General features: G+C 39.7%; 2 protein-coding genes across 6 annotated transcripts in view; both read left to right on the top strand.

Moving 5' to 3' along the window:
• Positions 1 to 259, top strand: part of TNIK (TRAF2 and NCK interacting kinase) — a 415,560-nt gene extending 415,301 nt beyond the window's left edge. For all 5 annotated transcript variants that reach the window (XM_027875754.1, XM_027875755.1, XM_027875758.1 and 2 more), the window contains one exon: positions 1 to 259. This exon is cut by the window's left edge and continues 2,366 nt beyond it. The gene's annotated coding sequence lies outside the window, so the exon portion shown is untranslated.
• A 17,545-nt stretch (positions 260 to 17,804) lies between these two features.
• On the top strand, positions 17,805 to 58,803 carry SLC2A2 (solute carrier family 2 member 2). Its single transcript, XM_027875678.1, has 11 exons — positions 17,805 to 17,960; positions 20,987 to 21,082; positions 25,428 to 25,669; positions 29,391 to 29,515; positions 37,002 to 37,117; positions 39,364 to 39,526; positions 41,632 to 41,819; positions 44,415 to 44,519; positions 56,035 to 56,136; positions 56,719 to 56,922; positions 57,028 to 58,803. The coding sequence occupies exons 1-11, from the start codon at positions 17,946 to 17,948 to the stop codon at positions 57,229 to 57,231; spliced, it is 1,560 nt and encodes a 519-aa protein (XP_027731479.1). The 5' UTR covers positions 17,805 to 17,945; the 3' UTR covers positions 57,232 to 58,803.
• The last annotated feature ends 13,286 nt before the right edge of the window (positions 58,804 to 72,089 follow it).

The following is a 72,089-nucleotide window of genomic DNA, read 5'->3' on the forward strand; positions in this document are numbered from 1 at the left end:
TTCCTAAGCGACAAGTTCGGAACTCACAGCTTTAAATGATTTTTTTATTGTGGGTCTTTGGGTACAGTTAAGAAATAAAAGGGAATCATTGTGTTTAAACATAAGGTAGTTTGTGAATGTATTTTTTCAAACCTAGATTCATTGAAACAGAACCATGAGAAAATTATTCATGCAGTTGTGTTTACAGTATGTACATTAACATAAAATAGGACCTGAGCATTTTTGGTGCCAACAATAAAACACACAAGTTCAACATCGAGCCATGCCTATTATATTTTTGTACTGAGCCTTTTCCATTCAGCAGCCTCAATGATGCACTTAGGATGCACAAGGCATTGTGTTATAAGTGCTGGACTTTCCACTGGGTGCTAACTATAGGCAAATCCCATGACTCTCAGATCCCCTGACTAGTATGTCCTTTCCCCCATCCTTAAGTCATTCAAAGAATTTTCATGGAGCCCATGCTCATTTAGACAATTAAAAATTCATCTTCTTCCATCAGATCTGGGCTCCTGACTCAGCGGCCCTGGGGCCTGGCTCATTGAAGAACATCTTTTTTTTTTTTCTTTCTTTTTTGTTTTTATGTTTTTGAGATTAGGTCTCTCTATCATACCCAGACAGGGTGAGAACACTCACAGGCCTGACCCCATTGCAGATCTGCATGGAATCTTTGGCTTGTTCTCTTTCCAACCTGGGTTGCATTGACCCTCCCTAGGCAGCATGGTGGTCACCTTGAAGAAAGCCTCAATATTTGCCCTTTGTGACTTTTTTCAAGACTGGTTCTTCCTGTCTTGCCCAGGCTAGAGAATTCAATGGCCAATGTGGGGGTTGATCTTGGTTGGTACCTCCAGGCAACCTGATGGCCCTCTGATCCCAGTGGCTTGTCAAATTGGTTCCAGACTCAGTGTGGACACTTTAGCCAGTTTTAGGCAACTCAAAACTCCTGAATTTAAACAACTCACCAGTTCCGTCCTTCCCAGCACCAGGGATTACAGGCATGCTCCACTATACCTTATACCCTAATGTTTCTTGATTTGTTGGTTTTTAAAGATACTTTTAAGTTAACTCCTCAAAAAATAGTATTTTTTAGTTCCCCCCCACTCTTGATGGTTAGTTTATAGAATTAATTTTCTTTTGATATAAAAAAGAAGAGTGTAATTCTTTTTTTTTTTTTGGAAAATACCAGTAGGATTCCAGAAGCTCGCTATATCTCTTACTACCTGGTTGTCCAGTAAAAAGCCATTGAGGTGTCCTGCATTCCTCCTGTCAGGATGAGGTAGAAGGCATTCTTGTACTGAGGGACAAGATGACCTCTAAGGTCCTGTCCAACCCATAGATTTTAGGCTCTGAGATTTAATGATAGCACTCCAAATGCCAATGTCATTCAGTTCATTGCAGATGCCTATACATAGCCCATTGGACATGAGGATATAATCAAAGGGTTGGATCATAATTGGTACTAAGGTGGCTGATGTGGCTACATTCCTTTTTTTTTCTTTTTTCTTTCTTTGGGGGGGACACTCAGGGTTAAGTGACTTGCCCAGGGTCACACAGCTAGTAAGTGTCAAGTGTCTGAGGCCAGACTAGAACTCAGGTCCTCCTGACTCCAAGGCCAGAGCTCTATCCACTTCGCCACCCAGCTGCCTCGTGGCTACATTTCTTATGCAAGAACTAGCTTTTTCTGAGGGCTGACAGCATATTTTTTTTTTAAAAAAAAGTATTTTATTGATGTCTTAGTTTTATACATCAAAGCCACATCCCTACATACCCCCCTTGTAACACTGAAAGAAAAAAGTAAAACAAAACCTGCTAGGAAAGTGGCTTCATCTGACCATGTAGACATGTCCTGTCACACTCACATTTGTAATCCAAGGACCTGAGTTTAAATTCTGGCTCTGACACTTGGTGATGAATTTGGGCAAGTCATTTAACTTCCCTAAGCCTCAGTTTCCTCATCTGTAAAATGAGGAGGTTGGGCTAGACGAGCTTTCAGGTCCCTTCCGACTCTAAATCTAATATCTCCTGAGCTTGTGAAGCTTTAAGTACATTTTTATGGCTCCATCTGGGGTAGATTGTCTCAGAGAATTATTTTCTTGGAGAATTTATTCTTTGTAGACTTAGGAAATTCTCAAAGAGGACTCAAATCTGCTTGTTACACAAGATTCTCATGAGGGATAACATTGCATACCTCAAGAGGCTTTTTTCTAGCCCTCGGGCCGCCCATAAGCTCATTTTCCAAGATCACTCCCTAACATATTTTGTATTAGAAGTTCATAATCAAAGAACAATCCAAATTCCAGGTGACCAAGATCACTAGTAGTTTTCCATCTGCTCCTGTGACTTGTCCATGCCTCACTCTTCCATCATTGATTTGGTGTCTCTCGGCTCTTCATGTGTACTAGATGGCAGTGAGGGACAGAAGGCTCCCATTAGGCAATCACCATTTTGTTTTTGTTTATTGCCCCCACGGGGTCACATGGCCGTGGTCTGACTTCCCATTCTGTGAAGTTCTTGAGAGACTCAGTATGGCTGCTTTTCCCGTCCTGTATACCAGTTACTGTCGTTCCATTTCCAGTGTGTGGGAGAGCTCCTTGTGCTAACAGTGTTCTGCCCTTGAGAGTCTGTTCTTTAAGGCATCCCTTGCATATGTGCTAATTGCTTTCAGATTGATGTGAGATGTGTCGTGTTGCTTTAAAAAATCGAGCAAGCTACAATTACCAATTGATCATGAGAATGTAATTGAGTTTTTGCTACATGAAGCATACGTGATAAATTCACAGCAAGCTTGTGATGTTTCAAAAGGAACTCTCCTGCTCTCTTCCAAAAGCCTTCAGTTCTATTATATAGTTTGCAAGTCTGGTCAATAACTCTGAGTTATTAGCTACTTTATAGCTTTTTCTTAAAAAGATTATGTTCTGACCAAACCAAAAAAGTAAGAAAAAAATCCTTCCCTGAGGCTGGATATGTGCTAGGAAATAATGTTTACTTCAAATTCTTGACATTCTCAATTGATTTCACTCACTTTGAACTTTGAGGTATCTCTTGGAAATGCTAATCCACTCTGGCCACTTAAGACTATAGGTCAACATCAAGGATCCAAAAAGGAGTCAGTCTTTTTCAGACCTTATGCATAAAATCGAACAGATTAAAACACACACACACACACACACACACACACACACACACACACACGAAAGAGTAAAACATGATGAAAGTTTAGATGCTCAAAAGTGACCATTTAAAGAAGTCAAATATAATTTTCTAATCTGTTATATTCTAATTTTATTTTTCAGAAGTGGGTCATATTATCAGATACCCGTGTTTGTGCAAGCTGTATTTAGTGTATAGGTCCAGACCTGTGATTTCATTGTTTTGAGGACATTCCCAGTGAGGAGATTCCCTCTACAAATGCATTATAGCAACAATTCAGCAGCTTCTAATCTTAGAATTGCCTGGAGATGCCAAGTGGTTATGTAATTTGCCCAGAGTAACCCAGCTAGTGTATGTCAAAGGAAGGACTTCTGAGGTCTTACTGATTCTGGGGTACAATGAATAAAGAATCAGCCTCAAAATCAGTAATACCTGGAAAATTTTTGCAGTTATTAATTGATCCAAACCTGCTACCATGACTCCTGGCAGTAATCAGTGGCACAATGGTAGCTACGGGCAGGTTCCCCACTCCTAGTTACAATAACTGACATTTAGGTAGCACTTTTTCAGTTTGCAAAGAGTTTTATATACATTTTCTAATTTAATCCTCAAAACTCTGAGGAAAATACTATACATGTTATCATTTTCATTTTACAAAGAAGGAAACTGACTTACCTAGAGTCATCCAACTAGTAAGAGTCAGAGGCAGGACTGTACCCCAGGTTCTCCTGATTCCATATCCAGCATCTATCCGCTATGCTCCTGGCTGGGTGCTCTAATTAATTAGGTAGAATGTGTTTTTACCAAAGAACTCAGTCAGCCCACACCCCAGGGTCAGAAAAACTAAATGTGGTCCATGAGCTATATCTTGGATACCTTGGTTTTAGTCACTGCTATATTTGAATACAATGATAAAATTCAGGAAAATTTGTCCATAGATTCAAGTAGAACTTTTAAGTGTTGTCATAGCATTAAACAAGATTAGACCATGATTTGGTATTAGAACTTTATTCTTCTAGGTCTGCCCAATACCAAAAAGAGTCAAGATGCACATAATAATCATTTTTTAAAAATGTTTAACCCCTGAATATAGTTTGAGCCCATTTAAATTCTGACCATATCTTAGGCTGTGTGTCTACAAGATGTGAAACATTTTTTACTTTACCTGAAAATTTTAACCAAGAATAGAAATTTCCAAAAAAAAATCCAGACGTTCAATATCCTATCAAAAGCCTAAGGTTAACAAAGTGCCTGGCACATAGTAGGTACTTAATACATGTTTATTATTGATTGATAAATTGATTAGTTGACTTATTGAATAAAAGAGTTGGGGGTATTTTTCAAGTTGGGGCTATGAATATAATAGTATTCTGAAGGTTAGATAACTATACATTGAAGGTGAGCTTGAATTCATGGTAATAAATCTGTCTTTGTATATAGCATTTCCACAAGCTGAATTAATTCTCTACCTTTCCCACCCCAAATCCTGGTGTTGGTGAGACTAATAATAATACTGTATTTTTGCCTCTTTTTTGTTTAGGAAGTCTCAGATGTAGGATCAAAATAGAATTTTAAGGCCGGGTATAAGCCTCAAGGAACAAGTGTAGCAGGGGAAAAAACTGAGATGGCAGGTTAGTTAAAGCAAATCCTAAAACAGAAAGAATTGGATTGTGATTATTGTACATTTGACTCGTCTCTTGTTTACAATGTTAACACAGATGTTGTTACCAAATGTAAAATATTATAAAGAGACTGCTGTGCCTATGATTCTCAAATGTATGTGGGTCATTTTATAGGTCTCAAATTTTCCTCCCGAATTTCAATCTGTCATCAATGGGTGATGGATTTGGAAATATTCTTAGGAGTATGTAGAGCTTTCTTTTCAGATGTAATCCTGTAATTTAGGCTGTCACTAAAAACTTTCTTCATGGAGGCTCTAACGCCATTTAAAGTCATAAGAAGCAGTATCTCAAAAAGTCTCAGTCTGTTGTGAGGTTGGGGCTTTCTGACATCTTAAGTCATCTATCATTTGTAATGACCACCTGGCCCAGGAGTGTATTGTTTTTCATTTATTTCAAAGACGGGACTAAAACACATCAAAAGATGCCTTTAGGGAGGAAAAAAAGAGGAAGGACCTTCTAAATATCCACGTGTCCTTTTTTTTCCCCAAACATCACCGAATATTTCCATCAGCAAGCACCTTCCTGGTGTATCCAAGGCATACTGTATCAGGATCTCTGAGATAGTATTATTTTAGATTGTTTTTCTCAATTACAAAAACCATGTAGATTTTTCAATGGGAAAGTGTCAATAATATTGTTTTGGAAACCACCCTGTTTCCTAGATCTTTGGCCAATGACTTAGAGGAAAATAAAGTCTTTGGAGAAGTAGTATTCTCAATTATCTCTTTAGGGCTTTTACAGAGAATGATTCATTTTGTTTAAGTTGTCAGATACCCTGTAACTGTAGCGTTAATGGGAAGAGGGGTATTTTTATTGAGTTTATTTATTCTCATTGTCTGATCTGTGCACTTGGATTAAAATACAAGCATTTCTGAAACAAGGAAGAAACAAAAGCAAAAATCTTCTCCTATGAAGGAAGCTCCAAATAAGCTACTACTAAGAAAGTCCACGATGTTTTGGGTCAATATATGTCTTTAATCCAGTTCTGGGGACTCCGTGGGCCACAGAAGCCTGTATATATTCAGTTACACCGAATGTGTGTTGCATGAAATGACAATGTAGGAAATTTACACATGAAGTCATTGTTCTCTCGATTCCTGTAAGGGAAACACTCTGTAGTTTAATTTTGTTTGGTCTTGTATTTTCCTTGTCAAGTCAATAAAAGAAATATCTTTAAAAAATAAATAAATAAACCAGAAGACAAACAAATGGAACATTAAGAGAACCTGGTAGAGAAAGGTCATCCTTTGCCCTGTTGATGTTCCTTGTCTCGTGATGAATGCACTGCGTTGCAGGATGATACATACCCACTGCCAGAGCTACACCTTGCAGGCAGCACTCATGGTTAGGACACTCTTAGGCCAAGTCATCTTTTTCCCATCCTAAGAGGAGCTGGAAAGTTTTACATAAGCACATGAAAGCTTGCAAAGCATTTCACACATATTATCACCTGTGAGCATTTTACACATAAAGGCAACTGAGGCTCACAGCAGTTATGTGATTATGTCAGAAGTGGAAAACCCAGATGTCTCTTTGACTGCAAGTGCAGGGCTTTTTTCAACTATGCCTGCTTTCCCCACTATCTTCCCTTTCTGAACTCAATTGTATTTCCATGATACTTCACTTCAAATTCTTCAGGGAAAAAAAAATTAAATGGTAAGTAGTACTCTCATTTACAGAGGAAAGAACTGAAACCAAAAGGTTGAAAGGGATTCTGAGGGGGCCATTTTACAGACCTGGGTGCATGACAACATGGATCCCTAGGGTTCCAGTCTTCACATGCGTAATAACTTGTTCTTAGACAACCTTTGAGCATCAGCTTTCTTTGAAGTTGGTCCCTTTCACCCTGTTTTCCAAATTGTGTTGGTTTGACTTAATTAGCTCTTCCTAAAGTTGACTTACAAAGAAATTACCATTATGAGACCTCATCAAAGTTTCTAAACATGATCCTTAATTTGTAGTTTTGTTTTTGACTCCAAAGGATCCTGGCATGCCTTCTTTACAAGTAACTAAGCCCAGGTTGGATTAAAACAGCACCAAAATATGAGACATTGTGCTCTGGGTACCTCAGTTGGAACACCAAGGCCATAGAACTGGAACTCAAATGTTCTGGTGTCATTTTGACACATGTGGTCAGGATGAGCAGCAATGAAAACCACAACCAGCCTTTTCAGGCTTGTGCCCAAGTCACAGTGGGCACACACAACCAGGGTGATCTTATACCCACCCTGTGGCCGAGGAAACAAGTAGAGATGCGTTCAGTAAGCTAATGTGGAAACTGATCAATTGAGCTTGGAATCCATGGCAACCCATTACTCTGCCCCCACCCTACAGCCACTTCTCCCAGGAATGGAAGGTTCTTATTTTTATCTGAAAGTGAACAATACACCAAATGAGCAAGGGCAGCACACACACACACTCCCAAGACTTCCTTGGGCGTCAGTCAAACAAAATGGTCCTCAAGCCTTTAGAATAGAGATTTATCGCCAATTTCTCAAAGTTAAACAGTGATAAAGTTATTGTGAAATTTAAAATAGACCTTATGTTTAGTAATGTCCTGGTAAATCAGTGACAATGCTAGAAGGCTGGTTGGAGTCCAATTTCATCCCACAGCAACAGAAGAAATAGGGAAGTCTTCCTTGCAAATCTGAACTTTATCATGGAAGGCTTGGTCAGTTACAAGGCTTTATTCCATCATTCAACTTTTTAATGCAGAACTTCTTTAGAGTTCAAAATGTCAAAGCTCCAAACATTTTCAAATTCACTACAAATCCTTTTCTGGGTCTCTGGGTGCATCCCCTTGCAAATATAGACTGTACCAAACCACAGCAACCCTGCAGTGCCTGGTATATAAAATCATAGGTTCTTACAACCTGGAAAAAATATTTAAGATTTAATCCACCTGCTACCCAAAACAATACTCCTGTAGCCATCTGCCTATGAACAAAATGGATCCACTTAAAATTGAAATTTTGGCAGATTTTGTAGAATGTGTAGACTGTTTATCATATATACCTAATAAATATGTGCTGAGTAAATGAGGATATCTCAGCCCCTTCAGGGAAAGGAAATATCTGGATATCTTGAACTTTGCAATGAACTTGGCCAGTTTCTCAAATCAAGTTTTGGGGCAGCTAGGTGGCGCAGTGCATAGAGCACCAGCCCTGCGGACCTGAGTTCATATCCGGCCTCAGACCAAACACTTGACATCTACTAGCTGTGTGACCCTGGGCAAGTCACTTAACCCCAATTGCCTTAAAAAAAAACACACAAACAAACAAAACAAGAAATCAAATCGAGTTTTAATTTTTGCTCAGTAGTTTCAGTCGTGACCCCATTTGGGATTTTCTTGGCAAAGACATTGGAGTGGTTTGCCATTTCCTTCTCCAGCTCATTTTGCAGATGAGGAAACTGAGGCAAAAAGGGTTAAGTGGCTTGCCCAGGGTCACACAGCTAGTAAGTGCCCAAGGCCAGATTTGAACTTAGGAAGATGAGTCTTGCTTGACTCATTCTATCCTGGCCTGACATTCTATTCACTGTACCACCTAGCTGCCCCAGAGCTTTAATTAGGGCTGGGCAACTGGAGCTTGGCTCCAAAGGCATTGATGTTTAAAGGGTGCCAACAGCACTTTCTAGGGGCTCCCCCTGGTGTTCTGCATCCAATCTCACCAAGGGGTGAGCTTTGCTCCAGGTTCAAATATTCCTCCTGAACAGCTCTGATCTCAAGCCACTGTGAAGGAAGGGAAACAAATGGGGTGAGCACTATGTCAATAGAATAGTGAGGCACATCTTTCTGGTCTTGAGTCCTAAATCTGATCCTGGTAACTGGAGCCCAAAATCCCAGGAGTTTGGTTTGGAAGTTGGATCTCATCAATGGGAATAGAGATCCTATCCACATAGTGGCAGTGGCAGACAACCTTGGCAGGAAATGTGGGTGCAGCATTCTATATTGGATTGGAACAACTGGAAAAATTGGATTGCTCCCATTAAGGGTTCTGAGTTTCAGGCTAGGATATTGGGAAATTAACACCAAAATAAGAAGTCACATCTGTCACAAATCTTAAGAGACATAAAGAGCAGGGGAGGGGCAGCTTGGTGGCACAGTGGATAGAGCACCGGCCCTGAAGTCAGGAGGACTTGAGTTCAAATCCGGCCTTAGACCAAGCACTTGACACTTACTAGCTGTGTGACCCTGGGCAAGTCACTTAACCCCAATTGCCTAAAGAACAAAACAAAAACAAAGAGTAGGGGAAGAAATAAATTCTGAGGTCAATCAAAAAGCGTGGAGCATTCATGTGCCCTCTTAAGTGGATAAAGAAGCATTTATTAAGTGCTTACTGTGTACCAAGCACTGTTTTCTTTCATCCCAAATTATTGACTTTGGTTTTGCCTATGTTCAATTTACTTGAATTAAACCTGTACATAAGCATATAATGTGTTCAAGGCATTGTAGGATATGCTGGGGGAACAAAGTCAAAAAAGGAAAGAAACAGTCCCTTCCCCAAAGGGCCTTGTTCCATTGGGAATACAACTTGTATACTGAAAGGTGACAGCTCAGTGGGTAGAGCACTGGGCCTGGAGTCAGGAAGAGCTGAGTTCAAATCTAGTCTCAGACACTAACTGTGGGACCCTGGGCAAGTCACTTAACCCTGTTTGCCTCAGTTCCTCATCTGTAACATGAGCTGAAGAAGGAAATGGCAAACCGCTCCAGTATCTTTGCCAAGAAAACCCCAAATGGGGTCTCAAAGAGTTGAACACAACTGTTTGCCTTGGAGAGGGAAACAGCAAACCACGTAATATCTTTGCCAAGAAAACTTCATGGACAGCATTGGCATGTTATGGTCCACAGGGTTATGAAGAGTCAGACACAACTCAAAAACAATACACCTCTAATCGGGGAGAGGGGCAGTACTAACAACTTGATAGAGGGAGGATATCAAAAATGAACTTTTCCAACCAATTCATTCAGACTGTTACTAGAAGTCATACATTTCTACACAATGATCCATCCTAATACAGAAAACACAAAATATTTCTATATATTTCATAAAGTATTAACCCTATGCAAATCAATAATTATGGAGAAGGGGATGGGGAGAAGGACCTTCCACTGAAAAGGGCAATCATTTCAATCACACACTGTAATAAATGTTCAAGAACTTTCCATATATGGGTAAAATATGGAACCTACAAGTTCTATTACTAACTTAAAAATGCTTTTCATCAACACAACCTATGCTTAACTAAATGCAATATAAAAGTGAAGCTGGAAAAACTGGATTGCGCCCATTAAGGGTTCCGAGTTTCAGGCTAGGATATTGGGAAATTAACACCAAAATAAGAAATCACATCTGTCACAAATCTTAAGAGACATACAGAGCGGGGGAGGGGCAGCTTGGTGGCGCAGTGGATAGAGCACCGGCCCTGAAGTCAGGAGGACTTGAGTTCAAATCCGGCCTTAGACCAAGCACTTGACACTTACTAGCTGTGTGACCCTGGGCAAGTCACTTAACCCCACTTGCCTAAAGAACAAAACAAAAACAAAGGGTATGGGAAGAAATAAATTCTGAGGTCAATCAGGAATCCTATTTCATTCCCAAAGCAAGAAAATGAGCCCAGAGAAAATGATAGAGGTCAAACTCAGAGACACTGAACCTGAAGTGAAAGCCGAAGACAATTTAATTGTTGGACCTCAAGACCACTGGCCTGAGAGTCAGGTGAGGTGGTTCTAACTTTGTGTCACTAAATCCCAGGAGCCCATAGATGACACGGGTATGCCTGGATGATTCTCTTCTCTAATCCTTTCTTACTCAAATATTTCAGGACTCTAAATAGGATGGTCATAAGACCAAATACTGGTTAGACTCTCTTAAGATCCATTTGCAAGTTGGTTCCTTGCTGGTGTGAAATGTGAAAAAACAACTTAAGATGTGTTACTATATTCTTTCCTAAAATAATACGGCCAAAAGGGTCCAGAGAAAGGTCAGAGGGCCAATGACGACAACCTCAAGGTTTGAGGGCACTTCGGTTGTCCAGCTTACACTTTCAAAGGACCCTATTTACAATGTACAAGTACTCAAAGGCCTGGGGGTGGGACCCACTAATCCTCCCACCCCCTCCATCCTTCACTCACAAAGGTGAGACATCATCTCAAAGAGTAACCTTCCAGGGCAAGGCAGCTTCCCAGAGTTACTCTGCCTACCAGGAAGCTGCCTATGGAGCACCAAGGTAGTTAACAGATTAAAACCGTTAAGTGAAATCTCCCTAGGAGAGAATCCAGGAGCAGTCAGGGCAGCAGATGAGTCAGGCGGGATGCTTTTAGCAAGTACAAAAGAATCAGCTCTAATATTAGTTTGAGTTTCTCTGATGGGGCAATAATTATGAGATAGAAGCTGAAACATCGTTCATCATCCAGGGTATTTAGGTGGGAAAAAACACAGAGTATCTCTTTGTCTCTGTTTCTCCTCCAGCTCTCCAGCTGAAGTGGGGAGCTGCTTTGAACCGGTTCAATCCTAGGATGACTCATTAGAGAAATAGTCTAGTGAGAAGAGACTTGCATTCTCTCACTAGTAATTGGTCTAAGCATCAAGTCCCCCTTTCTAGGCTTCCACATCTCCATTTGTGAAACAGCAGTTCCTACTCCCAGGGTTCCTAGAGACAGGTTATAACAGTAAAGGGACATTTGGATTCCCTCAGAGGAAATCTGATAGGCAAATATCAGGGGCTGATGTTCCTGGACACTCTAGGAGGAAAAGGAGGACTGATAGGATCATCAGTTTATCCATCTCTGCTTGTCAGGACATTCCTGGAACATGTTAGTGTTTAGTAAGCAGCTGACACTTGAACCTACATTTGACCCAAGTTCTTTTTATTGGTTACCTATTAGTTAAAAACACACTAAACTTAAAAACAAAAAAAAAAACTAATGATGGTAGCATGGGGCAGTGGGAGGAACATTGAGTTTGGAGTCAGACAACCCCAGCTGGAATGCCTATATGACCTGGAGTAAGAAACTTTGCTTCTGTGTACCTCAGTTTCCTCATCTGTAAAAAGAGGAAGCTGGACTAGAAGAGTTGGGAAATTCCTTCCAGTTCTAACCCTATGGATATTTGATCACATCTTTTACAATGAACATTTACCCTGGCAAGGACACAAGTTGGAAGAAAGATGTATCAAAGGGAGTGATAGGAAACGGTACACAGTTAGCAAATTATTAACTCGCAGATATCAAAGACAAACTGGCCAAAGAAAAAGACCCTGTGAAGTATTGTGATTATTTTGCATCCCTGATTGAATGGGTTCAAGAATTTGAATAGGCAATTTAACCTGAGATGATTCAAAAATCTCAAATAAAAATCTTCCAAATGTAGAAGAATGTTTCCATTTTTGTTGAACTGCACCATGATTAATTCATTTGAGATAGTCCCCCTGGAGAAATTGCCTTACATGTATATCTGTCAATACAATTTGCCATGAGTGATCAGCCCTCCATCCTATGAATGGTAAAGACTTAGTGGGAATCATTCCATGTTGTAGGAAAGATGGCTTCCAGTTCAATGGAGTGGGGAAGGGGGAACCCTCTCTTCTCAATGAGAATTGAGCCCATTGCCTTAGACTCAGTGGACTAGACTAGAGTATGGAGTAAGAGGAAAGATCATCTGGGCCAGCCACTGAAATTCAAAATGCCTTTATTAAGTGGTTACTCTATATAAGGCATGGTGATAAATGTTAAATTCCAATGGTGAAAAGAAGCATGGAATGTCAGAACTTACAGGACTTTGTTAATATTAAGAAAGGAGGAAACTGAGACCCATAGATGATGAGGCCTCTTGAAAGCCATCCAGATGGCCCCAGACCATCATCTCCACCCATCCAGCCATCTACCAGGAAACCAAGAATCAGAGGCAACCCAGCAAGGGAATCTTGCCATCACCTTGCCAGCCTTGCCTTCCCACCCCACTTGGTACCTCTTACTCTTGCCCTGGAAACCACTGTCAGATCAAATTTTATTGATCTTTGATTTTTCAAAGGGAGTAACAATGGATTGCACTAGGATCCCACTCGCCATCTCGGTAACTCCCCAGACCAAAACTCCTTTCCCTGGCCACCAGTCTTCTATGCATGTTATATTTCCTATTAGAAGAATATAAGCTCCCTGAGGGGAGGAACAATCTCACTTTCTGTTTCTGTATCCCCAGTACTTAACATAGTGCCTGGCATGTAATAGGTTCTTAACAGACGCTTGGTAATTCATTCATTCATTCATTCATCGATTCATTCTTTGGCCAAAGTCACACATGGCTGTTCTGAGCCAGGACTAAATCCATTATCTCCGAAGTCTTATTGTTCCTCATTCTTCCTCAGTTTATTAGTCTTGGCATGCCCTACTCATGAGTCAGCTGTTCTTAAAGCATTTTCTTCAAGATACTTGTGTGATTGTTTTATTGGGGGAGAGGGCAGAAATACTGATCAAAATTCATTCCAGAGAACTGTTCCTTTTGGAGTTAAAACATCTAACATTGGTGCAACAAAACATCTAAGGCATGCATGGTCTGTAACTTCTAATCTCCAAGGAATTCTGGGGAAAGGCCTTTCCTCCTCCTTTCCACAGTCCTTTACTACAACCAATAGGAGAGGCTGGAAAAGGGCCTCTAAGTCTGCAAGGAAAATAAATACTTTGTCTTGGATTTAGGGTCAGCCTTAGCAAAAGTAAAGCAGCCAAAGCCTGCTGTCAGAGTTACCAGCTTCCTCATCCTGGGCTCTCCCCACTTCCACCCACCCTGCTCTGGTACCCTGACTTTCTCTTAACAGGTAAGGCAGCAGGCAGCACATGGAGAGGTTTGAAACAGAGGGCTATCCCTCCTTGATGACTCATAAATCGTGCAACAAAGGCTGCCTACACATAAAATAGACTTCCTATGCAGCCTATACACAGGGATTGACCCAGGCTTGGCTGCTTCTACCCCAAAATTAATACTGCGAGGACCAAAAAAGATGATAACAGCTGCACAATTCCTCTGAATTCTTGGGTTCCTTTGTCACCCCTATGAAGACAATTCGCAGATCTATATGTTCTTTTCTAGCCTTTCTCCTGAGTGTCTGTCCCACATTAACAATGTTTGATGACCAAAAGGATCGTGAACTGGATGCCCCATTAGTACTTCAAACTCTACATGTCCAAAACAGAACTCATTCTCTTTCCCCCAAATCCTTCCCTCTTCCCACCTTCCCCATTTCTATAGAGGGCACCCGCATCCCCCCAGTCACCCAGCCCCACCACCTTGGTATCACCCTTGCCTCCTCACTCTCACTCCCTCCATACATAGGATCTGTTGCCAAATCTTGTCTCCTCTGCCTTCACATCTCTCATTACGTCTCCTCTCTACTCAAATAGCTGTCACCCTAATATAGTTCTTATATTGCAATAGTTTTCTAGTTGGGATGTATGAGGGTTCAGAAAGGACTAGCATCTCTGGTGTAAGAGCTTGCTGAGCCCCTTTCAGGGCTGCTCATCCACCTCTGGTGTCTACCTGGCACTCAACTCTCACCTGTGGCTCCAAGAAGCTGTAGCATGTGCGATGGCTGAACCCCAGGAAAGCTTTCTCAGCAGATGGGCTTACCCAAGTTGAGGGTAACCGACAGGCCTCAAACCCATTGGTGAGCTAGAGGGATGTCTACCCTAAGCATGTGAAGACTCCCCCGGTGGAATGGGCAGATGAGAACAGTTTGTTCCAAAGGCCATGAAGGCAGCTGAAGCAGGCACTGTGGAGTGTTTAGAGATTGGTCAGACATAGGTAGTCATCCACTGCATCCCGAGCCACTGCCAGCCATCCTGACTTTTGTCTTACCATTGGACTTTGATAACTCTGAAAGAGAGAGTGAGGCTAACCACTTTGTGCAACTCTGCCTCACTTAAACCCTATTCACTCATGAGTCAGGACATCACCTTGTGATGTCACTGATCCTCTTCAAAAAACAAAGGACAAACATCAGCCTTCTGGTTGCTCTCTCTGCCTCAAGTCTCTTCCGACTCCAATCTGCCCTCCATTCAGCTACAAAGGTGATGTTCCTAAAGTGCAGATCTGACCATATCATCCCCCTGCTCAATAACCTCCAATGGCTCCCTGTTACCCAGAAGATTCTCTATTTAACCTTTAAACACCACAGCAAGGTCAGCTATTGGCTCTCAATCAACTTAGTTTACTCATTTGTGTTTCACTTTTAAGTTGTCTCCTAGTAATTAATTAAATACCCTCAATATAGCCATTCCTTTGCTCTATGCTCTCTAGTAATGCTTCCAAACTGTTTCCTTCTCCTAATTCAAGATACTCTTGATCTAAGAAAGAGTAAACAGGCCTAGTCATCACCCAGTTTTGCTATGTTTTGGTTAAACTAAGATTTCCCAAAGGATTATTTCTTAAAAACCCACCTATAGAGCCCTTAATTAAAAAAACGCAGGTGTCCCTCAACAAAATGTGGCCCATTCATAGATAAGAAGCTACTTGGGATGGCAAACATTCAGTTCTAGTCTCCAGTAGATAAGATAGGGAAGTAGTCCATGCCATAAGTCAGAACTAACCACCAAATGAGAATGGAACGTGAGATAACCAAGAGAAGAAACAAAAAGGAATGACTGATCAGGGCTTTCTAGTATTTGGTGAGCTAATTGAAGTTGAGTTAGAACTACAAAAACAGGACAGGAAAAATAGGTCCAATCCAGAGTTGGAGAACATCAGGCTGACACATGAAGAATTACGAAGCGTAACTTTGCTACAGTGGATAGAGCACTGGGCTTGGAATCAAGAAGGCTCTACTTCCTAAGTTCAAATCCAGCCTCAAACACATCCCAGCTGTGAGACCCTGGGCAAGTTACTTAACCCTATTTGCCTCAGTTTCCTCATCCATAACATGAGCTAGAGAAGGAAACTGCAAACCACTCCAGTATCTTTGCCAAGAAAACTTCAAATGGGGTCAGGAAAAGTCAGACATGACTGAAAAAACTGAACAACTTCCACAAGTGAAGCTGATATACCTGGATGAAGGTTTTAGTGGAATATTCTAATAATCTATGCTTGGCTCTGTGTTGTTAACAGGTTTATCAGTGATTTGAAGAAAAATATGAATGATGTGCTTATAAAACTTGTGCTGGGAGGCATAACCAACATACTAGATAATTAACCCCATAGAATTTGTTTATGGCATTCAATTCAATTCAATAAACATCCTTTGTCTGAATCCCTTGAAATTTTACTTCCAAAAATTTAGAGCACTTTCCAGATTCTTGGTTTTCCTTTTGTTCTCTTTCACAGTTCTAAGATGAAATGTCCACTCCTCACCCCACCAAAGTTCCCATTATTCCTACCCCAGCAACAATTTCTTGTTGTAGAGAATCAGATAGAATTTCCCTTTATTGTTTACTCTGCCTTTTGAGTGTTGCAATTATTCTTAAGTAAAGTTAAGAATATATTAGATGCCCTGCTTTTGGCAGAGGAAGAGCTCTGGAAGATGTCCAAATAATTAAAGTCTTCTGTCACTACTGTATTTTGACACTGTGCCAGGTTTATGATTTCATTTGTTGAACGCTTCATCTATTTTTTTCTTTCCGTCTAGGTAGTATACCCAACATTAATATCACCTTTGTTTCTGCTTCTACTGATCTCCACACAAATGGTCTCCACCATGCTTCCCTATTGTGATTCCAGACTTTCTCAGCTTGAATATATCTTTTTACTCTACAATGCTATCCCAACCCAAACATGTTTATGTATTCTGGTTCTTTGATATAAGGTATGCCCTTCCAGATCTATATTCCAGCTATAGATTGCATTCCAAATTTGCCTCCTTGCAGTAGAATCTATAGTTCATCCTATTTGTTATCAATATGATACCTATGATACTTTAAAGTGTACAAAGAATCATTGTGGAAAGGTATCATTTGAGAGGTTTGGTTTTTTTCTTCATCTCCCTCTAAAATGTCATTTGTATAATCAGAGCAGATAGGTAGCATAATAGATAGCATGTTGGACTTGGAGTCAGGAAGACCTGAATTTGAATCCCGGTTCTGACATTTACCACCTGTGTAAACTTGGGTAAGTCGTTTAACCTAGCTCAGCCTCAGTTTCCTCATATGTTAAATAAAGATAACAAGAGACTCAAATGAGATAATATATGTAAAGCTCTTTTCAAATCTTAAAGTGCTATATAAATATTAGTTATTATTATTATTATTGTAGTCTCCAAGTTTTGAAAAAAGAATATTATACATGTACATGTAGGACGTAAATGTTCTAGTCACATTGTAATTGCTATATTTTATTCCATCACAGTTGTTTTCAAAACGTCTCTAATCTCCACTCCTGGCAATCCAAAGTTAACATATAGAATCTGATACTTCTTCAGAAGGTTTTGAGCTAAATTTGAGAGAAGAGCTTTAGAATCTATTTTCAAGATGGTCGCTCTAAAGTTTGGTTCAGTCATAGGATATCTATCCCTCCTTTTCCACTTTTTTCTTTACATGCACGTACCAAAGATCTCACTGGAGTGGATCCACTTTGCAGAGGTAATGGGACCAGAAATAGGGGAACACAATAGAAAAGATAAAATCCAAACTTTCTCCATCTACTAAATTTCTCCTCCCTATATTCTCCAATGTATCTCCCTCTGTGTGACTATTGGCAGGGGATAAAAATGTTCCTACTTGCTTTCAGGTTAATTTTCTCTCCTGAGAACCAGGTTGTGAACCAGTGTGGAAGATATTGACCAAAATCAATTACTACACAAGCCATGTTGAAGGAGGAAGAGCCTCTGGCTCCTTAATGTATAACTAAGAAATTCACTTAGAGTCTTTCTTAATTGTTGCAGGGAAAATAAGGGTATTTAAAAAGGAGATAGGAAGACAAAGCGTGTTGTTAATTGATTAGAATCTCCTTAATAGTAAGTACTATTAAGCTTCAGGACTTCGCTCCAGACATGCCTCCTTTCCTGGACTGGCTCCTCCTCTCCCAATGTATAACTAGATTTCTCTCTGAGGCTGAGACATGTACTTGGTGAACAGCTGTGCGCCCTGGATCTCGTCAAGACTCAGAATTAGAGGAAAGCACCCTGACCAATACAATGACAGAAGACAAGGTAACCTACCTTACATTGTATTTATTTAATAATCAGACTCTGGCAGATCAATGTAGTACCTGTAGAAAGCTAGCTTCCATAGACATGGAATTTGGGTGGTGGGTATAGGTACCACAAACAGTAATAGCATCTTTTTTCTTTTGTCATTCTCAAATTCAACTCCAATATTCATTTTCTCAAAAATCTGACACAGGACTTTAAGGAACAACTTAAACATTTAAAATGTTTAAGGTACAACTTCAAGGAACAACTTAAACATTTAAAATGACACTACACATAATCTCCCCTTTCTCTTCCCTGATCCTGCCGGTGTTTAGAAGGGAAGAGGAAGGGATGCATAAAAGAGGAATCAGCCTCCATAGAGAGGGAGGAGAGGCTCTTGAAAGATTTCTGGAAGAACCCGATTCTTAAGGAGCAACCAGGTTAAATCAAGGAAGACCATCAAAGATGGATGAAGTGGATGTATCTTGGAAGCCCTTCAGGAAGGAAAAAACAAACAAACCAACAAATCTTTATTTAAAGCGAAGTCCAGATACCCATCTCAGCCTGAGATTTCTGAGGTTTAGATAGCCAGTAGCATACCAGAAGGGTTAAGCCATCAGATAAACTCAGTTTGGGCTCTGGAACCTAGAGAGACCTGCTGTGTTTTTGGTAGGGCTGGGAGTCCTGAAGAAAAGACTTGGGTGGGAGATACAATGGCAGTCTTAAAGCATGTGAAGGGCTATGATAAAGAGGAATAAGCTTTATTTCATTTGATTCCATAAGAACTAGACGCAATGAGAGAAAGTTGCAGAGGGGCAGATCCGGACTCAAATGAGGCGGAACTTTCTAACAATTAGAGCTATCCAAAAATAGAATGAGCTGCTTCGGAAGGTAGTGAGATTCCCCACCACCAGAACTCTTCACTCGAAGAACTGTATCCCGGACGTTGTACAGGAAGCTTGTGCTTGCCTGCACATTAGTCACTGGTCCCTTAGATTCCTCCCATCCTGAGATTCTGAGACTTTTTCCTTTGAAGGATGTGAAAAGAGGAGTTTGGAATAAATGGTACTTGTAACTGATCATGAGGGTAGCTTATCGGTGGGAAGAGGAAATGATTTTGGAGCCCCTTTTAGACCATCAATTCTTTAAAAGTCACAATTTACTGGTTACTGTACCAAAAAATTATCTGCAGTCTGCCCTAATTGGGAAATAAGGTTTGGCGGTGTCACTCAAACAGAAACAAGGGCCCTGATCCACGCATAAGGATCCCTGGTGAGCTGCATAATTGACTTAGTTTTTAAATGTAATATTATCTATGTTTTGGTGTATTTTTATTTATTTTGTTAAGTATTTCACAATTTTATTTTAATCCATTTCCAGCAGCACTCATGTGTGTGTTTGATGCTTCTGTTCTAATTAATTTATAGGTTCCTAATTATCATGAGAGGCATCATGTTATAATGGATAGAAAGCTAGCCAAAGAGTCAGGAAGATCTGAATTCAAACATTACCTCTGACATATCCTGATTGTCATGTGTCAGAAAAAAATTATATTATCCATCATTTCTGTGGTTAAAGAAAGTGTCCATCACTATGCATCCCAAACATCTCAATAAAATATTAGGTATAGAACAACTGATTCTCTCTATTAGTAGTGGGAGTTTACCTATAATGGAATTATAGGTAATAATAATGACAATGATGATAATGGTGATCATATGTATCAGCATCAGCATCATAAAAGCAGCATGGCCTAGTTGCTACAATTCTGGATATGGAACCAGGAAGAGCTGGGTTCAAATCCTACCTCAGACATTTACTAGCTGGGTGACTCTGGGGAAGACATTGAACCTCTCTATAATGCCTTAGAACTCATCTACTAAGGTATAGACAGGTTGTTTTGCATGGATGGAGAGTGTTTTCACTTCACAGACCTAGATAAAATTAGTATATATAAATATATATATATATATACACACACATATATGTGTGTGTATATATATAATTGATGAATCTCCAATTTTTAAAATAATTTGAATATGATAGCCTATATTAAACATGAAATCTAGATATAATCTTTCCATAGACATTCAGAAGGCACTTTGGGACCTTGCAGGGCCTCAGTAAATATATGAACATCACTTATCAACATACAATTAATATGCTGAGGTGTTATTAAGTGCCTCTGGAACAATGACAGATAAATCTATAGGACTAGGAAAGACCACAGCCTGATTGTCACCAATTGTGATAGCTTCTGTTGATATCTGTAATGTTCTATTTCACTTATAAACTCTATAATTTTGTTATTGTTTTCTCTATTCAGGGACTCAACTGGGGGAGGTGTCTCTGAACTTTTTTTAAAAAAATATTTCAATAACTGAATTTCAAAATAAATGGTTTCCTTTATCATTCTCTGTATTTTATTGAGTGCATTTAAAAACATTATTCTCAGCAAGGGTCCATTGGCTTTGCCAAGGACGCCAAAAAAAATTAAATTAAAACCCCTGTTCTACAGGGATGGCGATAAGCTGTAAACTTGGTTGCTGTCCCCCAGATCTGAAGTCATTTTGGTAAATCATTTGACACTCACCAAATTCAATTTCCCTTTTGTAGTGATTAGGTCATTGATTAGTGCTTTGTTCCCCCACTGCTAGCTACTGTAACCCTGAGTTGATGCTGGTGATAAGAATTATCAATCTCTTCAAGCTTCATCCCCACAGATATAATTCTGATGTTGAAGCCCCAACTGGAAAAGGTTTAAAATATAAATGTAAGAAAAAGAAGGATGTCTGGTACTAACCACCTGGGACCAGCCATCCCAAGCTTAGTTCTGAATTAATAATGCACCAGCAGTGGAGGAGAAATGATTAATTGTTCTAACATTCCCACATTAAAAACATCTGTCAAATGCAGAGGACATACTGCACAGAATCAGGGAAGGAGAACAGATCCAGTCTGGTCTAAAGGTCTTTAAGAATTGTGTGTGTGAGTTGACAGGAATTTAATCTGCTCTTTTATTCTGCCTTGTACTCCATTCCCAGAAGTTCACTGGAACTTTGCTCTTGGCCGTCTTCACTGCGGTGCTGGGCTCCTTCCAGTTTGGATACAACATTGGAGTGATCAATGCCCCCCAAGAGGCAAGTGTGATATTTCTAAAGATCAGATTAGTCTATCTTTCTTTTCACAAGGTCTTCGTCACTGACAGTGTTTATCTGTTACCTGTTCCGCCAAGATTTATTCTCAAGATATAAAATGTACCCATGTGCAGGGACACAGGGCAATCTTTGGCTTCAGTCAGGTATTTCAAGCATGTTTCCCAACAAAATAATTTGACTTTGACACTCACTAGACAATCTTCACCGTAAAAGAGAAGGATAATCATTAGTGATCTCTGACTCTGCCCGATTCCAAACCTCACATGGCAGGATTCCACATGCCCAATGGTGATGTTTTATTATTTTTTAAAAGGAAAGGGGCAGGGTGGTGGGGGAAGCCTGCATTCACTCATGTTTTTTTCAGTAATCAGGAATAAGAAGCCCCCAGGTACAAAAGAAAACCTGGAGAAAATGTCTCCTCATGCTACTCTCAGGTATAATAAAAACTCCAAGGAAAAATAAGGATTGAGTCACTAAGGAGGGCAAAGGTAGAGCAGATGGTGACACATGAGTTGAGTGGTATGTACGGTGTCAGAGGATTGTGGGAGTGAGAGCTGGAAGACACTGAAGAAATGGTATAGCCCAACATGGTCTCTTTAGCACCTTACAAGGGGCACATTTAGAGGAAAGAGACGTGGTTTTTAACGGAGTATGTAAGTCACAGGGGATACAGCATAAGTACCAAAGAATAAAACCAAAGCAGAATCTGGGCATGCTTGAGAAACAACATTTCCTCATGGAGAGTGTCGATGTTAGTCTGCAGCCACAGCTGATGGACTTGGGGCAGGGGGGCTGCCTGCTCCTTCACCCCAGTCTTCTTTTCATTAAATCAAGACATTAACTACCTTTCATTACCTATCATACACAATCACTACAAAGATTAATGATGCTGTCAACATATTGGAAGTTCTGTAAAAAGTTACCTTTTGTTTAAGTTATTCAATACAGAATTTTCATCGTCTAATTCCATGCCCTACAGAGGTTAAGAGGGCTTTATGAAGATGATGACATTCATTCCTTACCCATCAATCCAGAATAAATGGATTTCTTCCCAGGAAGCTTTGAGGAAATACTCTTCCTCCCTCACTAGAACCTGGTCCTTTTCCTCTATAGTCCCAGACATTTGGAAGCCCATGGAAATCGAGGCAAGGATTTATTACTCCTTTGGAGTAGAAGCTGCTATTGTCTGCCAGCCCAACACAATGTCCTCTTCTCCCCACCTCATCCCCAAATCTTCTAGGCAATCAGATCCCTTCAAACATCTGAAGTGTTAGTCCTAAGGCCAGCGCAGCTTCTAACTAGTACCTCCAAATCCCTTCATACAACGGAGCCACACAGAGAGGCGGTGAAGTGGGGGTGGAGGCACGTGGATAGGGCGTAGCACAATAGATCAGAAATGAGTCACTCTTCCTGGGCAATCACCTACGGAAGGGACGATGTCCATGTGACCAGGTGATGGGAGGGATGGAATGGAACAAGGACACATGCTGGAACCTCTTGTGGGCTCTTGTGAATGGGGCCAGAGGGGGTGGCATGCAGCTATGAGAGATCATCTCTGTGACTGTGCATGGGATTGACTGAGTGTTTGGTGCGTGTGGAAGCTTAGCAAGTTGCCTGGCACTTGGGATCCACATTCAGAGCTGGAACTTACCTCAGCTGTCATTTAATCTAATTCCTTCTTTATAAAGATGAAAAACCGAGGTCTGGGGAGGTAAACGACTTGAACAAGGTCACACAGGCCGTAAGCATCAGAAGCCGGGCTGAACTCAGGTCCTCTGACTCGTGTTGCATTTGGTCCAAAGCATTTTCTTAAACTGGAAAAGTCTGCTTTTCTACAGTGGTCTCCCTAGTCACCCCCTTCAGTACTCTGAGGAAGATGGGCAGTACAGCCGCTGTTCCTGTGAACTGGAGAAATGAAAAGGTCCCACAATTGGCAAACACAGCCAAGGTCCCAGAGGCCAGGGCCAGAAAGAGAGGCCAAGGCTCCTGATCCCCAAAGCGATGCCCTTCATCCTCTTCCCAGTTTATGTTTAAACAGAGTTATGCAAGGATAGTGTCATTACAATCTCAAAAGCCTTTACCAAAAATAAACAACAAACCTCTATGTCAATACTTCCATGGATCTCCTTGGTGTCTATGATCCCTCCACTAGTAACAGTAATAGCAATTAAGATGATGATGGGGGCAGGTAGGTGGAGCAGTGAATAGAGCACCGGTCCTGGATTCAGGAGTACCTGAGTTCAAATCCGACCTCAGACACATAACACTTACTAGCTGTGTGACCCTTGGCAAGTCACTTAACCCCATTGCCTAGCCAAAAAAAAAAAAAAATGATGATGATGAAGAAGAAATTGCATTGATATAGCCCTTTATGGTTTGCAGAGAACTTTACATGTTATCTCATTTGATCCCCACAACAACCCTGAGAAGTAGGTGCTATCATTATTCCATTTTACAGATGAGGAAACTGAGGATGAGAGAGGTTAAGTGACTTGTCTGGAGCCACAAGGCTCAATCCTGAGTCAGGATTTGAATTCAGGTCTTCCTGACACCAAGTTCAGTGCTCTAAAACTACAGTAGGGGCAGTACAGTAGTGGTATAGTGAATAGAGCACTGAGCCTAGAGTCAGGAAAAACTCAGTTTAAATCAAGCCTCAAATACCTATTGTGTGACCCTTGGCAAGTCACTTAACCTCTATCTATCTTAGTTTCTTAAGAAAGGAATAGTAATAATAATAGGGCAGCTAGGTTTGCTCAATGGTTCGAGTACTGGGCCTGGAGTGAAGAAGGCTCTGATTCCTGAGTTCAAATATGGCCTCAGACTCTTACTAGCTGTGTGACCCTGGACAAGTCACTTCACCTTGTTTGCCTCAGTTTCCTCATCTATAACATACGTGTCACAGGAATTGTCACGGGGCTGCGCCCTGCCTATCGGAGTCCTGACTTCTAAGCAGGAAGTTGAGGGTCACAGTCTGTTGTGTGAAAGCAAGGAAGTCTTAACTGACCTCTCCTCTGTGGACACACAGCAACCATGTCTGGTTCGGCTCTCCTCTGAATGGCTAAGCGTTCCCGTGCACATCCTGTGCACAACCCTGACACAAGGCCTGCATGCTATGATGGGATCTACTGACTGGCTGTCGGGCTCTGATCACGCGATCCCAAGGTGCCTTGAGGGCTATAAAGGTCACACCCAGCTAACAATAAACAGGAGCTTCTGCCATCTTGTTGTCTCCCGCCTCATCCATGTGTCTCCCGGTTACTGAGCATTGAGCTGGTCTCATGCTCACCACTGCAGCGGCTGCGACAACATGAGCTAGAGAAGGAAATGGAAAACCACTTTGGTGTCTTTACCAAGAAAACTCCAAATGGAGTCACAAAGAGTAAGACACAGTTGAAAACAACTGAACAACAACAAAGCCTCCCAGGGTTGTTGTGAGGATCAAATGAGATAATATTTGTAAAACATTTAGGACAGTGCGTGGCACATGGTAAATACTTGTTTCCTTCTTTCCTTCCTTTCTTCCTTTCTTCTTTCCTCCTTCCTTTACTTCCTTCTTTCTTCCCTTTTTCCCTTCCTTCCTTCTTTCCTTCCTCCCTTCCTCCTTCCCTTCCATCTTTCCTCTCTCCCTCCCTTCCTCCCTTCTTTCCTTCCTCCCTCCCTCCCTTTCTTCCTTTTTCCCCTTCCTTCCTTCCTTCTTTCCTTCCTTCCTTCCTCCCTCCCTTTCTCTCTCCCTTCCATCTTTCCTCCCTCCCTCCCTCCATTCCTTCTTTCCTTTCTTCCTTCCTCCCTCCCTCCCTTCTTTCCCCACTAGTCTAGGTGGGAGCCCATCCATGAATCACATATATGGCCTCCCGTACTTCCTCTACAGACTATCTACCCAATGTGTGGAGGCCTCCCTCTACTTCTTTAAATATTTTCTGAGTACCAATGCAGCCCCTGGTCTCTTGATTTGTTGTCCCTTACTGTATAAAACCAGCCCACCTTCTTTTCAGGACATACAAGTTTTTGTTGCTGTAACAACAACAGAAATCAATAACAACCCACTAAGTGTTTACCACATAGCAAATTCAATAAATATTTATTACCAGCTTACTAAATGCAAACCACTGTGCTGGGCAATAGAGAAACAAAGACAAAAACAAAATAGTCCTTGCCTTCAAGGGACGTCAATTCTACTAGGATACAGAACATGCACATTGTATCCATGCTAGGTAATGGGGGGAAGAAGAAAGTATTTGCTACAGAGATCCACTGAGAATACCGGACCCGAGTCAGTCCTGAATATCTCATGCTCCATGTTTTAATTTGCTTTCCTTTACTTCTTTAGATAATTGTAACGCATTATAGGAGCATACTGTCTAACTCTCTGGGTGAAGAGGAGCCCTACAACTCTACAGACGTATACCCGCCCACTCTGCAGTCAACAGTTGATCATGGAAAAAAAGAAATTGATCCAGAGCCATCCACTTCCATAGTCATTATGTACTGGTCCCTGTCTGTGTCGATCTTTGCAGTTGGTGGAATGATCTCCTCATTCTTTGGTGGATGGCTAGGAGACAAACTGGGAAGGTATGACGATTCCATGGATGCCAAGCACAAGGAGATATTTAGTATTTTGTTTTGGAGGAAGTAGTTCACATTTTGATTTACAAATTATTTTAAAATCTTTTTATAAAATTAGTTTTAGGTTTTTGTTTAAGGTATGTCAGGGTTAGCCTAGGCTTACATTGCACCAAATAAAGCCCCAATTCTCATGTTTACAACAGAATTCAGCATCTTGGTCATTCAAATACTAGATCAATTCTCATTAAGATGAAATCAATTCCCCTGAGTCCCCAATCACAAAATGTGTCCCACATAATTATTCCACACATTTTTTTAGAGATTTACAGTTTTTAAAGCAACATACTAAAATAACCCCATCAGGTAGTCATATTTTCACCCCAATTTACAGATGAAGAAATTGAAGACTGGGGAGGGTAGGTGACTTGCATAGGGCCACACAGATGGTAGAGATCAGACAAACCCTTCTGCAATGAAGTCAAGTGTCTTCTTGACTACATTACGCTGCCTCTTTGCCCATGTTTGCTGATTTATGTTGTCAAAGAAGAGTAGAGCCATTTTTTCCTTTCTAAAATCATTTCTCCAAGGCACTGTAGAGCCTCGACTATAATATGAGGGGGCTGGACCAGGTAACCCAGCTGTAAATCCTATACATTTTTTTCCCGGCAATTGGGGTTAAGTGACTTGCCCAGGGTCACACAGCTAGTAAGTGTCAAGTGTTTGGTCTGAGGCTGGATTTGAACTGGGGTCCTCCTGACTTTAGGGCCAGTGCTCTATCCACTGTGCCACCTAGCTGCCCTCAATCCTATACTTCTGATGGTCTTTATTGGCAGAGAGAATATACCCCTGGGTCCACTTTGTCCTATAGATTTGAACCCTTCAGAGGCATGTGGCACCTAAAGCTGTTTTCCTTTCCCTTACTTCAAGAGGAAGCAAACTCTGGACTATTCAAGGAAATGTCATTTTTTTTTAAGTTGTCTTACCTCCATACAGAATTCGGTAATTTTAAATCAAAAGAATAGGACTAATCATGACAGGATATTTAGCTATTTAGATTTTTTCAGAACCTGTTATAAATTATAATGCTTCTCTGACTGGTGTCTTAAAATGCTGACAGTTTCTTCCTCCTGTGCCTGAGCTTGTCATTTGGCACAATTAGGCTCTTAGCAGTTGTAAGGAAATAATCACCTTCAGTGTCATAATTCTTCTTCTTAATTAAAGGATAACAGCTCAAATTATATTTATTCATTTTGTAGAAGGGGCTGTTGTATAACCTAAAAAAAAATAGCCATTTTTATCATAGATATTTGGCCCAGTTTAAGTTGGAATCTTGAAAACAAAGATTTTTAATTGGTCTTCAACATTTGTACAAAGCAAACCTAATCATTCTAAAATTAAATGAAGTATTTGGTTAAACATTCATCTGGAAGATCTTGATTATTTTGTAATGTCTTAATTCCCCCAAGGGCAGAAACAACTTTTTAGCCTCAACGTTTCATCCTTCAGTAAGACCCACCACCACAGCCCAAAGTCTAGAATGTCTAACGCACTTCCAGCAACTAGAATCTCCAAAATTATTCAATGGGTTAGAGAATGTGAGAGGGCAAAAAAAATTAGAGATTCTCTGGTCTTATTACTTCAATGAGTTAAGAGGTTAAATAGACCTCTGCAAAGATACAGGAATAAAACATCTCCCCCCAAATTAGCTTCTTCAGTGGTTCATTAAAGGGGACCCTCAACAGTCTACTTGAAGAGATGTATACTTTGCATTAAGGTTAGACCTCGGAGGTCCCTTCCAACTCCACAGTTTCCAGATTCTCTATTTCTCATACAGTTGCCAAGGTTATTTTTTACATAAAGCATTCTTTGCCTGGTTGTCTTCCTGCTTTGAAGATGCACAGTAGACATTGGTGATGTTCAATAGTATTTTATATGTTCCAGTTGGAAAGGCTGTTTATTTCCTAATTATCATGCTTTTATTTTAAATAAATGGCCATTAGGTGACCAATGGTGCATAGATTATGTTCATGTATTCCAAAAAGCTCAGTTTTCCTACAGGTACAGTAAACTGAGTCACAGAAGATATAGCATGATTTTGAGTTCAAGTTAAATAAGCATTAATTAGGCACATACTGTATGCAAGATACCATGTTAGCTCAAGCAGAGACAAATATGAAAAACAGCCTAGACCCTGCCCTGAAGGAGCACAGAACCCTTCCAATTATGCTGTTTCTACTTGAACAATAAAATATAGCATTTGCTCATGTTAAAGGATGATCTCATTTAGAGGAAGGTTTCTTAACCTTTTTTTTGTGTGTCATGAAGAAATCTGATGATGCCTGTGAACTCCTTAGAATAATGTTTTTAGATGCATAAAATAAAATACAGGATTACAGAGGAAACCACTTATATTGAAAGGCAGTTATCAATTAAAAAAAAAACAAATTCATAGACTCCTTGAAATCTCTGTTTCCTAGCTTATGAACCTCTGATTTAGAGGGAGGTTACTATTTAGAAAAATATAAGCACGTAAGTATAATAAGGTATCTTCCTCAATAATCATCTATTTTCAATTACTCGTAAATCAAATCATGACCATCTTTCGAGGCACAGAAGAAAGCATCCTTCTAACCTTACTGGAACCTTTTATTAAGAGTCAAAAGCCCTTTGGAGTATAAAAAGTGCCCAGCTCCCACTCTTCAGGATTTCAAGGGAATCTGGCATCAAAAGCCCTCATAAGCAACTTCTATTAGTTAGCCTTTATTTTTCTTCAGCAGGACAGAACTGCTTGATTATAATGACTCAGGAAGGGGGATCCAGTTGTCCTTTCAATCCCTCTGCATCCTCTTTCCCTTGCACCTAAGAAAGACTATATGGTCTCACACCTTGGCCTGAATGAAAGGCCCATTACTGTCATTTTTCCCATCTCTAGTCTCCCTATTGGCCAATTTTTAAATCATTCCTCACCTGATCCCCTCAAGTCAGAGGTAGAAGCTTCCAGAACTTAATTAACTTGCCTCAAATGTTTGCCTAGCAACCATTACTAAAACAAAATTGGTTACCTCTGGTCTCTGTAGAAGAATGTTTTTTCTTAGAAACATAGGGTTAGAGGGAAACTAGAGCTTATCTCAGGGCTCCACTCAGCATTATAAGAAGCTGTTTTTTTTAAGAGCTGTACAAGAAATTTTTCACAATATCATTTTTCCTCCAGTCAAGCTCCCCACATTCAGAGGCTTCTTTTTGAGCCCCCACCATGTCTTTCTGAAACCCATTGACCCTCTATTCCTAGTTCCATTTCTCTTTCCATAAAGATATTACCTCTATCTGAGCAGTCTAAAATTTCAACAAATATATTCTACTTTTGTTCTTGACAAGGCAACTGGGGCTAAGTGACTTGCCCAGGGTCACCCAGATCTTGTATCAAGTGTCTGGGGCCAGATCTGAACTCAGGTCCTCCTGACTCCAGGGCTGGTGCTCTATCCACTGTGCCACCTAGATGCCCCAACAAATATGTTCTTAATGCCCCAATGTTTTGACTAGAGATCATTCAAATATAGCAAAAATCTGATCTAGGAAGTCCTCATCTGGCACTTGGAGTCCAATTCAAGTAAGGAACCTGAGGTCCAGGTGAGAAAGCAGAAATTATAGAAAATTATTAAAATAAAAAGTAGTGTGTTTTAGCTCTGAATTTACAACTTCTGCACATATTTGTTTTAATTCATTCTAGAATTAAAGGAATGTTGGCTGCAAACAGTCTCTCACTGATTGGATCTCTCTTGATGGCAATAGCTAAATTTGGACCATCTCACATTCTGATCATCTCAGGTAGATTCATGTCAGGACTATATTGCGGTAAGTTGCTTCTGGTGTTTTTGTCAGATAGCTTTTTAAGGCCAGTTCTCATTGCTAATCAAAAGCTCTGAATGCCACAAGCATCGTTGGAGGAGAAGAGAGCAGGAAGGAGACAGAGATAAAATGCTGGGCATTTGGGAGGTTCAGCACCCTGAAGAGAGGATAGCAACATGTGCTCATGTTCATATCATGACACATAGATGTATATGCCTGAAAGGTCACCATTTCTTCCTCTCATTTGGGCTAAGGCAAGAGGCTATGCCCAAAGTTATTGCTTCTCACTCCCTGAGTCCCATTTACTCATGTCCTTGTCAACAAGGCCTTGACAAGCTATGAACCTGGGACCCCTCCCCCAGCCACTATTATCACGGATGTGAGGTTCTCAAAGTAGAGTCAAACAAAGGCAGCTGGGAGCCTGTAGGGGTGGGTAGCAGAATGGATAGCCAAACCTACCTGTATCATAAATGTGTGACGTCTCCAAAGAGGCTGCCTTGGAGGTATATATATTCCGTAAAGTTATTGTCAAGAACATCAGAATTATTTTTTGTAATGAAAGGATGCTTCTGAAATATATGTAGCTATTATCCGAGCATGAGATATCATTGTTGGACTGGCAGCTTGTTAGGAACAATTTTTCAAAATTTCTGAGTCAACAAATCAGCAAAGACCAGAGCAAAGGGCACATTTGCTCAATTTGTGAGAAAAATAAATGAGCCCCATTTTTAATCTTTTAAGTCCTGAACAGCCAGGAAGCCCTGGTCCTGCCAATCTGCCAGTGAAGGGTTTTTTAAATTAGTTTAATGTTTCCATTACCTCATATTACAGCTTCCTTTTGAGACACTAATGTCGATAAAACCCCCTCCCCATCTGTTTTTGGTTATAATTCCTATTTAGGGGGAAAGTGAGTACATATTCTTGTTAAAGAGCTACCAGGGTGAAAAATTGAATCAAAATGTTGACAATGTTTTAATCTCCAGAACAGAGAAACTCTTTGGGATTTCCTATGACCAGGTGAATTCAGCCAAAGCCTGAAATGTCCATAAGCTGGCTACCAAATTAAAGATCTCTCCCTCACTTCACCCTGGGTAAACATGATGGCATTGGAACCAGAAGTTTATCAAAAAGGCATCTACAGAGAAATAGCAAAGTACATGTCATTGACCTCAGAGGTTTCTAGTTTATATAGGGTTCTTTAGAGTTGAATTATTTATTTTATAAATCTCAGAATTGGTAGTATAGCATAGCTAGGTCCCAATAAGTATGAATGATGAATATCCCAAAGTGGCCCTATGCATTTGAATCTACACTGTTCAAAGTTATAATTATGTAAATATGGCTCTTGGTTCCAGACCGATGGAAATGTGCAGTGTGAATCTGAATGATGTGACCACTTCAGGAGATTCATTATTTGCATTAATCATAAGTTCCCATCAGATAGTCTACCTTCATAATTATGGATTCACCTATAAAATTTCTTCATCTCTAAGCTCTTGCCTAGGTATGCACTTATTTATTCTTTTATGTTGTTGCTATTTAGTCTTTCAGTCATGTCCTACTCTTCATGACCCCATTTGGGGTTATCTTTGGCAAAGATACTTGAATAGCTTGCCATGTCCTTCTCCAGCTCATTTTACAGATGAGGAAACTGAGGCAAATAGGGGGTTAAGTGACTTGCCCAGGGTCACAGAGCTAGCAAGCGTCTGAGGCCCGATTTGAATTCAGGAAGCACAGTCTTCCTGACCCTAGCTGCCCCTGATCAAAAACTATCCTAACCAAAAATTCTATGATTTAATTCAATGTGCATTTATATTATATCATATCATATCATATTGTTATGCCATGTCATATCATGTTACATTGTGCTATGTTATATTGTATCAGATCATATCATGTGGTATCATAACATCATATCATGTTAAGTTATATTACATTATATTATATTACATTGTGTTATGTTCTGTGGTGTTCTATTTTATATCATATATCATTTCATGTTGTGATATTAGATTTCAATTAATTACATTAGCTCAACATTACATTATGTTATATGACATAGTACTATTATGTGAAAAGCATTTATTATGTGCCTGAGATACTGAGGATACAAAGACAAATAAACCAATGCCTGCCCTCAAGGAGCTTACATTCTATCAACAAAGATAATATGTAAATAAGTAAGCAAAACATATACACACAAAGTAATTGGGAAGTACTAGCAGCTGTAGGGATAAGTAAGGGTATATGTACAAGGTGGAACTGAAGTGGAGTACTGATGGAAATTTGTCATTATAAGAGGCAGACTGAGGAGGGAGTGCATTCCAGGCACAGAGACAGCCCCTAAAAAGAATGGAGATAGAGAGTTACATGTTAGGAACAGCAAACAGCCAGTTTGGCATATGAAGAAGGAGAATATGTAACATGCCTTGAAAGACAAGTTGGAGCCAGGCTGTGAAACGGTTGAAATGCCAAAGAGAGAAACTTGTATTTGATCCTGGAGATAGCGAGAAGTCACAGAAGTTTGTTGAGCACGAGAGTGACACGGCCAGACCTTGGGACTATCACTCTGACGGCCGTGTGAAGGATGGATGTGAGACGGAAGAAACTTGCAGTGCTGATGCTAATCAAGCAGCTATTGCTGCTTGCTCAGTGCAGAAGATAATGAGTTCAAAGGTGAAAGGTGATAAGGGCTTGAGCTGAAGTGGTGGCCATGTGAACTGAGAGGAGTTATACTGAGAAGCAGTGTAGATAATAAAATCAACAAATAGAATGAGAACTGATTTTAAAAAAAAGGCTGTTGATAACCTTGGAAAGGGCACCTTCAGTCAAATGGTTACAATGGTTTGAGGGGAGTGGGAAAGAAAGAATGAAATGGAGGCATCAAATGTAGATAGCGTTTTCTAGGAGGCTAACTGAGAAAGGGAGGCTAAATAGAAGACATTAGATTGAGGGAATGGAATGGCAAGTGAAGGATTTGTTTTATCAAGATGAACAAGGTCTGGGAATGTTTGTAAGCAGCAGAGAAAGAGTCAACAGATAAAGAACGACCACACATTTTCATGTCAGTGGTTACTGTGTTGACATTCAATATTCATTAACTATTTGGTCTGTACCATGGGCAGTTAATATTGCTTTAGAAGAGGAAGAAAAAAAGAATCTTCCTTTCAAATAATGATCTTTCAGAAAGCCCAATGATCAAAGAAGACAGAAAGAGGGAAGAAATTATTGAGAGAAATAAATGTTCTCTGTCACCAATCAAATCAAAACTTATGCTCTCCAAAATATTCATGCTGTAGCTAAAGGGCTTTGTACAGTATCTTAATATTTATAAGATAGGCCAGGTTTTAAGAAATCATCTAGTCTATTTCTCACCTTCCATTCTGGATAGATACTCAGGAAAATGGCTTCCAACCATAGTCAGAAAGTTATTTGTGATAAAGGAATTAAAAAATGATGTGATCTTAAATCTAGAAACTTTGCTTTCTCCTCACTCTTTATCTAATAACTTTTTTCTTGTGTAAATTAGAGAGCTAGCATGAAGGAAAGAGAACAAAGCCATGTCTTCATAGTCCTTGAAGTGAACAGAACTATGGCTATATGCACACATGTATATAACGACCAAAAAGAGAAAGGAATCTAAGAAGTGGAGAAAGTTTGCATTTATGAGTACAACATATATAGTTACATGCCATGCAACACAGGTGAACAGGACGGTGGATCTTCTCCTTACAAGAAAGGATCACCTACACATTGCCTCCACTTCCTAATCACACACTCACTTTTCACCCCTTTCAATCTGGCTCTCATCTCCACCACTCCATTGAGACTGCTCTCTGTAACACTGCCAACAGTCACTCTACTGCCAAGTCCAGTGGTCTTTTTTTTCTCAGTTCTCTCTCTCTGGGACCTCTGTGTAGCTTTTGACATTGTTAACCACTCCTTCCTCTAGGGTACTTGCTGCTCCCCCAGATTTGTGACATTGTTATCTTAGTTTTCCTCTTATCTGACCATTCCATCTCAGTGTCCACCTACCTTGTGGCCCTTTAGGCTGAATGTACCCCAACGCTTGATCCTCGGCTCTGTTCTTTTCTCTCTCTATTTTTCTCTTGATGATCTTCTCTACTCCAGATCAATTTTCATCTCTACATAGATGACACTCTAATCTTTCGTCTTTATCCTGAGTTCCAGCCCCACATCTCCAAGTGAGTACTGGACAGTTCCACTTAGCTATCCTTCCAAAACCTCAAATTAAACATGTCCAAAATTGAACTCATTATCTTTGCCACTAAACCTGTCCTTCATCCACTCTTCCTTGTTTGTATCGGGAGCACTGCCATCTTCCTAGTGGCCCATTTTCAATGCCCCATTCATCTTTGACTCTCTTCTTCCTCATGGCCCGTATTTTACCAGTTGCCAAATTCTATCAGTTCTACATCCACAGGAAGGAAGGAAATAAGCACTTATGAAGTGCCTACTATGTGCCAGGCACTTGCTAAGTGCTATTCAAATGTTATGATCCTCACAACAATCCTGGGAGGGATCCCTATTTTGCAGTTGTTAAAACTGAGACAGTCAGAATGACTTGCCCAGGGTCACCCAAATAGTAAATGTCTGAGGTGAAGTTTTGAGCTCAGGTCTTCTTAACTACTAGTCTGGCGCTCTATCCTCAGCACCATCTTGCTGCCTTCATCTAACATCATGCTTTATATCTATCCCTATCTTTCCATCTCTATCACCTTTCATTGATTACAGACATTAGAGGACCCTTAATGAAACCCCCTCATTTTACAGAAGAGGAAACATCAGCCCAGGCGGGTTGAGTCAAGCCAAGGTTACACAGGTTATTCAGGTCATCATCACTACTCTCTTGGGTTATTGGTCTCCCTGTCTCGTCTATCCCCTCTCCAATCTATTCTTGCAAAATAATCTTTATAAAGAAGAGATCCCACTCTATGTCTCTCCTGTATAAAAAATGGTAGTGACTTTTTATTGCTTCTAGAATAAAATGCCATCTCTCTGAGCCTTGGGACTTAAGGCCTTACTTGAAGCTATATTTATAGCCTTATTTCATATTTCTCTTTTTCATACACACTATATTCTAGTCAAACTGCCCCCTGAATGTGACCTACCATCTGCCCCCTATGGAACTTACGAGCTGCCCAACATGTAGCATGCCCTCTCCTCCCCTTTCCTTTCCTTACATTGCATCAAGGAGCTGTTCCCAGGTGCCACTTCCTCGAAGGAATTCTCCTCAGTCCCTTCCCCTAAAATGGCTAGTGTTCTTTCCTTCCTCAAAATCTGTAGGAAGACTTTATCTGACCTCTACCCCCTTGACTTCCTATCTCGTATTATGCTGATTCTGTACATGCAGAGGGGCAGAGACTGTCTCATTTTTGTCATATTTAAAACACCTAGCATATCTGGCCAGGGTGTAGGGCAGGGGTGGGGAACCTGTGACCTCAGGCCACATGTGGCCCTCTAGGTCCTCAAGTGTGGCGCTTTGACTGAATCCAAACTTCACAGAGCATATCCCCTTAATAAAAGGATTTGTTCAGTAAAACTTGAACTCAGTCCCCTGGTAGGGGAATAAGAGAATCTATGATGTCACTAGCTTGGGGAATTCCCAGTATGGAAGCTCCCTCCAATGATGCAAATTGGCAACTGGTCTCCAGCTTAGAGGCTTCAAGAGTCTCCTGGGAGCACTCATCAATCAGTCAGCAAACATTGATTAAGTAAGTGTCTAGCATGCTCCACCTGCCATGCCAGGTTCCATACAAAGGCAAAATGGAGCCATCCCTGCCCTCAAAAATTCAGAAGTTAAGTGACTTATTCATGGTCACATAGGCATTATACATCAGTAAACATTAGCTTAGGTCTTCCTGATTCCAAATCCTGACTCTGTGCACTACTTTTCACCTGCTATATACAAAGTGCTATCTACATGTTTCTTGAATTAAGCATCAACATTTTCAAAAAGTAATGAGGTGGAGGCAGCTAGATGGCACAGTGGATACAGTACCAATCCTGAAATCAAGAGGACCTGAGTTCAAATTCAGCCTCAAACACTTACTCATCTCTTTGACCCTGGTCAAGTCACTTAACCCCGATTGCCTCCCCTACCCCCAAAAATGTTTAAAATAAAGTAGTAAGATGTAAAGATTCTGTCCTTTACAATAAGGAATGGCATATAAATGAACTTTATTCTGCTTAGATGATACACACATGTCAAAAAGAGAGTAATCACTGTTTCAAAAAGAGAGTAGTCACTGTTTCTTCCTCATCAACCGCGCCAAAGGCAAAACAATCAAATCACACCTAACTCAGGTATTATGTTGACAGCACGATCATTAGGAGATTATAAAGCAGTCTTCAGGGAATATCCTGAGGAGACTCCGTAAACCACTCCTCTGAATATGTGAAATTGATTCATTTTGATAGCAGAGATTTATAGGCAATCACTCAGAGAAGAATTCTTCTGTGGAATTTTCTTGAAAATTCTTGTTCTTGACATCTTTGAACCTACCATGTGGTAGGATGCTGCAGAGCACCCAGAGTCAGTAAACATCAGTTCAAATCCTGACTGTCAAATACTGCCTGATGGAATTTGGACAAGTCACCTGACCTCTCTGGGCCTTGGTGCCCTCAACTGTCAGAAGAAGAGGCTGGATAGATGGTCTCTAAGATTCCTTCCAGGTCTAAATCTATTATTATTAAAAGTAATAACAAGAGCTAACTTTTACAGAGCCATCTCAGGTTTATAAAACATTTATAAATGTTATCTCCTATGTACCTCACAATAGCCAGTGCTATTATTATCTCCATTTTACAGATGAGGAAACTGAGGCAGAGAAGATAAATGACTTACCCAGAGTCATAACGCTAGCAAGTGTCTGAGTCAGGATTTTAACTCAAGTTTTTCCTGACTCCAAGTTCAGTATTCTCTCCATTACACTACTTAACTACCTTCATGACACTCTGAATTTAGTGAACTTTGTTATACTTGAAGAATGGTAGACAACTTACTTATTTTCCCCATTTCTAATATTAGAGATAACATTTACATTCAAGGATCTAAGAAATTTATCAGAATTTTCTTAGTTTCTTTTATGAAGATAATCCAAAGTTCTGTGACAATGACTAAGTATGTTAACTTACTGAATACAATTTTGAATATAAATCAATGAGCATTTATTAAGTGCCTACTATGTGCCAGGCACAGTACTAAGTGATAGAACATAAAATGATGATGCTTGGAACTTTGAAACACAAAAACAAACATGTATTAGTTTATCACCAACAGATGTTTCTTAACTACCCTAAGTTCATGGCAGAGTACTGAGGACTACCTCTTACTAAAGGTTGTATCTCCCGATATAGTTAGATATTAGATAGATGTCTAAACATTGGGCAATATGTTACACTAAATCTCATTCACTCCTGTTTGGCCAAACTCTGTGTTAAGTGCACAATGTCTTCTTGTTTCATAAAGGTCTGGTATCAGGACTGGTTCCGATGTATGTTGGTGAAATCTCTCCTACATCTCTCCGAGGTGCTCTGGGCACCTTACACCAGCTGGCCATTGTCACAGGGATTCTTGTCAGTCAGGTAAAGAACAATAGTCACAATGTGACTAAATTAATCAGGATTATTTTGGTGAAAACATAAGAAATTATGGTCATAAGGTAGCAACTAGGTATCTAGCAACCTGATGATTAGATCTGAGTTTTCTCAACTCTTTGGTTTCTTTTTTTCTCTAGAAAAGGTAACTTACAGTGTATGGGGCTTTTCCATGTTTCAAAAATCCTTTCACATTTTTTGTTTGGTACTCTAAAGTAGGTAGTACATTTAGTAGTATCCCCAATCAGCCAATGGGAAAATAGATAGACAGACAGACAGACAGACAGACAGACAGATAGACAGATAGATAGACAGATAGATAGATAGATAAACCAAGACAAAAATGCAAGTGATTCAGCTAATTGATGTCATGTGCAATCAGAACTAGAATCATGATCTCTCCAGTCCTCACCCATTTTCTTTACGCTGTGAGAGAGATGCCTGAAGAGTCAGTGGGAAGAGCAGACTTGGAGTCTGCAGGAGAACCCCTGTTTGAATACAGGCTCTGCCACTGACCTCCTATGAGATATTGGACAAATGACTCCCCCTCTCTGGACATCACCTTCTTCATCAGTAAATGAAGGGGATGGATGAGGTGGCTTCCAAATCTGTAATCCTACCACCTCCTAAACAATAGAAGGCTTGAAGAAGGAAGTCAATTATCCAGCTCTCTCTAGCACCAAAAAGGACTGATTCTGAGAGACCAAAGGCACCATTTTTGCTTGTGTTCACAGGCCTCTGTTGGGACCTGTCAATTTCCAATTCCATGCTCCTCATACTCTTTTTTTTCTGTTCTCCATTGGGTAGAATAGAGTTAGTCTAAAGAAATCCTTAAGGAAAAGGAAATAGAGGGGCCATACCTAAGTATGGAGAGCTACTAAGTCCCCACCAGAACCAAAGAGCAGCATCCTTACCTAGGAATATTATTATGATGAGATTGTTGGAACTCAGAGTCCTGGGAGACCTCCAAGAGTAGAGTCAGTGATGGACTGGAGATGGGAGGAGGGGTATGTAGTTAGGAAAGTCAAGCAGGAGGTCTCAGAAGGCAGGCAGAATGTAGCTTTTTGGGTCATGAAATCCTTTGGCAGTGTGGTAAAGCCTATGGTAAAAATCCCCTCTAAGAATAATGATTTTAAATTAATAAAATAAAATACACAAGATTACAAGAGAAATCAATTATACTGAAATATAGTTATCAAAATATTTTTTAAAAGTTCATGGACCCCAGGTTTAGAAGCCCTATTGTTGAGGGGGCCAGTTGCAGCCCAAAGTCCATGTGGGCAAAGAATCAACAGAAAGAATTAAGGGAGTAAGGCAAAACCCTAGTCCTAGAGGAACTAGAACATGTCTAAGACATCAGGCAGGGGTCTATACCTGGGGAAACAAGATGGGGTCCAGCTACAGGAGCTAAGTTTCATGCTGGGGGCTTCATAAAAGGGAAACTCTGGGAAGAATTCAATTCCAACAGCTTGGCAGTAAAGTCATAGTAGGCCCAGAAGCAAGCGTATTGACTAAGAACAAATTTGGTCTCCTATTCTGGCACCATATCTATTGTTAGGTTGGGAGTGGGGTTGGGATGTAAGTAGCATCAAATTAAAAGAACAAATTAGCAACTTTCTGCCATAGGAATTAAGTTTTTCATGATGTCTGTGTAAATATTACAGCTATGCCTTGCTTTGCACAATCAACATGTTCCCAAAAGTTGTGTTTAAGTAAAACTTGTCACTTGAAAAACATTTTAAATGTTCCTACATTTAAACATTTTAAATGTTCTAATTTTTAAAAATCTATTCTAAAGCTCTTTATGTTAGAGATAATCAATCCCTAACTTACCTACATCACAGGTGAGGGTGGGAGTTACAAAGAAGTCAATTTGAAATTGATTTTTAAAAATAAGAAGAAAGAAAGATTTCTGAATAATTAGAGCTATCCAAAAGTGAATGAGATGCTCTTGGGGGAGAGTGGGTTCACTCACCCTAGGGATCCCAAGTAGAGGCTGGCTGACCACCTGTACAGGGGATTTTGACTCAGGTGTAAGGGTAGGAGTAGACGGAAGGGCCTCTGATATCCCTTCCAACACAGCTTTGCTTAGAGCAGAGCATACTAGTAAAATGATTCCACTTTACATGGGCTGACATATTGCAGGTAGATGACCCGCTAATGCAACAAGCAGTTACTAGTCAATGGCCTCTGTCTGTTGCATAATTAACACAGTGTGGGTCTATCTTTTTCAGGTCATTGGACTTGACTTTATCCTAGGCAATGCTGACATGTGGCCTGTACTGCTTGGCTTATCTGCAGTACCTGCTGTCCTTCAATGTTTGTTACTCTTCTTCTGTCCAGAGAGCCCCAGCTACCTTTACATTAAGCTGGGAGAGGAGCACAAAGCCAAAATGAGTAAGACACTCAACTACTCGGTTTTTCTCCTCATTGAGTTCTTCTGTGTTTATTTTTGGAAAATCGTCTGTAGGTACAACACTACATACATGAGCATAACTGGATGATGATTCCTTCAAATGAAAACAAATGGTTACTTATGATCCCAGATGGAAGATGGCACCAAGCAATGAAAATTGTATTGGGGCATGTAATTCATCACCTGCAAATATTCACATGAACCACAATTGACCACCCAAAGATAATCCCAGATATGTGTGCCATTAAGTGTATAAGCCAAGCTTTCATTATCCAGATTCAGAACTGGAAAGGATCTTAGAGGCCTTCTGGGCGAAGCCCCCAATTTTGCTGATGAGGAAACTGCGACAAAGAGAGTGACTTGTCTAGGAAATGAAAGTGCAGTTTGTTACTACAGTCATTTCTATGTTTAGGTTCTAATTCTGAGACCATGAAATACCAGGCAATATATTCCTCCAAAAACCTGATAGACAGGCAGAAGTTGAATTTTCACATTCCTGTTTAGTATTGATTATAAAGGCTCTAGGCCTGTTAGCTTGCTGGTTTTGGGCACAGAACTGATGACATCAAATTTGTCATTTATCCGGTCCCTGAATGAACCAGTTTTACATAGAGGAAAAACTGTTCTGTGACCACAGACTGCATCCCCTAACTCAAGTCAATTATTTTGTAAGTGGTAGCTAGCATTCATGGATTGCTTTAAGATTTACAAAGCGCATTATTTATATGTGGTCATTGGATCCTCTCAACAAACCTGGGAAGTAGGTGCTACTATTATCCTCATTTTACAGATGAGGAAACTGAGGTTGAAAGGGGCTAAGTGATGTGCCTACAGTCACATGACCTGAGGCAGTAAATGAACTCAGGGCTTCCTGACTCCAAATTTGGCCCCCCGCCCCATGGATCACCCAGCCATCCTGAGGTCATAAGGTGAGTCCAGATGGGAGTGCAGGTGGCTCTCCTGCAAAACTATAGCCACTCCACAAAGTCTACACTCTGCTTTGTCCCTTTTATAAACGACACACTCCTTAAGGTGAGGACCATGTCTTCTTCCCTCTTTTACTTCCCTCAGCCCAACAATTCAGAACAATGATAATCCACTGTATATATAATTCTATGTTCAGACATGAGTAAGACAAAGCGAGGTAGTGTTCTACAGTGGTTAGGGAGTCAGCCTGGGTATCAGGAACACTTTGGTTCAAGACTGGCTTCTGATACATACTAGCTGTGTGGTACCGAGCAGGTCACTTAATGGCTCTCAGCCTGTTTCTTCATCTATAAAATGGGGATGATAATAATAATAGCATCTATTTCCCAGAGTTGTTGTAAGGATCAATAGATGTGTGTGTGTATACATATACACATATGTGTATATGTGTGTGTTTATATGTGTGTATCACATATATGGGTCAAAATAGATGTGTGTGTGTGTGTGTGTGTATATATATAATATATATGTAGTGCTTTACTGATTTTAAAGTGCTACATAGATACTAGCTAGTGTTATTACTAGTCAGGGTAAGCTAAGCATAGAGAGGCATGGCATCCATGGCATATTATGGTAAACAGAGTCAGTCTGGGAGCAAGGTACACCTGGGTTCATCTGGCCTCTGATACATACTGACTGGGTGGCCCTGGGTAAGTCATTTAACCTCAATTCCACCAGACAGCTAACAGCCTAATACTATAAATTGCTGAGCAGCTACTTATCTTCATTTACAGAGGGAATTATCTGGTTGTGAGTTCTCTATACCAATGAAATCAAAGGGTGCAGGCCCAAACTAGCAACATTAGGCTTATGAAGGTAAACTAAATTTGTTCTGCTGTAAAATGAGGCCAGACTAAATAATCTCTAAGGTCACTCAGAGCCTTAAGATCCTATGACAAAGACCAGGGAGGTTTTCTCCTTAATATGAAATGCAGCAAAATGTTCTACCTTTTCCAAAGTTCTAGGCATAATTTAGCAAATAAAATAAAATTCCCATTAGGCAATTTCAGTAAGGTCATAGAGCAGTATGATTTTTTTCCACAAACATAATTAAAATAAAGTACAAGTGATGACTGATAAAAGATCACCTTTGAAACAGATTTGAAAAGGCTCAGAGGAGTCTCTGACCCTGCTAAGGACATCATGGAGATGAAAAAAGAAAAAGAAGTAGCTGCAAATGAGAAGAAAGTCTCCATAATTCAGCTTTTCACCATGGCCAGCTACCGGCAGCCCATCCTGGTAGCTCTGATGCTGCACATGGCTCAGCAGTTTTCTGGAATCAATGGAGTGAGTTTCCTAATGTTATTCCCACACCCCACATTTCCTAATGTAATCAGATAAAATGGCACTTACCTAAAGGGGAATCAAGGTTAATGGAGAGAAAGAAAAAAAAGTATTAAGGAAGAAAAGCTATAAAAGAAAGCACAGCTGTCATAGAAAAAGTGGTGAATGATTGGTGAATGTCGGCTCCACCTGCCTCCCAAAGAAGGATGCGAAACTATTTCTGAATATCCCCAGAGATAGGGATATGGATATCCACTCCACATTCTAATGACAAAAATCATTTTTTTCTAGTTAGCAAGGAAAAAAAAAACCTAACAAAGGTTCACATTCCATCTATTACTATAGAAATTGGTCCAATAAAAGGAAAAAAGAGACCTTGTCAAAGAATTAGAAAATATGGTCAATAATGGACATCCTTAGGGCATATCAAATTTGAAAAACTCTGAATCTGTGCTTTTGGGGTTCTAAAGCTGAGAGCTCATGGAAAAAAGGAAAAAGAGATGATTCTATTAGCAGGTGATCAAATAGACTCGAGACTCATATACATACACATGTATCTGTGTATATGTACATGCATATATAGTACATATGTATGTGTATATGTATATATGCATCTATATATATACACAGTATATACCTATATATTATGTGTACAGTATATACATTATATACAGTGTATACATATGTATATGTGTATATACAATCTATATCTGTATATACACACAGTATATACATTATGTACAAAGTATATATGTGTATGTATGTTTATATACACAGTATATACCTGTATATACACACAGTATATGCCTATATACACACACAGTGTATACATTATACACGTGGTATATATGTGTGTATATACACAGTATGTACATATATACATAGTATATGTGTATGTATATGTGTATATACACAGTATATATCTATATATACATACAGCACACATATTATATACACAGTATATGTGTATATATACACAGTATATACCGCTATATGTATACATACAATATATACCTGTATGAACATACACACATTTATACAAAGTGCATATGTATATTTACATGCCTATATATTTATATATGGACAGGTTTGAAAATAATATGTGGAATATATTATATAATAAATTATATAAAATGAAGATTTATGGATTCATACAGAATCTTCTCTTTGTGTCCTACTGTGTCTATGGAAATGCTCTTTGGAAGGGGGGCTGGGTTTAAGATTCGAATTAAATTTCTTTCAAAACACAGTTTTATATATTGTTATAATTAAACACAGAGAAAGGTCTATAAAGTCAAGTGATAAACATTGCACTCATCCAATTTCCAACTCACCTACATGCTTCATTCTTTGGCTGCTTGTCACCCTTTTGTACTTTCCTTTTCCCTTTAATTATCATTTGAAGCTGATTTCACCTATATAGAAATGTTTAAATACTATTCAGTGGGGTGATTTGCCCCAGGCTCCTTACCCTAAGGGGTCCTACACTACTCTGAGAATTCTGCCTCTAGGGAATGATGAAAAAAATAGGACAGGTTAACTAGGAAATGAAAAGGCGAAATTGTGATATAACTCTTCCTAAGCCTCTCAGAAGAAGGCTTCTTTAATTGCAGTGAGAGTAAAACAGGAGTCATTAGATTGGATTCTAGCTGAGGAGGTTCACATTAAACATGATGATGGACTTTTACAATAAGACTAGTTAAATGCTAAGGGAATTGTGGAATCTACTTTATGGAAGATTATTTTATAACATCTGCCTAGGAACAGGAGTATAGAGGGTAATTAGAAGCTTCCTTCTAGAAGTCCTGATGGTACCATGATTCTACAAAGTATTTTGTAGATAGATCCATGATCTCCTTTTAGTGGGTAATTCTTACATTATCCAAATTACAGCCCATCCTTGCCTTCTCATCCTGCATGATTTCTGTCCATGTTGTCCCATAAGCTGGCCCAGGGTGCTCAATGTCTTTCTCTACCTCTTTAAACATTTTGTGGGGACCAGAGCAGGGCCTGGAATGTCTATGTCCACGGCCTCCTACCTTTTTTTTAAACATTCTCTGAGGGCCAGAGCAGGACTCAGGATGTCCATTTATTATGCTCCATTCTCAATCTATGACATACCCATCTCCTTTTGCAATCTTGTTATTTTCCCAGATAATATTTTTTTTAATTTTTAATTTTTATTTATTTTTATTTTGTTTATTTGCTTATTCTGAATAATATTTTAATGCCACTTCTTTTGTGGAAACCATCATTGGTAACATATTTCAACCTTCTTACCACTACTCTAAGTCTCTCAGTTGCCCTTTGAATCACCCACAATTTCAATTCTTTGGAGATTGGGATATTCCATGACTTACAAGTATACAGCATCATTGAAAAAATATTGGCATCAGAAAAACTAGTGGCAACTTATGAAACAATTCTATAAATTTTAAAAGATCTATCTTAAATTTAAAAATTTTGAACTTTCAAAATATTAATCCCTTTAAAGCTTGTAGTCAAGTCAGTACCATTCTCCCCACCCTCAATGATCTAGGGAAATCTACAAGCATCTTCTTTGAGTTAATACAATTGGGTATTTTCTTATTCCTCCAGATCTTTTACTATTCCACCAGTATTTTCCACACAGCTGGTGTAGGACAACCCGTTTATGCAACAATTGGAGTTGGAGTGGTGAACACTATCTTCACAGTTGTCTCTGTAAGTAAACACCCCTAGATAAATAGTGTGGTTTTTTTCTTTTTCCAGGAAAAAAAAAAACAGTCAGTGACTTTGTTCAGGTGCAAGGGGGTTTTGTGGAAGTAAAAGGGTCATAAAAACATATCCCTGTCTGTGCATAAACTCACCTCCTCCCCCCCCCCCCCCCCCGTAGTCAAATGTAGACAATGTTAAGCAAGTTTATCAGTAATTCTCAGTGTACTTTAAAACTTTTTGCTCAATCAAGGGCTTGGAATGTCATGAGCTTCTGTGGTATGACAAGGATGGACTAATTGGACTCCAGAGGCCCCTCCCAGCTCTTACGATCTTTAAGTGAGTCTGTAAATCAGATAATTCTTTTCCTGAGGTGTGGTTTAAATTAAAATGCAACCAATTCCACCTTCGCTCTTATCAGAGACTAACAGTGGAGGAAAGCAGCCAGAGGATCCACTTAACCAGGTTCACTGCTATCCAAGTAGAATATGTTTTTAGGAATGGGAAAGATACTGGAATTTTCATAGTGACTTCACCACAGAGAAGTACATAGAGAAATGAAGAACGGGCAGGTGAGGAAGGAACAACATCCCTCCCCTCAGTTCCAACCCCATAAGCATGCAAACCATTGACCAACCTGCAAATGGCTTTAACGTGAATTAAAGTTACTATGAATCTTATAAGAAATATATTGCATTTTTATAACATAGAGAAGAGAAAGGAGAAAATCATCAAGGCACCAAGAAATGTATCACTAACCATAATACAACTTAACTCTTTGGAGAATTTGATTCAATTTAATAGACAGTTACACTTAAGCAATTAATATGTGCAAGAGTGATGTAATAATATAGCGGAGACAAGGCCAGCCTCTGCATCAGGAGGATGTGGGCTCACGTCTTTGCGCTTCTGATCCATACTGAACATATGACCTTTGACAAATCGCATCAACTCTCAGGGTCCTAGATAACTAAGTCTCTAAGGAATGAACAGCTGTCCATCTTCATTCATAGAATAAATTTCCTTACCAGGAAAGGAACTCCATATACCAATGAAATCACAGGTCTGGACAAAAATAAAAGAATAAAATGTACTAGGTACAATAAGTTTACATTCATCGGGGGGGGGGAGAGATAAAAAAATGGGAAAATATGAAGTAGTATAAGGAGAGAGAGAGAGAGAGGGAGAGAGGGAGAGAGAGAGAGAGGGAAGGAGGGAGGGAGAGAAGAGGCAGGAAGATCAATTAGAAGGTTATTACAATAGTCCAAAATGAAGGTAATGAAAGCCTGAGGTAAGATGGTGGCTGTTTGAGTGAAGAAAAGATGGGTTTAAGAGATGTAGAGGACATAGAACTTATAAGACTTATACACTGATTGGATATGGGGTGCCCTTGGGGTCAAATGTAGTGGGAAACATAATCTGTCCCATTTTGGATAAACTGAATTAGAAAAAATGATGGACTATCCAGGAGGAGCTGTCCATCACCATCACATAGATGCAGGATGGGAGTTCAAGAAAGAGATTAGGGTGTTAAGTGGTTCCCTGACAACCTGAAAAGAGTGCCTTCCTGGAAACACTTAGCCATTCAGTAAGTAAACAAGTAAAAACTTGCAAAGTACAGATGATAATAGCTAGCATTTCTGTAGCAATTGAAAGGCCTACAAAGCACTTTACACATTAACTCATTTGATCTTCACAACAATCCTGTGAGGTAGGTGCTAACACAATTACCATATTACAAATAAGGAAACAGAGACAGAGAAATTAAATGACTTGCCCAGGGTTACAAACCAGTTTGTGTCTGAGGCAGGATTCAAACTCAGGTCTTCCTTACTCTAAGTCCCATGAAAGCCTACTGGGCCCCCTAGTGGCCAATAAGTGTTATTGTGGTTTAGCAGAGAAAGAAGTCTAGGTCAGGAAAAGTTGATGGAGAAGATAAGACATGAGTTGGCTTGAAGGATAGATACATTTTTAATAGAAAAAAAGTTGGGAAGATAGAGAATTCCAGGTTAGGCAAATGATATGAGCAAAAAGTTAGTGTCAGGAATGGCCATGTTCTGTTTAGAAGATATTGGTTATATCAAAGGGTTATTTTGGACAGTAGTTGGAGATAAGGCTAGAATGGTAGGCTGGTGCCAAGTTGCGGAAAATTGTGAATGCTCTGGACTTTCTCTTTAGGTAATGGGGAACCACTAAAACTTTGGAGACAAGTTTTTGACCCTGATGAAAGTATTCTTTTAGGAAGGTGGATGGTAGGGGAAAGAGCCTGGAGTTAGAGACCAGCTGTTGTAGCTTTCCAGATGTAAGGCAATGAGATTCTGCACAAGTGGGAATGGAAAAGAGAGACAGCCTGGGAAAGATATTATGAAGAAGGAATTGACAGAACTCGGTGAGTAATTAGTTATGGTGAACAAGAGGAAGGGATCAAATGATTTCTAACATACTCAGAGTAGCTAGCTCACTCACGCTGTGATTAATGGTCCATTGGAAACAATACTTAGATATTAGACTCTGCAAATGAAGACCGAGCTGACTCACTTAAGGCTCTTATTTCATGGTGTTCTGTATTTGGCTAATTAAGCCTGTTCACATCAGAAAATAAAATAATTCTTGAATCAATTCTATCAGGACAAGGAGGAAGATAAGGCACGAAAGGACATAGAGTGTTCAGAGGAAACTCATTTGAACCAATTCATCTAAAGAAAAACAACTGTTGCAAGTCAGTGAATATCTGCATTTTTTTATCTAAATGAAGCCACACAAGTGGTTTGCCTAAATTTTTCACTTTTAAACTAGTCATTTTGAAGTCATACCCTTAAATAAAGTAAAATTCAATCAAGCAAAACATTTAGGAGGTGCTTACTATTTGCTAGACACTGGGGATGAGGAGTACAAAACTGTTTGAGATGCCATTCTTGACCTCAAGGAGACTGGAATTCAATCAGAGTGAAAGGAATAATAATAAAAGCAGACATTGGTGAAGCACTTCAAAGTTTGCAGAGCACTTTACCTCCTTGACCTCACTGGATTTCCCCAACAGTTCTGTGAGGTAGACACTACAGATATTATCCCCACTTTACTGATGAGGAAATTGAGGGTCAGAGAGGTTAAGTGAGTTGCATAATCACATAAAGAGTTAAGTGAAAATTCTGGTGAATTCAGTGGGAAAAAAATTCAGTAACACAAATGCTAAGTACCATGAGTTCAGAGGAATAAAACACCATGAAGGACCAAGGAGCTTCCATAAAGGAAAACAAGAGCCTGAGCATTTCACGCCAGCGAGTGTCATTATAGTATTCTATTATGACTGCTACATAATGAAATCTTCCAAAGAGCCATTGGCAAGAAAAAAAAGTCAAGAGAAACTGTTCATAATTCAATATTTTCATTTCAAAGAGAAACACACAAATGGCACTTGCTATGGCTATTACCTTACAACTACAGGAGTCAATCAACAATTATTTATTGAAGGCCTACTAAATGCAAGGCCCTGCACTAAGTGCTCCAGGGAACTGCAGAGAAACATGAAGTTGGGGAAAGAAGATACGCACACAACAAGATAACTCACACTACAGGAGGATGGCATAATTCAATTTAATAAACTTTTATTAAGAACTAAGTATCGCATGATGCTTTCAAGGCAATGGGAATATAGAGATGAAAAATTGTTCCACCTTAGCTCCTAATAAAATCATATACTACTGTAATGGATATCTACATGGATAAGCATGATACAAAGTAGGATATAACTGGAAGCAAAGAGAAGACCTAAACAAAAAAGAAGGAAAGAAGGAAGGGAGAGAGAAAAGTGAGTGAGAGAAAGAAACAAAGAAACAAAAGAGCATCAATAAAGCATTTTTAAAAGAGTCAGGGATAATTAAAAGACTGTAAAGTTTTGTGACTTGCAAGGACTATGATGTTCTCAACAGAAACTGGGGAGTTTTGAGGAGAAGTGGGTCTGGGTGGTCCTGAGTGATTTGTCTTTCATACTTATTGAATTTGTGATGCCAATAGGATATGCAGTGGAGCTATCCAGCAGGAAGGTCATATGGGACTGGAGCTCCGAAGAAGGATGAGGGCTAGAGAAACAGGACAAGAATGGGGGAGAGGCCATCAGACTTGACAATTGAAAGATCACTGGTAAACTTAAAGAGAATGGTTACAGTCAAACAGCGGTGATGTTGCAAGACAAATTGCAGACTGTGAATTAAAGTGAACTGCAGATGTGAATTAAAGGTGAGGAAGTAGAGGCAGCCAATATAGACAACTCTTTCTAGGAGTTTACCTATAAAAGGAAAGAGAAATAGAGCATAAAACAGGATCACATGAAGTGTTTGTTAGATTTTTAAGGGAAAAACTAAGATAAGTTTGTGTGTTGATGGTGAGGAGTCAGTAGATAAGGAGAGGTTGGAGATTAGAAAAAAAGGGATGATCACAGGGGCAGGCTCCCAGAACAGACAGGAGGGAATGGAATTCAAGGCACAGATATTGGAGGATTGCCTTAATGAGATGAAAGGTCAGCTCTTGCTCAGGCACTGGTGTAAGAAGAAGAAATGGAGGATGATGTGTTTGGGACGTGTGTGTGGTAGGGAGAAGAAGGAGATCATGATGGATAGACTCAGTTTTTCCAGTTAAGTAGATGAAATCCTCTGCTGAAGAGGAGGTAGTGAATTAGGAGAATATTAGAGATAAGTTATAGAATGACTGGAGTAGAAAGTGTGATAAAGTATCAATCAGGGGAGAATAAATGGATTGCTTTGCAATTGTGAGGGTCCATTTGAGATTAAAATTTGTAGCAGACACAGTGAGCATGATGGTGAGACTTCCTCCAATAGCCTTCAATAGTACAAGAGTAGACAGTACAACAGTACAGAGAACGTGGGTGGATGGGTGCTGGTGGCAACAAAAAGTCAGGTTTTGGCCAGATTTGACAGCATATTTACAAGAGGGCAATGTATTCAAAGATGGAGGCCAGCACACATTTGAATGGGTTAATTATAGGGTCAAGAATGGAAATATCAGAAAGTCAGATCAGAGCAAGGGTGATAAACTAGGGAAACTAGGAGATATGGAGGGACTTGAGACTGTGATGAAGATGAAGAATAGATTTAGGAATGAGAAAAAGGATAAGATGGAAGGATAAGAGGTTATGATTAAAGAGAGGAATTCCATTTCAGAAATATGAAGATAGTATATGGGAAATGGTAAGATTTAAGATGTGTCCACACTAATGTGCAGTTTAATCACATATCTAGAGCTAGAAAGAAACAGAATAAATCTAATTTAATACCTTCATCTTAAGAAAGAGAAAATAAAGGCTCAGAGAAGGCTGCCCAAGGCATGCAGATGTCAGAAGTAGGAATTGAGCTCAGGTCCATGACTTCAAAGCCATCGATACAGACTCTGAGAATTCAAGGCAAGATGAGGTATCAGATAAGTTTTTAACTGGAAACATTAAGTAGAGCTGGAAGTTGGTATAAAAAAAAAGTTGACTTAAGAAATCTGATCAATGCAATGACCAACCACAGCTCCAAAGGACTGGCAATGAAGTATATTATCCACCTCCTGATAGAGAGGAGCAGAATGGCATCTTTTAAAATTTGATTTTTGGTGAGGCAATTGGGGTTAAAGTGATTTGCCAAGGGTAACACAGCTAATAAGTGTCAAGTGTCCGAGATCAGATTTGAACTCAGGTCCTCTTGACTCCAAGGCTGGAGCTCTATCCACTGTGCCACCTGAATGGCAATTTTTTTTTTTTTTGGATATTCACAAAGAAGGAATTTGTTCTTCTTGATTACATATATTTATTACATCAATTTTGTTTTTATTCTTTTTTCCCAGGATTGGAGAGATAGAAGGGAGAGAAAGTTCATTGGGGAAAAAATAAAATTAAATGAAAAAGAGAAAACAGAATTCACTACAACCCCAAAATATTTATTAGGCTTTGGAGGCGGTCTCCGTAACTGCCAGGGGTCCTGAGCTTCAATCTAATCACTGAGAAGTGATCAAACCTCTGAGCTCTGTGCTCTTTGAAGACAAAGTAGATTTTTCCATGTCCCATCTCTTACATGCATCTAGGTGGTGGCTGCCCCCACCTAGTTCAAGGAAGCACTTTGCCTTCACTTGATATGGATTTTAGAGTTTATTTTGAAAACAGAGATCATGACTTTCAGAACTAGAAGAAATTGGCACTAAGTAAACATAGCAAGGAAACAGTTTCATTTTATCTTTTTGCTACAGTGTAGCAACAATATCAACAAACATAGAAAATTATAAAAAGAATCACAATGTTAGGGCAAGACTCGATCAAGATTTTTATTCTTTTCTACAAATTCATTCCCTTTGGTGATTATTGGAAGACTCTTATTACAGGCCCTTAGTCTAGAGTCTGTGAATTGGTCTTTTTTAATATGTTGACAGTTGTATTTCAATATTCAAATTGGTTTCCTTCTCAATCCTTTAGGGTTTTAAAAAATGTGCATTTTAAAACATTATTCTGCAAAGGGAGTCTAGCTTCACTAAACTACCAAAATGATCCATAGTATAAAAAAGGTTAAGAATATCTGCTCTAAACTGAGATACAATGGTTCTGTGATATAAAACAGAAGAGCCTTTACAAATCCAACAACTCTCATGAGTACATATTGAGAACTTCTGACTGTAACACAGGTTTGTAACCTGGAGTCTATGGACTCATAGGGGCCCATGGATAGATTTGGGGGGTTGATAAACTTTTTAAAAATATATTTTAGTAAGTATAATTTTTTGTAATGCTATGTGTTTTATTTTATGCATTTTAAAACATCATTCAGAGAAAGGTTCCATAGACTTTCCCAGATTGATTGCCAGTGTATCCATCAGTGTATCAATCAGTGTGCCCATATGCATATCCATACAATTTTGTGTATCCATGATGCACAAAAAAGTTGACAATCCCTACCCTCTAGGTAACCATTTCAGCATGGCTGACTTAGCAAGAGGTCAATGAGCCCACTCAATGTGCTAACTAAATTTGGGGAATACTCATACGAAGGATTTCCCTTCTGTGACTCACTGACCCTCACAGTGGGAGCCCTCCAGCACCTGGCAGGAAATTATTCCATTCAAAAACAGTAGGTTTGGCCAATGATGCCTCCCAAAGTTTGTCTCTAAAGGAGAGGCCTCAGTTACGCACATGCTCAGAAGAATGGTTGACAGGGCTGTCAATCGGCATTCCCTAAATTCCGTCCCTTCAGACCAAGAGTGCATCAGAAGCGGCAGCAGGCACACGCGGCTGCACGAGTTTAACACACAACTTCATGCTTCTGATACACGGATCAGGTTAAGAATGCCGATATGCCAGTGATCATAATTTGACTTTTTAACTCAACAGCAGGGAAGTGAGTTGGAAAAACTGGTACATGTTTAATGCAAGAATTTAAGGTCTGTGCTCTAGACAAAGTCCTGGGGGTTTCTATCATTGAGCTTATATATAAATCAGAGCAAATGGAAAATTCACAATTTTTTAACACAAGCTTAGGACTTATAGGAAATCAACCAGGAAAAGTAAAATTTACAATGTCTGAACTTTCTTTATCAATTCAACTGAATAAAATGTTGGAGGCAGTTAGCATAGAGGAGAAGGGTGTTGCCTGTGCAAATCAATTTAATTTAGTTCATGATCCATTTAACTCAGGCTTTCAACAAATATTTGAAGTGCTTAGTATACGCAGGGCATTGTTGGTGCTATAATGGATAAACCCTGCTCTCAAAGAGCTTAAAATCCAATGGGAGAGATGATACATACAGAAATAACTAAAATACACAGTAGAGTGTGAAACATATGGTAAGAACAAAGTACTATTGAGAAGGAAAGACTTCAATTGGCAGTGGTGATCAAGGCTTCGGGCGGGAGATGGTATTTGAGGTAGACTTTGAAGAAAAGTTAGAAATTCTACAGATAGGCCTGGATGGTGAGGGTAGGCTCCAGGCAGAGAGAACAGAAAAAGCAAAGGCACAAAAGCAGCACAGTGCATGGCACATGTGGGCAACAACATGCAGCCAGGTTGGCTGAAGCATTGGTACATGGTTGGGAGAATCTTAGGATTAATGATGGAAAGGCAGATTGGGGGAACCTTAAATTGAAGGGCTAAGAAATTTTGAATTTATTCAGTAAACATTTGGGAGCCATTCAAAGTTTCTGAATAGGAAAATACCATGATCAAACTTTTATTTTAGGAAAATTAATTTAGCAGCAATATGGGATCAATTAGAAAAAAAGAAAATTTAAACAGAGAAAACAGGTAGGGAACTACTCTAAGAGCTGAGGAAGAAAACAATGATAGCCTGAAGTAATGTAATAGAAATGGACACGGAAATGAAGAATTGCACGTGAGCGATTTTGCCAAAGTAAAATTGACAGGACTTGGCCATGGGAGGGATGGAAAAGGAAGGAGTCATTAGAAACACCAAGATTCTGAGCCATGGAGAACAATGGTACCATTAAAAGGAAAGGTGAAGTCAGGAAAATTAGGAGGATTGAGGCAAAAATGATCTTTTGGGATTGGGATAGATTTGGGGTACTAGTGGTTATCTGAGTGGAGATGACTAAGAGACAACTGTATATGAAAGTCAGAAGAAAAAGAGAGATATAAGGCTTCCAAAGCTTGTCTTGTCTGTTTTGCTCCTCAGCAACACCTCCAACCTCCCACTTTACAGCAGATGGCCTTGGACCATCAGTGATTGCCTCTCTTAAGCATCTTTCATCTTTCATTTCGTCTCCTTTTTTGTTTGCTCATTAGTATGTGATTTTTTCAAAAAGCCTCCCTTTGGACTTTCTTGTCCATCCATCTATTGTCCCATCTCTCTCTAGCCAAACTTCTTGAAAGTTTTATATATATATATATGTATGTATGTATATTATATATATATATGTATGTATATTATATATACATATATATATTCAATGCCTCTATTTCTCCTCACCTCCTTGCTATATGTTCCACACTTCTTTAACTGCTGAAACTGCTCTCTCAAAAGTCACCAATGGCCTTTTAATCAGGAAATTCATTTCTTATTTTCAGTTCTCATCCTCCATCCTGATGGCTCAGCGTTTGAGAATGTTGGCTATTGCTCCCTGCTGCTGGGTCCTGTCTTCCCCCTCAGGTTCAAAAACACACTATCCTGTTTCTCCTCCTAACCCTCTGTTCACTCCTTCGATGTTTCCTTTGCTGGTTCCTCCCTTTCTTCCCAGTCTCTTCCTGGAGGTGTTTACAAGGAAGTGTTTTGATTCTCTTCTCTCTATACCTTTTCCCTTGACAATCATTTTCATTCCCATACATTTAACCATTATATCTATGCAAGTAACTCCCAAATCTTAGTTCAGGGAGAAACCTCAGAAGTCATCCAGTCCAACCCCCTAATTTTACACACAAGGAAATTAAAGCCCAGAGAGAACAGATGAACCCAAGGATTCAGACTCAAAAATTCACTCATCTCTCCACTACCCCATGGCATCTCTTTTCTGAACTCCTGGCCCACATCTCCAAAATTCATCATCACCTTCCAGGTCCACCAGAACTTCAACCTTAACCTGTCCAAAACTCCTTCTTGTTCTTATCTTTCCCCCTAAACCGGCCTCTCCTCATCCAACATCCTTGTCTGGGACACTGCCATTCTTTCCCATATTTCAATCCCTGATGTTACCTTTGCTGCTTCCTCTCACCTGCAATATTCAGTCCCCAAGTCCTTTTCACTTCTCCTCTCCCAAGCCTCCTAGATCTCTTCCTTCCTCTCTACTTTCACTACCACCACCCTCGTCGAGGCTCTCATTACCACCTTCTGGGTCTGTCGCAATGAAGTTTCCTAATAGACCTTGATGCTTTGCTCTCGGCCCCTTCCTCCATCTTTGAAACCACTGTTAAAATCATATTTCTTATGCACAGATCTGGTCATGTCATCCTTTTGTTTAGAATCCTCAGAGGTTCCCTAAAGTCTACTAAAGTTCATATTCCTTTCCCTGGCATTTAAGACTTTTAATATTCTGTCACAATTTTCCATTCTTTTTTTAAAATTTTTATTTTATTTTAAATATTTTGTCCCCAGATGTATGTAAAAATGATTTCCAACATTTGTTTTTAAAATTCTGAGTTCCAGATTCTATCCCTCCCTTTCCCCCTTGAGAAAGCAAGCAGTTCAATATAGGTTATACATGTGTAGCATGCAAAACATATCCATAAGAGTCATGGTGTGAAAGAAAATACAGACAAAAAAACTCAAGAAAAAATAAAGTTAAAAAAGTATGCTTCAGTCTGTATTCAGATACCACCAGTTCTTTTCTCTTGGGATGGATAAAATTTTTCATCACAAGTCCTTCAAAATTGTCTTGGATCATTGTATTGCGGAGATTAGCTAGATTAGCTAAGTCCTTTACAGCTGATCATCTTACAACATTGCTGTTACTTTGTACACAACCATTTTCCATTCTTATCATATATTACTCATCTCCAGAGACTTTAGACTCTAGACATAATGGACTCTTCCCTTTTCTTCACCCCTCCCAACCCAGAAGCACTGGTTCTATCTGGTTCTCTCCCCTCCATGTCTTTGCTCATGTTGGCCTTCCCCTTCCCTCTTCTGCTGTTGAATTCCTAAAATCCAACTCAAATGCCATTAAGCTTTACCTGATGACCTTACCTTGCCCCTTCCTCTCATTGGTAATCTTATTCTCCTTGAAAAAGAGCCCTAGATTCAGAGTCAGAGGATCTCGGTTCAAACCCTGAGTCTGCTACTTGGCCAATCACTTCACCTTCCAAGGTTTCTCCTCTGTAAAGGGAGAGAGCTGGACCAGATGATCTCTAAAGACTCTTCCAGCTCCAAATCAGATGACCCTATGACTCATATGGCATTTTATTTAGCAGCTCTCTAATGTGCTTACCATATAATAATGTGGGTTAGAATTTACCTGTGCTTGTGTTATATCCCTCTACTAGATCATAAGTTCCATGAGACTAGGGGCTAGTTCTTGTATACATTTTGTATCTTCCTAAAGGCCTTGGAAAAAAAATAGGCACTGATTAAATGTTTAAAGAAGGAACGAATTAAAAATATATACATCTGGAAGCTTTGCGGTTGGAGGTTATCACTGAAGCTATGGGAGCAAATGAGGTCATTAAGAGAAAGAGCATAGAGCAGAAAGGAGAGGAGTGTGGAGACAGGAACTCCAAGGAATGGCTTCATTTAGAGGGGGAGAGAAAGAAGAGAGTTCAGTGAAGGAGACAGAGAAGTTCCAGCCATTCAGAAAAGTAGGTATTGAGTATTTATTGAGAACATATATTCCTGGGCAAATAATTTTATTTCTCTCTGTCTCAGATTCCTCATCTATGAAAAGAAATATTATCTTCCTCCTATCCAACTTAAAGAATTAAATAAACTCATAGACATTAAAGCTTCTTGGAAGCAAAAACTCTACACGATTGTAAGGTAACCTCATATGGCAGCATTTCTAGCTTAAAAAAATCCTAATCTAATTTTTTTAACTTTCCAGGTATTCCTTGTGGAGAAAGCAGGGAGGCGTTCCTTATTCCTGGTGGGCATGGCAGGGATGCTCATATGTGCCATTGCTATGACAGTGGGGCTCGTATTGTTGGTGAGTTTTATGTTGGTCAAGGTTTTTTCTTTACTCACACAGAGGAGTACATACATGCTTTAACAAGTATACTATTTATTTTTTAAATATGATGTTATCTTTGAGAATAAAGCAGGAGGAAATATTAAAGTCAAGTACACAAAAGAAGTAAAAGAGAAGAATTGACTTTAAGGAGAGTTGAATTATTTCATTAAGTTGGGAGAGTAAATATATCTAAAAATCATATGGGAATCACAAAGAGGGGGTCATGGAAATGGTAGTACTTTCAAGATGAAGATCAGCTTAGTTCACAGGCCAGGAACCCTACCTGCTTATCACACCAGGCCTAGGTCTTCTAATCAGCCCTATTGCTCAGAACATGTCTGAGTTCACTATCCTCATCACAGGAAGTACCATGGAGGAGGTCTTATGATGAAACTCAAAGAGTTGAGACATGGTTCAGAAAAGAAAACCTTCCATTTGATTGAATGTAAAACAAATTTTCAGAGATAGGCAAGAAATCTCTGTGGTATGGATTTAGCATATGACTACTTTTAGATTAAAAAAGACTAACTGGTGAAATTTCCATCTACTTTCTTTCAGGAACAATTTAGCTGGATGAGTTATGTGAGCATGGCAGCAATCTTTCTCTTTGTGAGTTTCTTTGAAATTGGGCCGGGACCAATCCCCTGGTTCATGGTAGCTGAATTTTTCAGTCAAGGCCCACGGCCTGCTGCTATTGCCATTGCTGCCTTCTGCAACTGGACCTGCAATTTCATTGTGGCTTTGAGTTTCCAGTACATTGCGGTAAGAGACCTGATATCGTATAAGTTTGCTGACCGCATCAGCACCAGGGGAAGCAGGCCTCCACGGAGACTCATTATGTTTCTCTCTTTTCTTCTCTCACCATAGGATTTTTGTGGACCTTACGTATTTGTCCTCTTTTCTGTGGTGGTCCTCGGCTTTAGTCTGTTTATATTTTTTAAAGTTCCAGAAACCAAAGGAAAGTCTTTTGAAGAAATTGCTGCAGAATTCCGTAAAAGGAAGGGGCGTTCTCCTAAAGGACCCAAAACCACCATTGAACTAGAATACCTTGGAACCAAGGACAGTGTGTAAAAGAACCCCCAGGAAGCAAGAAGTGGAAGCAAAACTTATTTTGCATATGACTCTTCTAAAAAACTAGGTGTCAAAAAACTGAAGAATGATTTTTTTTTTTAGGAAATATGAAGAACCCCAAAAGGGATTTTGGCTGCTTCTATTTACAGGACTCTGGTGATACATATTAGGGTGGCAGGCAATTAGGTTCTAATATTCCTATATTCCTATCTAATATTCTCTTCCCTGTTGTCTCCAAGACTCAGGTCAAAAAGACCAAGAAAATAGCAGAAGAAAGATAAATAAGATCTATTACTGCCTAGCAAACTATTAGTTCCTTAGGAATATTACAATATCTAAAGTCACAGCTAATATGTATGCATTTGGACATGGGTAAATCAGAATTTTCCTATCCACAGCTCTTGTGCAAAACAGGATCAAGCAGGTGGTAATAAGATCCATGTCACAGCAAAGAAGTGTGACCCATGTCTCACTTCTTTGATTTCCCCTCTCCAAAGCTTTTCTTGCCATTCTCAATTTTCTTATTGGTCTAATATTACTTTTTGTATTCTCATGTACATTTTTCCAGTACTTATGTGTATATTTTAACATGCTTTTTTGGAGGTTAAAAGTCTATTTTCTTATTTGTTTAGAAAAGTGAATCTATCTTTAGGCATTTAGCTTAAATTTTAGACTCCTCATTTAAGGGGAAAAGGTCTTTGCTAGGCAGGTATTAAAAATGTTTTTCTTGACCAAGGTCAAAAGCAATGAATTGTGTTATCAGTTCAGAAATTATACCAAGTAAAACCAGGAGAACTTCCTTTAAAAAATACCTTTTTAAAATAGGTTTTAATTTGTCAGTATACATTGGACCTGTGGGCTGTGGTTCTGAACCACACAAAAGGGCCTGTTTATTCTCCCTGTCTAAATCATAGCAGAAATAATCAAGGGTCAAGGAGGAACCAAGTAAAAGAAACTGTGTCAGCTTAGCAGTATTCATGAATAAAAGAGTATTTCCATATAATGGTTATTTTGTGACTGTGGCTATGTCTGTCAAACAACAAAAGAACCGATCTTTTTAATCAGTTCAATTGAGGAAACGGGAGTCATAAAGTTGACAAATTTGATGTCACAGAGACTAGAGTGAAGGGAGTGGCCACACTGACAATATCATGGATTCTTGAAGTATTTAATTAATCTATAAGCATAATCACATAGTAGGCATTGTGCCAAGCTCTGGGGATATGAAGAAAGGAAAAACAAAATGAAACAAAAATTCAGTCCCTCAAGCACCATACATTCTAACAGGAGAGACACACAAAAATATTTAGGTCCAATATATGTCTTGTGTACCAGATATATACAGAATAGATGGAAGGTAATCTAAGAAGGAAGGGCACTAGCAGCTAGAGGCACCAGGAAAGACTTCCTTCAGAAAGTTGGTTTTGAGCAGGGCCTTGAAGGAGAAACTAAGTAAGTGATTTAATTTTTTGCTTTTCAGAAAATAGTTTTTACATTTATAAAAACAGTGTGCAAATATACAACTTGTCCACTGTAACCCATGGTATTTTAAGTAAAATATTTTTATGAAAACATATGGAATGTCTTGTGATTAAAGCTGAATCTCCCTAAGTCACAAAACAGGTTGAAAGTTGAAGGGGAAAGTAGAGCCACGGGGACTTAGTGCTCGTCCAGATGTCAAAAATGTTCAATTTCAGCCTTCACTAAATTGGTCAATTTCACCAAACATAACTAATCTATCAAAAATATTAACTCATGAGGCTATTATCAACTTAATTATAGTACCAAACTCAATTCAACTCATCAGGGAGGGCTATTTATAGATGAAGAAGATACAGACCTTGTCCTCTAAGAACTTACAAATGTAGTGAACAATTCAGTTAAACCAATTTTTTTTCCTGTGACTTAGAAATCTAAGTAGAGGTAATTTATAGGAATTGTAGTGCAAATACAAATGTCACACAAAACCAGCTGGCAGTTATTTATACTCTGAATTTACAACCTCCAGAACAGTTATACTAAGTGCTAAGTAAACAAAGTTTAAATACTCTCAGAGGTTGCTTTCAACAGGAAGGTGATGTTGAAGTCAGTATGACATAAGTCTTCCTTTATCACTAAAAATGGTCCCTAAAGAAACATTAAATTTGGTTGTCAACTAATACAAAACAATATGATGCTATTTCTTTTCTCTTGAACTGATTTTTCTGTGTTCCTCTTTCTGAAGAAATTAACTGGCTTCATTAGACCCTCAGAACCAGCACAAATATCAACATAAACACTTTGTGTACAGTGAGCAAAAATCAGATAAATGTTTTTATAATCACATTCAGTCGGCCAACAAACAGAGTTTCCTATGTTGGGGATACTAAGACAAAAAATGAAGCAGCCCCTGCCCTCAAGGGGTCCTACCTTCCATTTGTTCTGTGCTATCTCTTGCTGAGCTGAAGAAGAAGAAAAGTGGCCCGAGGTGACTTGCACATGCTTGCTGTGCCCTCCTCATTCTAATCTCCTGCCTTATCTCAATGTAAGGAGAAATGATATTCCATCTGATCTTCTGCCTTCCATCTCCAGCTCTGTGGTTCGTGTGCTATCTCCTGCCTGATCTCCAGGCTTTGGAGGACCAGGGGCAGGAGGAAGGGCAGCATTCCATCTGACCACATGCCTTTCAACTTGTTCTGTGCTATTCCCTGCCTGATCTCCAGCCTCCTCTGTGACGAGGAGAGGTATCTTCCACTGAATTATTAACATACTCATAACTGGTCATACTCTTCACATCCCAGTAATTCTGAACCACTACAGGTCATCATCCAAATCCCATTCCTCATTCCCTACCATCTGATTCCTTAATTCCCATCCTTCTCAACCCTCCCACCCAAAGTCTCAAGCAACCTACCCCTTCCATTGTGCTCTCTGAAATGCCTGTTTCATAGGCAATACATTTACCTTCATCATCTTGAATCTTTTCCTTTTCCATCTCATCCATATTCTGGCAATCACTGAGACCTGGCTCCCTTCTGATAACAGCCTCCCTAGTCACCCTTTCCAGCACTTATACTCATTCTCTTCACCTGCCAGATTGAGGTAAGGAAGCTGGAATACATGCTTCCCCTTGCCTCTGTCATTCAGTAACTTCTCCTTTGAGATTCATGCAATCCACATCTTCTGCACAATCAAAATTCTGCTAGCTTTTGTCTACAGTCCTCCAGGACATTCTCCTTCCTCAATGATTTCAGTACTTGGCTTACAATCTTTCGCTCTCTCCAACTCCTGCCTTGTACTAGGGAACTTCAATGTACATACTGACATTTCCTCAAACACCCTACCTGTTCAGTTCTTCAACCTACACATTTCCCATACAAAGATAGTCATACCCTTGTTCTTGATGTGGTACACAAATGTACCACCCCTATGTTCAAGAACTTTGAAATCTCCTTATCTGACCATAATCTTTTGACTTTCCACCTCTCCCTCTTCCTTCCCCTACCTTCTCTTCATTCACGCTGTGACCTACTAACTCTTGTCCCTTTCACTTCCTATCCCTTGAGTTCTTCCCTAGATATCTTCCCCTAATTGTCACTTTCTCCTCCTTCCTATCTTGACTAGTTCAGCTTGAACCAATTCAGCTCTTCACTGTTCTCTTCTCTTGAGTCCCTCTCCCTCTTGTCATATTTCCAGTTGTGCCCTGCTAAGCCTCAGCCTTACATCACTCTCACTATCTGCTGCCTTTGCTGCTACCCACATGCTGCTGAATGAAGGCGAAGAAAATCATGCAACTGTTCTGACTGGGTCAGCTACAGATTTATGTTACACAACTTGTTCTATACTTCTCTTATCAACTCACTATCCCACTCTCCATGGCGGTTCTTCCAAACCTTTCCATCCCTTCTCAAACCTCCTGCAGTTCCCCCTTTCCCTACCATCTCAGCTGAGAACTTTGCCTCATAATTTACATTAAAAAGTTAAGTCACTTGCTGTGACCACCCTCTTTTCCCCTGTTCCTCATCTCATATCACTCAGGTGCCTTCTGCCACTATCTCCTTCTTCACTTCTGTCCTGTACAAGGAGATGGACCCAATCCTCCCCAAGGCAAAATGCCCTACCCATTCCATCCTGTCTCCTCCCTTCTATCATCCCCTCACTTATCATCAATTTCTTTCTGCCTACTCGCTCATACCCTACTGCCTATAAATATAATTGTGTCTCCACCTTTCTAGGCAGACCAGCCTCACACTCACAAGCAGTGAATCACCCCTCAGTGAAGGTGAATAATCCTGATGCTATCTTCCCACCCAGGCTCTGCATGGGAGGGAGTATCTTTGGTAGAATAAAATCAAAGTGGGAAGCCAACTTTCAGGCATTGGAGTAGATGGCTTCTGAGGTCCCTTTCAATTCTGAGAATTTTTCCCCTATGCTGCTATAATTTCCAATTCTCCTCCTTCCTGGTGGGGGTTCTTCCTACTAAGGTATATCACATTTTTAAACAACGTCATGTTTTTATACATTTTCCAAGGAAAAAATTATTTTGAAAGCTATATAAACAAATATTGTTTCAAGGGCCTGGAGTCAAAATAGCCACACATACAAACATGTCAGGAAATGGGACCATTCAGCTCTGAAGCATCACTCTGAGCAGAGAGGCAGCCAGACCCAAGTGCGATATCTCAGTTCTTTGGAGATGGCCCATCATCGTTTGCAACTCTTGCTGAATTGTAAACTCCAGATGAGCACATTTAGTTTTTTATCATGCTAGCCAAGTATCATTAGGGGTTCTTTGGCAGCCACTTTCCTATTGGAGTCTCATCCAATCAATCCCACAAGCCTTAGACCTCATATAAGTTTTATACCTTATTTTATTTTCTTTATCCACTGGAATTACACATTGTCTGGAATAACAGATACAGGGAAAAAGAGTCTAGTCTCTGAAGGAACCACATTTTCATTTGTTTAATTTTATTATTTATACACCCACATTCTTTCCTGAGTTTATAGACAGCTTTTCTAGGGCATTGTGGTCAAGAAGAAAGAGTGCTGACTAGGTCCTAAGGAAGTCTAGGTTTGTCCAGTCCTAATTCTGTCCCTGACTCCTTGTGCAACCTTGCAAATCTCTCTCAGTTTCTATATCAATAAAATAGTAATTATAATAGTCATTCCTACTCATAGAGTCTGCTTAGAATAAAAGTATGTGACATATCTTTAGAAGAAAGAAACTACATAAATTTGAAGTCCTACCATTATTATATTATGTTATTCAAGGAACAATCCCACAGTGAGTGGGATAGAGCCAGGCAAAACTGGAGAAAGAGTTGAGGAGATGTGGTCAAAGAATATTGAGAAAATTAGGTGGCCGAGTGGAGAGAGTGCTGGACTTGAAGTCAAGAAGACCTAGATATATGACCCTGGCAAAGTCACTTACCCACTCTGTGACTCAGTTTCCTTACATGTAAAATGAGGAAATTGGACACTGTGGCATTTAAAAATGTTCGAGAGACATAATTTCTGGGTAATTTAATCATTTCATTAATAATGCCAGCCTTTTAATAAAAGGTTGGTAATTTGGCCATCTCTCTCTCTCTTAAACCAAAAACAATCAAGGTAGTGGCTCATGGCTTATGTGGCCATTGAAAAAGAGGTGTTTCTGATGGTGGCAATCAACTCTGATTATTAATTAACAACTAATGAGAACAATTAGTGAGAGAATGAATATTACAATGAAGGGCTGGACCTGAACTTTGATTATGTCATTTACTTCTAAGTTACCCCAAGCCTTGGGCAATCTATCAAAGAATTTATCCCCACCCAAACCTGAATAGAGCACAATGGCTTCCCCACCTGGGTGGGGTCTGGATAGAGAAGGTTAGCTCAACCTTCAGAGACTGAGGTCTTGAAATGAGGATAAAAGAAAAAGGAGGAAATCTGAATCTCCCCAAGTCACTGGTTATTAATAATCATTTCTCTCAACATAATGGCTTCTAAGGTCCTTTCCATTGCCAAATCTATGATATATGGTCCTAACTTCCTATAGTCTCTATATTTCTAGGTTGGTTATAAGGTTATTTTTTTTTTAATTTTTCATATGATTTAGTATAAGGTGTTAATATACAAATGTTTATAAGGAACACTATGTGGTAGTGTCTTTGGGTATTATTAAATGAAAATAGACTAGTAAACATGCATCATATGGCAAAAGTTTTAATAAGTTGTTATAAACATTGGATAAGCTCCCCCCCCAAAAAAATCTTGATACTAAAATGAGGATTGCTTTCAGATAGATAGCCATTAGAATTATATAATTCTCATGAAAATATTAAGCAGCATATATGCATAGACTGTTAATCCTTATTCCTAACATATCTACTATATAATGCTGTCAAATATTTTATGCTTTCAATCTCTAAAGTATGAGGGCTGATAAAAGTATGGGTGCTGATAAAAATAACACTGCATCTCATATAATTTTTCACAACAATACATGAGTAACTTGGGAGTAAGAGGTCTATCACCAAATGCCCTGAGCCATCTGCTGCTGTTTTTACTACTCTGGGATTTTGTGTACATTAAGAAGAGTTATCACCAAGAAAGCCTGATTTCACTTAAAAAGCATCCCAGTCCTAAATGTATTCTTGTGGTTCATGTCACTTTGTTTTGCATGGGGAGTCACTACATACAAGCAAGCTAACAGATTTACTCAATTCATTTTCCCCCTTTACGTACCCCTCCCAAATATTTGAGGAGAAAATATGGGATTATTTTTCCTCCACATTATTCTGCTCACCCACAAAATAGACTGCTGTGGTAGTGGAAAGACGTCACCGTGAAGCCTTGATCAGAGGGGCTGAAGAAGTATGAATAACACATAGGAAAGGTAAAAGTCAAAGCACAGCATAAACTACCTGGACAACGTTTTCAGAGGCTCTATGAGAGTAAATGGCGTGACCAAGCAGCAAGGTTCAGGGCAAGGCTTTTGTTTCATTGGCACTCCAACTGCCCATCAATATGGGAAGTATGGATGATTTTGTCAGAAAATGGGAATTCCCTTGGGTGGGAAGTCCTCCACCAGAACTGCTAGATGGCACCACAGTACATAGAACACAGGTCTGGAGTCACAAAGACTTGAGTTCAAATCTCACCTCAGACACTAGCTGTGTGACCTGGGCTAGTCACTTAACTGTTTGCCTCAGTTTCCTCAACTGCAAAACGAGAAGCATAATAGCCCCTACCTCTCAGGGTTGTTGTGAGGATCAAATATGATAATATTTTAAAGTGCTTCACATAGTGCCTGACACTATGTAAATATTATTCTTTTTTACCACAGTAGATTACAAGTACCTATGTCTTAATTAGCTAGTATTAGCAAGTTGCCTGAGCCACAGAACAATTAAATAGCTTGTCCCATGTCTTCAGTAAGTGTCAGAAGCAGAATTTGAACCCTGGATCCTCCTAACTTCAAATCTCCCACTCTCTCCATTCCCTTACAGTGCCCTTAAAACCCATACCAATGGGTCCAAATAATTCTTGTCATCCATTTAATTAGTAAAATATGACTAAAAAAGAGAGGAAGTTATTCAAGTACACACAGTCCTTGGCCTTGTTTTTTTTGCTACCTGGGTTTGGTGTGTGGCATCTTGTCAGTTGGCCACTTGTAGTTTTCAACAGGACCTTAGATGTCATTTAGTGCAAGCTACATCTGAACATGACCCTAACCCCACTCACATGGGCCTTAAATCTAACCTTTGCTTTAAGGACCTCTATGGAGAAGAAGCTCGCTACCTCCCCTAGTAGCCCATTCCATTTCTGGAGAGCTCTTCCTGACCTCAACCCTAAATCTGCCTTTCTTCAACTTCTACCCCGTTGTTCCTGGTTCCATTCCTCAGGGCAAATCAAACACATTTCTATTTTGCTTAAGAGCCCGTGAAATACTTGAAGACAGCCATCATGTTTCCCTGAATCATCTCTAATCCAGGCTAAAGGATCCGCAGTACTTCTGACCAATTCTTACCTGATCTAGGCCTTTTACCGACCCAGGCAATCTTCTGTGGATGTTCTCCAGCTTGTTGCTGTTGAGTCATGTCCAACTCTTCATGACCCCATTTGGGGTTTTCTTCGAAAAGATACTGGAGTGGTCTGCCATTTCCTTCTCCAGTTCATTTTACAGATGAGGAAACTGAGGCAAACAGGGTTAAGTGATTTGACCAGGTTCACACAGTGAGTAAGTATCTGAGGCAGGATTTGAACTCAGGTTGTCCTGTCTCTAGCCCTGGCATTCTATCCACTGTGACACTTAGGTACAGCTTACCAATGTCCTAAAATGTGGAGCCTAGAATGGAACATCATTCTTCAAATGTGGTTTGGCCGGCAAATCTTAAAGCCATCTCTACCCTTCCCCACCCTCAGCAGTTCCATGGAATCTAAACTTCCACCATTAAAGACCCATTTCTTCAGATTCAAGATTTTGACCTCTTGCCAAGTATCCTGCTTTATTAAACACTCTCCCTGAGAAGAAGTACAGTTAACAGAACAGTTAAGCATTTATTTAGGTACTTACGATATGCCAGGCACTGTGATAAATGTGCTAGAATATAAATATAAGCAAAAAGAAAGACATTCACTACCCTGAAGGAGCTTACATTCTGATGGGGAGGGGGGAAGAGAACCTGAAAAGTAAGGGGCAGGGAGAGAAGGGAACCACATAAGGTCATGGTGGAGAAGTCCACAAAATCAAGAATACTGCTAGGAAGAGAATGAAGGAAGGCTGAGCTGGGCACTTCCTCAAAATGGAGGAAGAAGGAAGTTAAATGGGCAGGGCAATCCTCCAAGGGGGAGAAGGCAACTGAAACATGGTGATAAATGCTTATGATCTTCCTAATCTTAGATACTATGCCTCTCCTAAATTAACCTTTTCCTGTATCAGGGTAGGTGTAAAACAGAATTAACTATCAGAAAAATTATGAAGTTTACCGTTGGTGACTCGCCCCCACCCAATTCACCTTCCATGGTCCCAGATGCATTCTGACTTTCCTCTCAACCAGGTGCCCAAGGCTCTCGTGCCTCTATCCTACTAAGAAAGAAATCAATCTGATCAACTAAATTTACACTAAGACTGAATGTACTTCCCTTGGGGGAGAATGATTTTAGATCAGGATACTTAAAGAAAGAACAAAATCTTTAACCTAAAGAAATTTATTTTTATTTGTGGAAATATAGACTGTAAGGACATACTGAGGGGCAGAGGGGTGGATATGGCTTTGACAGTGGGGGAAAAAGGATTTCCCAGAATTCTTCACATCTCACCAAAAAAGTGACTGGCTTCTGTTCACATTCATAAAATCAGTCCTCGTGTAGGATCTGGCAGCAGGTGGCAAACGTGAATTAGAATAATATGCTCAAATAAGATATATCTTTTCAGACCCAACCAATATGGGAATTTGTCTTCCTAGATTATGCATATTGTTACAAGGGCTTTGTAGACCTGAAGAGGAGGGGGGTTTTGGGGTACTCCTAAATGCATAGAGGCACCCCAAGATCATGGGAGGTTTTGGGGTGCTGAACCCAAAATTGCAGCATGGATCTGCCTGAATAAATTCAACTCAGATCTTCTTCCAGCCAGAGAAAAGGTTTACTAAAGCTAAAGCATATAGGCCAGACTCCCAAGGAACCTAAACATCAGTGATCTAAATGGGGGCTAAGGTGGTCAGGTGACGCTTGTAAGGACAAGTGAGCGTGAGGCAGCCTCAGCCTCTTGGGCATGAAGTAAGCTCAGCATCTGAGTGGGGGCTGGGGTGGATAGGCCACGTGATGCCCGTGATGACGAGCGGGCATGAGGGGTCTCAGCCTCTAGGCTTGAGAACAGCTCAGCATCAGAATGGGGGAAAGATGAGTCTTAAGTACAGAAAGACTGGGGGAGGGATCTAGGAGTAGCCAAGCAGTTTGGAGTGATGGGAGGAGGGGTCTAAGGAGATCTGGATGGGAGTGGCTAGTAAGCTGAGGTGAACAGAACTCCTGGGTCCTGGACCTCGTGGTGCCTAGCTAGGATTAAGGGTGAGAAGTGACCAAAGGCCATAGGAAGGTGAAACAATGGAAGGGAGATTGGGTGTAGCCACAGTGCAAGGCCAGTTGAAGGGGGGAAGTGATTGAGAGGAAGGGTCCAGGTGGGAGTTCCGTTTGGAAGGTCTGAGAGATCTGAACAGACAATGAGAATAGATAATGAAGGGAGCTGGAAGGGGGAGTTTGCTTTTAAAGGGAAATAAAAGCAGTTTCTAAAACTTGAAGGTTTTCCTGGGAATGACAGACAAACTGAAGCCAGGTTCTTTTTGGGGTCAGGAAGGAAAGCACATTTGAATAAGATTTCAAAGAGAGAATCGAAAAGTTTTAAGGTTTTTCTGGGAATTGTAAACAAAGGAGCCAAATTCCTTTTGACGAAAAGGGGCGAAGGGAAAAGGGGCAAAGGTAGACCTCTTCAGACCCAGAAAAGAAAGTTCTTGCCACCAAGTCCTTGGTTCTGTCAAATGTTTCAACATATAAAACTGATCAGTCTTATCAGTGGAAATGACATTAAGAAGCAGCATTACCACCTGCTTTGTCACTATACCCTAAGGACCAAAGGACCTTTCTATCTGACTTGCACCTGAAACCTTCCATCTATGTTGTTTCCCCCATTAGAATGTGAGCTTCTTGAGAGCAGGGACTGTCTTCCTTGTCTATTTGTATGCCCAGTGATCAGCACAGTACTTTGCACATAATAAGCATCTAATGTTTTTGTTCATCCATTCATTTTGCTACCATTTCCCTATCCCCTTGCTCTCCCTCTCACCCACCCCCACTGAGGGGAAAAGAATAATAATGGCTAACATCTAACAGTGTTTTAAGATTTGCAAAATACTTTATAATCATTATCTCATTCCTGGGAGGTAAGTGTTATTATTATCCTCATTTTACAATTGAAGATACGGAGATTTAGGAAAAAGTTAAGACTTGCCCAGGATCACAGAGCTAGTAACTGTCTGAGACAGGATTTGAATTCAGGTCTTCTTGATTCTTGATTTCTCGACTCAGATCTTCTTGACTCCAAGTGTAATGTACTATTCACTGTATCATGTTGCTGCCAAAAAAAGAAAAATAAAAATAAAAGAAGGGTATTAAGCACATTTAAAAGAGAATGAAGAGAAGAAAACAAAAAAAAAAAAATCCAGGGGAAAAAAGCACAGACAAGTAGACAAGCTTTGAAAATGACAGGTGAAATTTGTTACATAAATAATAAAGCATGATTACATAATATAGATCCATGGTTTTCATGTATAATCCTCTTTTTCTGTTCTACTCTACAAATTTTGTTTGGAGTTTGTTAAATTCAGAATAAAAACCAATAATTATTTTTAAAAGAATATGCTAAAAAGAGTTAGGCCAAGACATTTGTGTGCCCTAAGCAAAAATGAAATTAAGCCATCTGTTTGTTATTGTCCATTGGAGGCTTTTAACCTTCATGGTAACATATGGAACATAACAAAAAATAAATGCTTAAGTGCCACCAGGAGTGGAAGTTTCTGTCATTAAAAATGTCTCTATAAAAAGTAATATTCAAAAGTGTCCCTCATTGCACATCCATATATGTTGCAGCCTAAGGGGCTACTAACCTTCCTACCACTAGTTTTCACCTTGATATCGACTTACTATGATCTTTTTCCACTGCTTCTGACTCCATATCCCGGGGTTATCCACAGTGAACTACTTCAGGACCAAGTACAGAGGAGGGGAGTCGATTAGAGAGGCAAGTGAGGGTGCCATAGAATACCCATAGAGTGGGTATCACACCTCATAATGCTGTGTCCCCACCTTCTCAGCTGAGGACCTAGCCTCATACCTTACTGAGAAAGAAGACACCATTAAGCAACAGCTTCTTTTCCCCTTCTCTACATCTCAGAACCACTTGATATCATCCTCTATTCTCTCTTCCTTTACTCTAGTCCCTGATGAGACTTGCCTTCTCCTTGCCAAGGTCAACACCTCAACACATATTTTTGATCCCATATCCCCCTATAAATTGTTCCCAAAATCATCTCTCTTTCTGTCTCTACCTACAACATTGTCTACTTTCTCTGTGTGTCATTGTATATGTGTGTGTGTGTGTGTCTCTCTAATATCCAATCTCTCCTATGTATTGGTTCCTTCTGTACTATCTATAAACAAACACGATCACCCTCATTTAACCTTATTATCTTCCCTCCTGAAGTTATCATCTTATCTCTCTTTTTTCTTTAACAAAATCCTTTAAAAGAAAAAAATTGTCTACACTCATTGCCTTCACTTCACTGTTTTGCTTTAATTTTTTAAATTATGAGCTTAACAAACATCAAAAATAAACATTTCAATAAACAAAGATGAGCAGAAACAAACGACTGCATAGGAAACTGTGGTCTTCAATTGAGTGGTTTATATTCTCTTTGAGAGTTATCTAGCTAACCATGAGGATTTTCCCCTTTCTTCTTCAATGAGTTCAGTGCCTTGTTAACAGTTTATCTCTTGTCCCCAACTCCTGCCTTCATACTAGGAGACTTCAACAGATATCATGATGTTCCTTTAAATAGGCTAATTTCCCAGTTTCTCAATGTACTCAATTTTCATGAGTTATTTCTTCACTCTCCCTTAGCTACATGCAGAGATAGTCATATAAAGCTTAATTATGTTAAATTTAACATAATACTACCATAACTATTCTACTTACTGTGTACCTTTCCAAACTCCCTTCTGTTCTCTTCTCATGAATTCCTTTATCTGATCATAAACTTTTATCATTCCATCTTTCCTTCACTTTACAACCCCAACCCTGTTTTTTTGGTCTCCAATCCCCAAACCTCTTGATTCATTCTCAGACTATAACCCTTTTACTGGCTACACTATCCTCCATTCTCTATTTTCCTTTATGAACCTCTTCAACTCTACATTACCCTCTCTTCTCAAATCCTTTGCTCCTTTGTCCTACTGCCAATCATGCCTTGTCAAACTCTAAACCTTTACTGCCACAACCTGCCTCCTTTTCTATTCACATGTTACAAAATAGAGCAATAGAAAACCATAAAACTGTGCTGACTGGGTCCACTACAAATTTATTACATTATCTAATCTCAACTAGATCCTCACTGCAATAAAGCGATCATTCTACTCTTGTCTAATCAATTCACTATCCCGCTCTCAAGGATAACATAGTGCTCCTTCTCTTCACTCTATTGGCTGAGGACTTTGCCTCCTTTATACCAATCCCAAATGAAGAGATTGTTCTTCTTGGCAAAACCAACTTTCTCCTTATGCTCCCTAGATCCTGGCCCCATCCACTTCTCTATCAGATTTCTACTATCATCCCCACTCCCTTATTTGCAATCTCTTTCAATCTATTGGCTCCTTCCCTGATACATTCAAATATGCCCAAGTCTCTCCATCTTAAAAAAGCCTCACCTGATTATAGCCTTCCTAACTATTGCCTTATATCCTTTCTCTCTTCAGGGGCTAAAGTTCATTTTAAAAAATGTAATAGTATTTTTTCCAATTACATATAAAGACAATTTTCAACATTCATTTTTTGAAAAATTTTTAGTTCCTAATTTTTCTCCTTCCCTCCCCCCCACTCCCTCCCCAAGACAGCAAACAATCTGATATAGGTTTTATATGTGCAATCATGTAAAATATATTTCCACATCAGTCATATTGTGAGAGAATCAGAACAAAAGGAAAAAAACTACAAAAAAACAAAAACATGAAAATAGTATTTGATCTGCATTCAGACTCCATCAGTTCTTTCTGTGGATAACATTTTCCATCATGAGTCTTTTGGAATTGTGTTGGATCATTGCATTCCTGAGAAGAGCTAAGTCAATCATAGCTGATCATTGCGCAATGTTACTGTTACTGTTGTACAATGTTCCCCTGGTTCTGCTCACTTCACTCAGCACAGTTCATGTAAGTCTTTCTAGGTTTTTCTGAAATCTGCCTGCTTGGAGCTAAAGTTCTTAAGAAAGGTGTCTCTCCTTTCTCTCTCTTCTAAACCCTCTACAATCTGATTTCTGAACCAATCATTCAACTGAAACCGCCATCTCTCGAGTTACCAATTATCTATCAACTGCCAAATCTAATGGCTTTTTCTCAGTTCTCATTCTTCTGGACTTGTCTGTCACATTTGGCATTATTGATCAGCTTCTTCTCTAGATTCTCTTTTCTGGGCTTTTCATGGTGCTCCTTTCTCCAGTTTCTAGCTGCTTGACCACTTCATAATCTCTTTTGCTGATTTTTCATCCAGGTCACACCCACTAGCTATGATTGCCCCCCAAGGCTCTGGCTTAGGACTTCTCCTCTTTTCACTTCATAGTATCTCATGTGGTGATCTTATCTGTTCTTATGGGTTCATTTATTATCTTTATGCAAATTATTCCCAGACCTATATTTTCAGCCCTAATCTCTCTGCTTAGGCCCAGCAACATATCTCCAGCTGCCTCTTGGACAAATCAAAGTAGATACCCCATAAGCATCTCAAATTTAAAATGTCAAAAACAAAACTTCCAGAGTTTAGCACAGAGTTTGGCATGTAGTAGGTATTTAATAAGTGCTTTCTGCTCTTGCCTACTACTGACAAAGGCACCACCATCCTCCCAGTCAAAAAGGTTTACAATCTACATGCTAGCCTTTACCCTGCACACCTAATAAGTTGCTAGCTCCTATCAAACCTGCCTTCATAAGATCTCTTGTTTACATAACCTTTTCTCTAGGAAAAGAAAGTATGCCCAAATAGCTGGATGGCAGAGTGTATAGAAGTGAGTATGGGGTAAGAAGACTGGAAAGTTAGGCAGGGGGCAGATTAGAAAAAGAGGCCAAATAGA

Source organism: Vombatus ursinus, unplaced genomic scaffold (genome assembly GCF_900497805.2).
Source record: "Vombatus ursinus unplaced genomic scaffold, bare-nosed wombat genome assembly UNPS02014810.1, whole genome shotgun sequence".
NCBI classification, from domain to species: Eukaryota; Metazoa; Chordata; class Mammalia; order Diprotodontia; family Vombatidae; genus Vombatus; species Vombatus ursinus.

What these genes read in the sequence shown, in the direction of transcription:
- SLC2A2 (XM_027875678.1), top strand. An exon ending in CTAGGAGACAAACTGGGAAG is followed by an intron (nt 25,670 to 29,390) that starts GTATGACGATTC and finishes AATTCATTCTAG; the next exon opens with AATTAAAGGAATGTTGGCTG. An exon ending in GGAGCACAAAGCCAAAATGA is followed by an intron (nt 39,527 to 41,631) that starts GTAAGACACTCA and finishes CCTTTGAAACAG; the next exon opens with ATTTGAAAAGGCTCAGAGGA.